Genomic DNA, 72,089 nt, shown 5'->3' with positions numbered 1-72,089 from the left:
ATCGAGCCGTTTACGATGCAGGATCATGGGTCCCGCATGTCATCCTCTATGAACCAAAATTCTTTCTATTCTTGGATTTTTTTTGACCCCCTGATTTCTGGCTACTTCCTTTTTCTTTTGATCCCTTGCCGCCTTGGAAACGTTGACACCGCTGCTGCTAATTGGGACCCGCATGTCATCCTCTATGAGCAATCAACTTTCTTTTCTTGGAGTTTTTTTTGGCACCTCAAATTTGGTCACTTGCCTTTTTCTTTCGATCCCCTGCCGCCTCTCAAACGGTGATACCGCTGCTGCTAAATGGGAACCGCATGTCATCCTCTATGTACTATAAAACTTTCTTTTCTTGGATTTTTTGGCACCTCATATTTGGTCACTTACCTTTTTCTTTCGATCCCCTGCCGCCTCTCAAACGGTGAGACCGCTGCTGCTAAATGGGACCCGCATGTCATCCTCTATGTACTATAAAACTTTCTTTTCTAGGATTTTTTTTGGAACCTCATATTTGGTCACTTGCCTTTTTCTTTCGATCCCGTGCAGCCTCTCAAACGGTGATACTGCTGCTGCTAAATGGGACCCGCATGTCATCCTCTATGTACTATAAAACTTTCTTTTCTAGGATTTTTTTTGGAACCTCATATTTGGTCACTTGCATTTTTCTTTCGATCCCGTGCAGCCTCTCAAACGGTGATACCGCTGCTGCTAAATGGGACCCGCATGTCATCCTCTATGTACAATCAAGTTTCTTTTCTTGAATTATTTTTGGCTCCTGATATTTGGTCACTTGCATTTTTCTTTCGATCTCATGCCACGTTGAGGACCCTGCAGGCTCATGGGACCCGCATGTCATCCTCTATGTACAATAAAATTTCTTTTCTTGGATTATTTTTGGCTCCTGATATTTGGTCACTTGCCTTTTTCTTTCGATCCCGTGCAGCCTCTCAAACGGTGATACCGCTGCTGCTAAATGGGACCCGCATGTCATCCTCTACGTACACTCAAGTTTCTTTTCTTGAATTATTTTTGGCTCCTGATATTTGGTCACTTGCCTTTTTCTTTCGATCTCATGCCACGTTTGAAACGTTGAGGAACCTGCTGGCTCATGGGACCCACATGTCATCCTCTATGTGCTATAAAAGTTTATTTTCTTGGGGTTTTTTTCACCCTCTGATTTTTGGCTATTTCCTTTTTCTTTTGATCCCCTGTCGCCTTGGAAACGTTGAGTAAGCTGCTGACTCATGGGACCCGCATGTCATCCTCTATGTACAATCAACTTTCTTTTTCTTTTGATCTCAAGCCGCATTTGAAACGTTGAGACCGCTGCTGCTAATTGGGACCCGCATGTCATCCTCTATGTACAATAAAGTTTTTTTCTTGGATTATCTTTTGCTCCTCATTTTTGTTCTGTTGCCTTTTTCTTTCGATCTCATGCCGCCTTTGAAACGTTGAGTAAGCTGCTGGCTCATGGGTCCCGCATGTCATCCTCTACGAACAATAAAAGTTTCCTTTCTTGGAGTTATTTTTGACCCCTAATTTCTGGCTATTTGCCTTTTTCTTTTGATCTCCTGCCCCCTTTGAAACGATGACGACGCAGCTGGCAGGTCGGTCCCACATGTCATCCTCTGTGAACAATAAAAGTTTCCTTTGATGGATTTATTTTGAACCCCTAATTAATTTCGGGATATTTCCTTTTTTCCTTTGATCCCCTGCTGCCTTGGAATCGTTGAGGATGCTGCTGCCTCATGGGTCCCGCATGTCATCCTCTCAGAACGGTAAATGTTTCTTTTCTTGGATTTTGTTGACCAAACGATTTTTGGCTTATTTTTTCTTTCGATCTCCTGCAGCGTTTAAAACGTTCAGGGCGCTGCTGGCTCACGGGTCCCACATGTCAACCTCTATGAACAATAAACGCTGAGGATGCTGCTGCCTCATGGGTCCCGCATGTCATCCTCTCAGAACGAAAATGTTTCTTTTCTTGTATTTTTTACCAACAGATTTTTGGTTTATTTTTTCTTTCCATCCCCTGCCGCCTTTAAAACGTTGACGACGCCGCGGCTCATGGGTCCCCGATGTCAGCCTCCCCGTACAAGAAACATGTGATATCTTGATTATTTTGCAGACAATAAACATTGTATTTCGCTCTGAGCTATTGCAAACGGATAAATTAAATCTTTATTTTTACATAAACAAACTTATAAGTTGAATCTCCTTGTTTTGTGTTTTTGCGAAGCATAGGGCTTTCCTGTTTTTTTTAGAAAAATCCGAACTTTCCTATTTTGGAGTGGGCTGAAATTGTACGAGTCAAAAGGCCCAGCAGGATAGTTCGAAGGCCCAGATGTCCAGATGCAGCCCAATTGAAATCTTTCTTTTCTTGGATTTTTTTCACCCCCTGATTTCTGGCTACTTGATTTTTCTTTTGGTCCTGTGCCGCCTTGGAAATGTTGAGACCGCTGCTGCAAAATGGGACCCGCATGTCATCCTCTATGTACAATAAAATTTCTTTTCTTGGATTATTTTTGGCTCCTGATATTTGGTCACTTGCCTTTTTCTTTCAATCTCATGCCGACTTTGAAACGTTGAGGAAGCTGTTGGCTCATGGGTCCCGCATGTCATCCTCTATGAACAATAAAAGTTTCCTTTGTTGGATTTATTTTTTACCCCTAATTTCTGGTTATTTGCCTTTTTCTTTTGATCCCCTGCCCCCTTTGAAACCATGACGACGCAGCTGGCAGGTCGGTCCCACATGTCATCCTCTATGAACAATAAAGGTTTCCTTTGATAGATTTATTTTTTACCCTAATTAATTTCTGGCTATTTCCTATTTTTATTTTGATCCCCTGCCGCCTTGGAATAGTTGAGGATGCTGCTGCCTCATGGGTCCCGCATGTCATCCTCTCAGAAAGGTAAAAGTTTCATTTCTTGGATTTTGTTTACCAACTGATTTTTGGCTTTTTTTTGTTTCGATCTCCTGCCGCCTTTAAAACGTTGACGACGCTGCTGGCTCATGGGTCTCCAATGTCAGCCTCCCCGTACTGCAAATCCTCTTTCTGCAAAGGTTGTATTTCTAGCTAGATAGCTAAGGTGGATTTGAATCTGCCGTGGATCAGGCAGCTCAGGTAAGCCTTCTTGCACTGATTAATGGAACTAGTGTATAGCAAGGTCAAGACATGTGGCTTGGTGTAATGAATCTATTTGAATCATGTTGTGGATTCAATATGATAGTTCTCTAACAGGTCAGCCAAAATAGAAATTAAGTTTTTTTCTAAAACGGAAATGCAAATTAAGATGAACACAAACATTAGTTATCATAATAGCTGATCATACATACATACTTGCTAAGAGCAAAAGCTTGCCAGAGTTTTACCACCCATACAATTAATTAGCAGTTCAGATAAGATAACCTTATATAAGTATAACTACAAATGCATTTGCTAAGGGCTCATGGGACAATAGAACTAGACAACCGCAAACTTGATGACCAGCATGTCACAGTGGCATCGAAAGATCTTGACCTTCAACTTTGATCCAATGCGAAGTTTGGCACCGTCAATGAACTTTTTCCACAGGAAGTAACAGCCAAGCGGCCATTTGTGGGACTGACGGAGTACCGTCCCTCCACGGTGAGACCTTCACTCTCCATGACGAGGGAAATCTTGCCCCTTCGGCCAGCATTGAGATCCTTGGCGATACTTTTAGGCAATTTCTGATTCAAAGCAAGAGATACCAACAAAAATTAGTCAATGGCACCAATGCACTGAAGACTGAACCATGTGAGACTTTGAGCAGAGAAGACATCAAGATAAGAGCAGTTATGTTGTCATATACTCACGAACATAGCCTTCAGATGCGTCCTGGTCACCACACGGGTGGCCACAAAGAATGAGCCGAGACCTCGGTGATCCGGCTGGGGCAGGTGCAGGAGTGCAGGCTGGTACACGAGCTGGTGCTGATGCAGGAGACTGCTGGGCAGGTGCAATAAACGGTGCCTCTAGAGGAACCGGTGCTGATGCAGGAGACTGTTGGGCAGGTGCAGTAAACGGTGCAGCTAGAGGAACCAGTGCTGATGCAGGAGCCTGCTGGGCAGGTGTAGTATATGGGGCCTCTACAGGAACCAATGCTGATGTAGGGGCCTGCTGGGTAGATGCAATAAACGGTGCTGGTACAGGAACCGGTGCTGATGCAGGAGAGTGGGAAGCCGGTGCCGATGCTGGTGTGGGTGCCCTTTGTGACATCCGCTCCTGTTCCATCAGGGGATCTGCAGCTTTGATCATGTTAAACCCAGCAAGCTAGAACAGAGGGAATGGTTTAGAACAACTGCTCAGAATGCAGTAATCAAAGGATATGAGTACAAAAAAGTTACATATTATATATTTGGAAGTGTCTCCAACTCTGTAAGCAATTACGTATATCTGCCCGTTTGAGTTTCTGATCCTCAGCTCGTCGCCCTTCTTCAGACCGTAGTCAAAAGCAAACTTTCTCCAATCATGTCCATACAAATATGTGATGGCCTGCGTCTTGTAGACATACACCTCATAGACCGTGTAGGTGTTCATCAATTTGCCATTGCCATGCATAGTGAAAGACCCTTCATGCGGACACATCTGGTTAATCATTGGACGAAGTTCACAAGGTACAGTCTGCAGGTGAAAATTGATACTAATGTAGGAAGCAGGAAGACTAAAAACAAGACTTTACTATATGCCAATTCATGCTAAACCACTGAGAATACATACCTGTAACTCTGTGAAGGAGTTATTAGAAAGGTAGATAGAGCCATAGGAGGTGTTATATGCGGGGTATGTACATGGGCCCGCCATATTCCCGCAAGCTCGGCATCGGGATGGTGAAGGAAACATGGGAGGTACTACTGGTGCGTACCGCTGAATGTAAGTGGAAGAATTAGGTTGTGTAAAGTGCATAGTTCAGAGCAATGCAAATGTTGACAAGCGAGTGCATAACACTATGTTACAAACTGAACAGTCAAAATTTAGTGTATGATGAATATAAGCATGCTAATTTGGTGTTTCCGAATTCCAAGAAGCGATGAGACAGAGCCGGTGATAATATCAGAAATAAATCATGGCATGTATATGTGGCTTAAGAAAATATACCCGAACCCTTGGATGGTTACGGCCCGGCTGGTCCTTGGACTTGAGCTTATATAAGCATCCAGAAGGTGGGGCTGGCAGTAACTTGGTGGCAGCCTCTGCAGATGCTTCATCAGCAGCAGTTGCAATCCTTTTGACCGATGAAGGCTTAGCAGTTTCAGTCTGCATATGAAAATTGATGAGCAACAGACATCAGCATTGATATATAAAATGAATCTATGAGACACTGATGCATATAGTGCTGGATGTAAGTGGAAGAATAGGGTTGTGTGTGTTTCTGAACTATTGGTAAGCATAATTAGACAAAGCCGGCAATAAACAGACAAATCAAATCATGTATGAGGATTAAGAAAATATACCTGCTTAAAAAGGATACCACCCAGCTTGGCCCGTGGCCTTGTGCTTGAGGAGGTTTCCAGAAGATGGTGGCGGCACCATCATCTTCACAGCAGCCTCATCAGGATCATTTTTTATCCATTTGAGTAGAGGCACAGAAGCTTCATCCTGCATATGAATAGCAACAGAACTCATCATTGATATTTAATAAATCTATGAGATGGACTGATGCAAAAAGTGCGGGATGTAAGTGGAAGAATAGGGTTGTGCATAGACAACAGTTGACAACAATGCAAATGATTACAAAAGAAGCCAACGGAACTCAACAGTTTATATACTAGATGAGACAGACTGAAAAGTGAAAAATTAGTGTATGATGATTGTAAGCAAACGCAGTGTTTCTGAACTTTTGGTAAGCATTAGGCAAAGCCAACAATAATTAAACAGATAATAATAAAATCATGTATGTGGATTAAGAAAATATACCAGATTCATTAAAAGGTCACCACCCAGCTGGCCCATGGCCTCGTGCTTGTAGAGGTTTTCGGATGATGGTGCCGGCACCATCGTCCTCACAGCAGCCTCATCAGCCTCATTTTGCATCCACTTGAGTAAAGGCGCAGCAGTTTCAGCCTGCATAAGAATGGGAACAGATCTCAACAGTGATATTGAATGACTACGAGACAGACCGATGCATATAGTGCTGGATGTAAGTGGAAGGGTATGGCTGTGTATGGACAACAGTTCACAACAATGCAAGGGTGTGTTCGGTTCTGAAACAGCGTGGAATGGAATGGAATGGTTCCATTTCAGAGGAATGGAATGGTTACATTTTTTTCGGTTGGAAAAAATGGAGAGCGGAACAGATCAAGGTTAAACTAATCATTTGCCTCAAAATTGTAATTAGCAATTCCAAATGACATTTAATCTCAAAATCGTAATTAACAGCGCCTAATGGTGCTCTTTTAATCTAAAAATCGTAATTAACATCATTTTTTGTTGGGTTAGGGGAACTGGAGAGTAGATGAACATTACTGTATGATGATTGTAAGCAAACGAATTTGGTGTTTCTAAACTTTTGGCTTCGAGATCTTATGGGCTTCAACTATAGCCTACCCCAACTTGTTTGGGACTGAAAGGCTTGGTTGTTGTCGTTGTTGTTGTAAACTTTTGGCAAGCATTAGAAAAAACCGACAATAAACAGACAAATATCAAGGCATGTTTTGTGGATTAAGAAAATATACCATATTCATTAAAAGATCACCACCCAGCGGGCGCGTGGCCTTGTGCTTGTAGAGGCATTTAGAAGATGGGGCGGCATCAACATACTGGCAGCCTGATCAGCCGCAGTTTTGATCTTCCTTTTGAGTAAAGGCCCTAAAGTTTCAGTCTGCATATGAATAGCAAAACAAAAGGCAGACCTCAGCAGTGATATTGAATTATTGTATGAGATAGACTGATGCATATAGTGGATGCTCTTAGCCTTTTGCACCATGAACACTAGCTATGGACAGAAAAAAAAACTACTCCAGTTGACTCAGCTTTGTCTAGATACCTCCATCCCAAAGCTTAAGGCTTATTTATTTTTGAGAAATCAAAACAAGTAAAGTTTGACCAAAATTTTAGAACATTCTATCAACAAATATAATATTGTGTAGATACCGTAGGAAAATATATTTCACAACCTATTTAATGATATTAATTTTGTATTTTGCATGTTAATGATTTTTGGTAAAAGCTTAGTCAAACATGATATAGTTTGACTTTCTAAAAATAATATAATCCCTAAGCTTTGGGATGGAGGTAGTAGTATCTAGAGCTAAAAACACATCTAGATACATCCGTATCTACAGATAGTTGAGTCAATTAATTTGGATCTGAGGGAGTATCAGATTCAGACTACATCATGGTAAGTTGGTTAAAAAAAATTACCCCTCGGTGGTCCCTGCCCAGCTCGGCAGTGGCATTTCGCTTCTTGTGCTGCAGATCGGGCCATGCTCCTGCAGCAGGTGGGGCGCTATTCTCGTTCCCCATAGCCTCAGCACGGAACCTGGAGGTACCAACCTGATACAGAGAATATAGAGCATGGTGTCACAGAGGCTTTATGCACAAACAGCTGAAGACATGTGCTACTTTAAGCATCTTCCAGAACAGGAACAGATTGAGGATGCAGACAGACAGAGTGGATAAGCAAACGGAGTACCTGCTTTGCGGGGCTGGGGACGCAGCTCAGGCTCAACCAACTGCCCACATGCGTGGTGGCCTTACGCTCCATTGCCCCCACCACCACCACCGAGGTATTTCCTTTCCTGTACAAGCTGACAAAAGATACATTGAGGATCTGCAGAAACTACAAAGGTTGCAAATGTCGACAAATAAAGGAAGAACACCCCAATCCAAGCAAAGGTAGCCCCCGCCCCCCACCCCCATCAATCACTCCCAGCGCGAGGGTGACCAGAAAGACACCCCTTCGCCTAGAATAGGAAATAGTAGATGCGCAAGATATCGAGGTGAGGAAAAAAGAACCGATCTCGAGAAAGGAAAGAGCATTACTAGTACTACCTAATCCGCTTGGTCTAGATGCAGCTTGCCCCTCCAAGCTGGATGCCTGGACGGTGGAGGCGAAAGGAGGGGATCGAGCTAGCGGCTTGTATCCGTCTGCTGTCGGCACTCGATCGGGTGAGACAAAGGGGGCTACATAAAGGGGAGGGGTAACATATTTTATTACACAGTGAACTTACTGCTGTGACTAGTCATTACATGTCTCACTGAAACTAGGGCCCATAGTGTGGCACCCCAAATTCACTTGAACCTGCACGGCGGGATGTATTGGCGCGTCAAGAAAACCCCCGAATTGTAGCGGGGAAATGAAACATTTCACAAAAAATCGAAATTCAAGCACACTGCCACGCGCCAAGCACGCGGGCTGTTCCTTCCTCTTCCTCGGTTCCTCCTCCCCTATCCGAAAAAACCCAAATCCCAAGCTCAAACAACAACAAAAAAAAAACCAAATCCCCTGGCCGCCATGCATGTCCTCGTTAACCCGCTGGAGATTGTTCCCGGACGAGGCGGACCCCCCGCCCTGAGATCCCGAGTTCGTCCGTTCCGTCCACCTCGAGGCACTGCGTGCTGTCTCGCAGCGGCGGCTTGAGGGTGCTGCAGAGGAAGTTCCGCCAGAAAGTGCTCATGGCAACCGTGCAAGCTCACCGGCGTGCTGTATCCCAAGAGGAACTGGTCAAAGCTTTGCTATTCGCCAAAAAAAAAGCGGGCCAAGATCTGGTCAAAGCTTCGTCGATGGCTTGCCGCGAGAGGCTTGGAGTCCAGAGTCAATAAACTAGCTGCTGGAGGACTTGGGCGGTTTACACCGATTCATATTAACTGACTCAAGTTTGTTAGTCTAGTTAACAAATGCATCTAGATACATCCATATCTAGACAAAATTGAGTCAATTAATATGAATCAGAGGGGAGTGCCTGAAAGTGTTTCATGCTACCAATTAATGCGCTGGCAGGACTGGCTGTAGAAGTAATTGTGCTACTACTCATACGATGAACTGATTGTGTGGGTGTCAAATTTTGCAACGCGATCATCCACTGAGTACTTAATTATAATTCTAGCGCCAAAGGAGTACAAATCATAACACAGATAGTACATACTACAGCACCAGAACATAAAAGTACGAATCATAAAGTAGCTCAACATTTTGCATCAGGGCTAGGTGGTCCTGAGACTACCGGGACGCCCCTGATGATCTCCGGGCGTGCATCCGCTTCAACGCAAAGCTGTGTACTCGGTCCACGGCCTCCTTCTGTAGGCTGGATAATCTCAGGTGCAGGACCTTCGTCTATGAAAGGCTCGTCATCAGTACCATCCACAGGTGCATCAGGGCTGGGTGGTCTTGAGACTACCCGGACGCAACTGATGATCTCTGGGCGTGCATCCACTTCAACGCAAAGCTGTGTACTCGGTCCACGGCCTCCTTCTGTAGGCTGGATAATCTCAGGTGCAGGACCTTCGTCTATGAAAGGCCCGTCATCAGTACCATCCACAGGTGCATCAAACTGAGATTCATCTTCAAATCTCCCATCAAACTGAGAGACCTCTTCAACTCTATGCTTCTGCAATTAGTACATCAACAGATTAGACAAACATCTAAGGGATGCAACCTGAACAAATGCCGTTTTACATATTTACCTTCTCATCTGGCACAGCACATGTCCCAGAGCTGAAACCCGGTTCCTGAAGCAAGCGCTTTTTCTCTCCTTCCCGTCCATCCATCTGCAACAAGTTAAATTTGAGTACAGAACTTGCACAACAATGCAAACTATTGATCGAAACAGCGGCAGCATCAATATAAATAATTAACTACATATGCCAGCACACATACAGTGTGAGCAAGATCTGCTTCTCCCGCTGAAGGATCATTATGTGGTTCACCATGATAAACCCACCTAACATATGTGCGGTCCATCCCAAAAATGTGTAAATGATCTTCCACTACATGGTGAGGCCTCTTCTCACCATTCATACATGTGCAGCGCGGGCAATACACGTCCAGGTCGTGACCTTCATGAGCTCTAATAAACCCCATAAAGGGTTGAACACCATTTATATATGAAGGGGAACATAAGTGTCCATGCAGTATCCAAGTTATGTCCATCTGTTGAATTATGAGATACAATGGTTGGTGATTAATTTAAGGCAAAGTAGGAAATGTATATCCATCGAGTACAAAACTATACTAGTACATGATTATGCATTTCAGCAATCATGTCGAGTACAAAACAAAAAATGCCCATCGACATTTTAGCAAACAGATCGTGTACAAATCTCTGCCATGGCATTTCAGCAAATTAACGGATCGAGTGCAGAACTGACTCTATATGCCCACGCAAATGAACAAATTGATCGAGGACAAATCGAGCGGAAAACTATAAAGTGCCAATTAGTTCGAGCATACTGACGATTTTTTAGCAGCATCAAGAAAATATAAATCGTTAGGCCGTCTTGCCCGATGCATGATTGAGCTAGAGATAGCAACCCTACCGTGGATCAACTTGACCGCCGGTGCGTCTCGAGAAGAACGACGGGGAGGGGAAGCTTCTTCTTCGCACGGACGGGACGGGGAGGGGAAGCTCTTCGCACGGACGGGGATAAGTTGTGTAGCGGTGGGTGGGGGGTCATGCGGCCGGGCCGCCCGGTAGGTGGTGTTTAATGGAGTTGCGTGTGTAATTTGCCGTGCACAAGGTTGAGAAATAGGCGGTTCCCTTTGCCGCGCGCACAATTCAAACTATCTCGCCCATGTAGTTTAAATTCGCCCTATTTTCGTTAAATCGACATAAAGTCATGTGAGTGGGTGGAAATTAGCAAAGTTGCTTGAAAAATAGTAAAACTCTGGAATTATCCTTTAAATATGCTCTACTTCCTGTGAAAATCGGGGTGTGGAGGCATGTTGAGCTGTTTTATTTGTACCTTCTTCATTAAAACTCCCATTTTATGCACTTTGGATGGAAAGAAATCATTTGTACATAAATTTTGACAACGCCATTTGCAAACATTAATTGTTTTACATGCCAAGATGCACCCATCCACCAAATATGGGGCAAAAGTTTATCACAATCTAGATATATATGTATAATTAGTGAGGGACCCCTTTTGATTTTGTGCAATTTCCACTAATTAGCTAGAGAGAAGGGGTTAGTTAATTAGGCCATGTTAGGGGCTATGTGTTTTAGATTAGGGTTGTGTGGATTCAAATACAACTTCTATATTTGTGTGCTATGATTAATCAAAACTAGACCGATCGACTGCGCACACATTATTAGAGGCACATGCCTTTGCGCACAAAGTGCATGTGTGTGTTGTTGGCCACCAACGAGAGAGCGGCGAGAGAGCGATTGAAATCTCCAAATTAAACACATATATAAGCATACATGGTTAGGCCATGCATGCATATTTATTATATATATTGTGAGGCAAATAAATTAAAGTACATGTGTATATATATAAGTGTGTTTCTTGGCCACCAACGATATATAGATCGAGAGAGAGAGAGATTGAAATATATATATCCCCAAGAATATCTTCAAACATGTATTGAAATATATGCACGAATGATATGCAAGGTATGCCATGCTGTCAACACCCGGATTTTTAAGTCCAGATGCCTATTATGCCATTCATCGCAATCCCAGGAATATTGTTTTTGCGAGACATAATAGATTGATATCACAACACATCATTCATTACATACCATAATCGTCTTACAAATAAAGGATCACATGATCCAGTCTCATTACAATAACAGAAGTTCTATTTATTCATTACATAACACATAGCGGAAGCGAAATAGCGTAGTAGTAGTCCATCTATTCCACAGGCAACTGTTGACGTCAGGAGTGATCCTAGTTGTCGTAGACGTCCTGCTGTCCTTCTTCCGGGTTCTGGTACTCGTCTTCATAGTCTGGCCATTTGAATAGCCAGGGACACAGCCATGAGTACTTTAAAGTACTCGCAAACTAATACTAAGGTAAATACTATCAACTATAGTAAGGGGGCTCTAAGCTCTAGTTTCATTTGCATAAAGCCAATTTTATTTTATAAGCACTTTAATAATCAAAACTCTTTATTTGCTTAACTAACTCCAGTGGGAACATTAGTGTCATTCCCACAACTCAGTTGTGATTCAAAGTCAAAGTCACCTTTCAATTCAAATCACAAGTCACCATTCATATTTTTAGAAAAGTTCTGATGACGGAACAGTATGGCCTTTCCAACTGTCCATAACCGCGGACGCGGCTATTCGAATAGGTTTAACTCTGCAGAGGTTGTACACTTGTGCCACAACAATTGTAATAGTTCGTCAGGGGTAACTGGCCCTGATTTATCGTACGCAGTACGCGAACTACCAATCCTAACCTTTCATTTACATACTCTAGTATAGGCACCTTTCCCCATGAGCTTGGCCTCCCAATGAAGGCACGCGGTCAGCCTGGGAACTGCACAGGGCTTGGGCCGGACATTCACCTCATTTCACGTCACTTCACATCACTTCACCAGTACGGAGGCAGCCTCGGCATAACCCCTATGACGCTTGTTTAGAGGGAACCCATACTAAAATACATAAGTTTCCAGCTAAGCCTTACCCAGATTCAGGTATTGTGGGGGTACTTGTAAAATTGGAATGGTATCGCATCCGAACCCAACCATCAGTGTTTTTGTAAAATTCACCAAGTCATTCACCAGTCATATTCACCTTCAAAATCTCTCAATAGAATGACTCATCATTCCAAGGTTTTCAAAGTCATTTCAATTCACAAGTTCCCAACTAGAGTAGTCACTTTTAATATTGAGCACTAGCCACTAGTTATGAGGAGTGCTAAGTATCTTGGAGCTTGCTAGGCTAAGTGTGATTCTCTTGTACTACTCTATAATTCAACCAAGTGAATCATAAATCAAAATGTAACTTTGATAAATAAAATCAAGTAAAGCTTGTAAAGTAAAAAACTTGGGATAGGTTCATAAAGTAAAATGTAATGGTGCCTTGCTCTTGTAGAGCTTTGCACTTTGCAAGAATATGAACTTGCAACCAAAATGGTTTGCATTAGTCTAGCTTGCATTGGTAATAGCTTGCCTTGATTGGTGATGTGATCAAAGTTTTCTTGCTCTTCCTCTTGGTAGAAGACCTCTTCCTCTTGATAGTCTCCGGTACTAGCGTCTATAAATGAATACGAGGATACAATCACCAAACAACACTTAAGTAGTCTTAATTTGCCTTAATGGCTCACACAATGAATCTTAGCATCACTACTTAACATCTATTCACAAATTATTCTAGGGTTTCTTTATTTAATGTTAGGAGAAATAATTTCCTCTCATTGAAAATTTAAATTAAGGTTTCTCTTTGGTTTGGAGAAATAATTTCCTCTCATTGAATTCTTCTTAAGATTTAATTTCTCTTATGAATAATATATGACCTAGGTTGACCAAAGTCAACCTCTTCATACTTATCATTTGAGAAAATGATTTAAATGAGGTTCCATACCTCATGCAATTTAATACTAACATGGTAGTGATTTAATGCCACCAAATAACTCAATATGAGGTTATATAGACCATGGTCACTACCTCATGTTGAATTACTTGAGAACAAGATTTAAATGAGAGGAAAACCTCTCATATGATTTAACACATAGTTGTAACTAATTTAAAAACTACTATTGAGGTGATTTAATATTCTCAAATAACCAGGGATGATCCCATGTTGACCAAGGTCAACACTTCCCACTTAGTATTTGAGAAAAGTGATTTAAATGAGATTCATCATCTCATGTGATTTAAATAACTAGTGCAATCTAAATACTATGTTGATTTATATTCTACAAGTGAGCAAGTATGAGCCTAAGCAGTAGAGGTCATCACATTACTTCATATCACTTGAGAACATGATTTAAATGAGGTGCTACACCTCATAGATTTAAATTCCTAAAAATTTAATATAGTTTAAAGGGACCAGTATTGTCTACATAGCCAATATTTTGCTTCTAGCCCATGATCATAAAAAACACTATGTTATATTTTTACAGAAACAATTAGAGTATATCAAATGTGATTTATGATAGTTGGAATCAACTTAAAATCACTTATAGATAATTTTTAATATTTATTTGAAGTTGGAAAAGGCTTTGCCTTGTTATTTTTATCATTTAAATTCTACAAATAATTTGCAAGTGAGGCCAGTGGCATTGTTTAGATAAAACTCTAAGCTTTCCAAAACATTTCGAATCACTCAATTTGGGTTTCTAGATTTTAAACTATTCAATTTATAGTAAGGGACCAGTATTGAAATTCAACAGAAATGAATTAATTTGAAATGGCTAAGTGGGCTAGGCGGGAAAGTAACTGGGCCGATTTGGTTTGAAAAGAGAAAACCCAGCCCAGCAGCGTTTCACAGCCGCGGGCCAGCTGACAGGGTGGGGTCCAGGTGTAAGTGACTCTTAAAGCCAAATCGGTACGCGTGATGAGATCCGTTGGATCAGACGGGAGATCAACGGCGCACAGGGGTCATCGTCTCCGGCGAGATTCCGACGAGCTGGCGGCGTACCTAGGGGGTCGGAGGGCGCTGTAGGCCACCGGCGGTCGATGGAGAGGTGTGCGGTGACGTTGACGTCGATGAGGAAGCGTCTGGCACCGTCGGCGAGGCTTGGGGAGGCGTCAATCGGCGGCGCTGATCTCCGGGTACTGGCGGCCTTCTTCTTCAAATTCGAGCTACTCCAGCGAGGTGGTGTCAAATTGGGTGGTCGGGAGGAAGCAAGGATGGGAGGAGAATGAGTGAGTGTGAAGAGATGGTGCTCGGGGTCGCTCTATTTATAGCGGGGGAGGTGGCCGGCGGATGCTGTGAAGGAGCGTCCATGGCGCGGCGTCTACGATGCTCGAAGGGGCAAGGTAGGGGGCGCGCTAGGTAGCTGGGATCATGGCGAGGACGACGCGCGTGAAGGGGCAGCGAGGGGAGGACGAGGGCGTGCTGGCGTCAATCGAGTGCTTGCAGTACGGGCGCGGCAGTTCTTGGATCATGGCGACGGCGTCAGTGATTCCGCGAGCCAGTGGGCGTGTCCAGGAGGGTACTGGAGTGGTGGTGATCGCGCGTGCAAAGAGAGAGAGGGAGAGGAGGATGGGAGCGTCCAGACGATGGCGTGCTCTGGCGGGTACCGTGGCATGCCAGTGCACGCTCTGGCGTGCACTGGACGCGGTGATCACGCGTGTCCTGGGCAGTAGCTGCATTGCTTTGGCTCAGGACCTTGTCTAGTGTGTTCAGTAGTGGCAGGAGGGGTTGCAGGACATGGTGAGAGGGAGAGGTGAGGTACAGGGGCAGAGGTGGCATGATGGTGAGCATGGTGCACGGCATGGTAAGATATTGATCATGGCTTCACTTTAATCAGCACCAGCAAGGACATGCACTGATGCAGGGGATGCAGGAGAGCCAAATGATCACAAACCAAAAGTGGTTTAGCCCAAAATCTGCTGGGTATTGAGGTGTAACACAATTCTGGAAAGTTGCCTGCAAGGTGTTCGGAGAAATGGCCGCATGAACTTTTTGGTGGAATTTTGGAAATCTTTTTGGTGAAGCTCATTCTTATATTTATTGTGATGGAATGGTGGTGGTGGTGTTCATTTTGGTGAAGTTTTGCAACAATTCAAAATGTGGGTCATCTTCTCTTTATTTCAAAGTCCTCTCTTGTCAAAATGTTTCTGGTCAACCTGGTCAAAGTTAGCATGGGTGGTCAACATCAAAGTTGTTCACTTTGACTTGGTCTTGGATGACATGGCAAGAGTTGGCAAAGTTTGGTTTAGGAAAAGATATAACCAGAGGTGCAAAGTAGTGAAGTTGTTAAAAAGTGGACATATGACCATGATCATATGTGTGATGGTTTTGAGAATTTCCTTGATTTGATTCTGGTTTCTTCTATGCATTTGTGTTTGTTTATCATATATAAGTATTCTACAAGCATTAGATCAAGCAATGGTGGCCTTTGATGAAGATTTGCAAAAGTGGTCTTATGTGTATGTGAGTGAAATTGGGATTATCTCACAATTTGATTTCTCTTCATTTGGTTTGACTTTTCTTGACTCTAATGTGATTCTTATTAGTTTAGAAACATTTTCCAACCATTGAAACCAATTCAAATGGTCTTGCTCAAAGATTTGCAAAATTGGCCAAAACACATAAGAGGTGGTATGTCAAATTTCATTATTCTTGTAAATTGTTCCCCTTGCTTTACTTGGGCATGGGTTAGGATCAATTTAGTGTTATATTAGGTTTAGAGATGGTTTCCCATCATTTGGTCAAGGTTTAAAGTCATAGGGCAATAATTGGGTATTATGGCTATGTGTCACATAGGCCTCTATGCATATGTTGCATTTGAGTTTTAATTTGACTTGGCTTGACCCAATTGGTGTTGTTGAGTGTTGAAATGGTATATAGGAGTGATCCAACCATTCACAACATGTATTAGGGTCAAAATTCTTAGATTCACATATTTGCTATTTTACTCTCATATGCCTCTATGGCATTTTTAGTTTCTTTTTATTTTCTTTGGAAACAACTTGGATTTGGTTTGATAAGTACTAGGTAAGATGTATGAAGGTTTTCCAAACCTCTAAGCAAGGTAGAAAAGCTTAGGGTAAAGTTTTGTAAAAATAGCCATAGGCACATATGCCTTTTTCTTATTTAATTTCCTTTTATTTTATTTTAACTTGGGTGATGAAAAGAGGGGTGAGGTTTAGGGTTTAAGATCACTTCAAAATACTAATGACAAGCAATCATGGCAATAGCACAAGAATTAAACAAGATCACCAGGTATCATACTTAATTTAATAAAAGTTTTTGTTGGTTCCAAAATTTGGAACTAGGGGAATTCATTTGTTTTGTTTTGAATTTTTGGGATGTTACAAACCCTTCCCCCTTAAACAAATCTCGTCCCGAGATTTTAAGAAAAGTTAGGTTCCTAAGAGAGATTGAGCATTTTGATTAACAGGAAGACCTACTTGCCATGGTCTGGGGTGTTTCCTGAGCTTCAGTGGCAGTCATGTGGTAGAGACGGCCGTTGTTGTTGTTCTGGTTCCTTCTTCCGGCAAAGCGGGGCTGTTGTTGAGCAGGTGCTGCGGTATTGGCGGCAATCCTGGCAAGCTTTTTGGGGCACTCATTGGAGAAGTGACCCACAACTCCACATTCATAGCAGTTGACGGTGGACTTGTCTTTGGGAATGATGGGGGTAGCATTGCTTCCAGTCCTTGGGGCAGTATTGGTGTTGTTGTTGTTTCCATTGTTGTTGCTGTTGTTGGGGTGGTTGTTGTTGTTGTGGCTGTTGTTGTTGTTGTTGTTGCCTCCGGGCTTCGGGGGTCCTCCGTTGTTGTTGGTGTAGTTGGGGCGGTAATTCTGGGCAGGTGGCCTATTGTTTCTTGGGGTAAATCTTCCAGAGGAGTTATTGCGGTACTTCTGGGTATGGTGGGGTCCATTCTAGTTCATCATTCTGCGCTTGCGGTTCTCGTTGGCCTGATGCAGCTTTCCTTCCATCTGTATGGCTGAGTCTACCAGGGCTTCTAAGTCAGTGAACGAAATGTTCACTAACACAGTTTGCATCTCGTCGTGCAGTCCGTTCAGAAATCTTTCCTTTCTCTTCTCATTGGTGTCGGTCTCATCCGGGGCGTACCTTGACAGAGTGAGAAACCTGTCGCGGTATTCCACCACGGACATTTTTCCTTGCTTGAGTTCACGGAACTCGTCTCTCATTTTCTTGATCAGTCCTTGGGGCACGTGGTATTTGCTAAATTTCAGTTTAAAGTCTTCCCATGTCATCATCTGTCCTGCATTCATTGCGCGGGCACTTGTCCACCAGGCTCTGGCAGGTCCTGACAGGTAGTGGGTGGCAAACAGTACTTTTTCTGCGGCTTCAACTCCCGCAACTTCAAGGTTGTTCTCCATGGTCTGGAGCCAGTCATCAGCATCAAGGGGCTCTTCAGTCTTGTTGAATATCGGAGGGTTGGTGTGCTGAAAGTTCTTCAGCTTCGATCCAGGGTGATCGTGGTTTCCGTGGCCTTGATTGTTCTGAGCTATCTGTTGCAGTGCAGCAATGTTGGCTTGGCGTTCAGCTCTCTCGACTTCTCGGTCCGCAAGCAGGGTTTGCAGCAGTTGCATCATCGCGTCGTTGGTGCGATTGGGAGGGGCCATCTGAACATTGATGTAGATGATAAGATAAGAGGGAAATTTCTATGGTTTGTTTCGTTAAGTTTAAAAAGTTCATAAAATTGAAAACTTGAGTAGTGTTGCGGGGGTAAAAACCAACAACACTTTTTCATTCATACCAAGCATCATACATTACAAAGCTAACACACCGGTGGTTTGAAGAACCATTCATCGCTCTACGATACAAGGGGGATCCTGATACCACTCACACCTACGTAAGTGCTGGGGTGATACTACTCTTCAGGGTGGATTCTTCGTCTTCACGGGTGTTGTGCTTGGCGAGAGGCGAGGGCATTGTCCAAATCCCTGCGGGTTTTGTACATCCTGAAGTCCTGGTGGGCTACATAGGGGTTCATCTCCGCTTGCGGGGGCATGGTCATCGGTCTTCCCATGGGGTCATGTCTTGGGTACTAGATGAAGCGAGTGTTCTTGATCTTGTTCTCATTTTGTCCGCACAGACGGAAAATTGCTTCTTGCATAGCTCTGACTAGTCCTTCCTTCCAAGTGTTTCCCGTTACAGAAAACCAGATGGTTTCCCATACCGGGGCTCCAAGCTGTCTTCGTAGATCCGTAGAAACTTCCCACCGAGGGGGTTTTCCGGAGTGGTTGTTGAGGGGTATTCCGAAGAACTCGGGATACGGGTGTCCTAGATATTCCACTAGTTGCTTCAAATCCTTTTCGAACCGCAGTTCTCCTCCATGACCCAGCTGATAGCACTCCCATTTGTATTCCATCTATGAACAAAGAGGAGTAAATTAGAGAAGTATTCCAGTGTGCAAAATTTTATGTAGAAATGGCAATGAAAAGAGGGCATGAATTTCTCATTTTTGAAGAAGATCTCAAGGATAAGAGTGAGAATAAGTTTTTCGCAAATATTCACTTCTTTGGTTTTGAAACTAAGTTTTGCAGACATCCATTCTAACTAGGGTCTCCTAAGGTCAAACAATGGCTCTGATACCAACTTGTCAACACCCGGATTTTTAAGTCCAAATGCCTATTATGCCATTCATCGCAATCCCAGGAATATTGTTTTTGCGAGACATAATAGATTGATATCACAACACATCATTCATTACATACCATAATCGTCTTACAAATAAAGGATCACATGATCCAGTCTCATTACAATAATAGAAGTTCTATTTATTCATTACATAACACATAGCGGAAGCGAAATAGCGTAGTAGTAGTCCATCTATTCCACAGGCAACTGTTGACGTCAGGAGTGATCCTAGTTGTCGTAGACGTCCTGCTGTCCTTCTTCCGGGTTCTGGTACTCGTCTTCATAGTCTGGCCATTTGAATAGCCAGGGACACAGCCATGAGTACTTTAAAGTACTCGCAAACTAATACTAAGGTAAATACTATCAACTATAGTAAGGGGGCTCTAAGCTCTAGTTTCATTTGCATAAAGCCAATTTTATTTTATAAGCACTTTAATAATCAAAACTCTTTATTTGCTTAACTAACTCCAGTGGGAACATTAGTGTCATTCCCACAACTCAGTTGTGATTCAAAGTCAAAGTCACCTTTCAATTCAAATCACAAGTCACCATTCATATTTTTAGAAAAGTTCTGATGGCGGAACAGTATGGCCTTTCCAACTGTCCATAACCGCGGACGCGGCTATTCGAATAGGTTTAACTCTGCAGAGGTTGTACACTTGTGCCACAACAATTGTAATAGTTCGTCAGGGGTAACTGGCCCTGATTTATCGTACGCAGTACGCGAACTACCAATCCTAACCTTTCATTTACATACTCTAGTATAGGCACCTCTCCCCATGAGCTTGGCCTCCCAGTGAAGGCACGCGGTCAGCCTGGGAACTGCACAGGGCTTGGGCCGGACATTCACCTCATTTCACGTCACTTCACATCACTTCACCAGTACGGAGGCAGCCTCGGCATAACCCCTATGACGCTTGTTTAGAGGGAACCCATACTAAAATACATAAGTTTCCAGCTAAGCCTTACCCAGATTCAGGTATTGTGGGGGTACTTGTAAAATTGGAATGGTATTGCATCCGAACCCAACCATCAGTGTTTTTGTAAAATTCACCAAGTCATTCACCAGTCATATTCACCTTCAAAATCTCTCAATAGAATGACTCATCATTCCAAGGTTTTCAAAGTCATTTCAATTCACAAGTTCCCAACTAGAGTAGTCACTTTTAATATTGAGCACTAGCCACTAGTTATGAGGGGTGCTAAGTATCTTGGAGCTTGCTAGGCTAAGTGTGATTCTCTTGTACTACTCTATAATTCAACCAAGTGAATCATAAATCAAAAAGTAACTTTGATAAATAAAATCAAGTAAAGCTTGTAAAGTAAAAACTTGGGATAGGTTCATAAAGTAAAATGTAATGGTGCCTTGCTCTTGTAGAGCTTTGCACTTTGCAAGAATATGAACTTGCAACCAAAATGGTTTGCATTAGTCTAGCTTGCATTGGTAATAGCTTGCCTTGATTGGTGATGTGATCAAAGTTTGCTTGCTCTTCCTCTTGGTAGAAGACCTCTTCCTCTTGATAGTCTCCGGTACTAGCGTCTATAAATGAATACAAGGATACAATCACCAAACAACACTTAAGTAGTCTTAATTTGCCTTAATGGCTCACACAATGAATCTTAGCATCACTACTTAACATCTATTCACAAATTATTCTAGGGTTTCTTTATTTAATGTTAGGAGAAATAATTTCCTCTCATTGAAAATTTAAATTAAGGTTTCTCTTTGGTTTGGAGAAATAATTTCCTCTCATTGAATTCTTCTTAAGATTTAATTTCTCTTATGAATAATATATGACCTAGGTTGACCAAAGTCAACCTCTTCATACTTATCATTTGAGAAAATGATTTAAATGAGGTTCCATACCTCATGCAATTTAATACTAACATGGTAGTGATTTAATGCCACCAAATAACTCAATATGAGGTTATATAGACCATGGTCACTACCTCATGTTGAATTACTTGAGAACAAGATTTAAATGAGAGGAAAACCTCTCATATGATTTAACACATAGTTGTAACTAATTTAAAAACTACTATTGAGGTGATTTAATATTCTCAAATAACCAGGGATGATCCCATGTTGACCAAGGTCAACACTTCCCACTTAGTATTTGAGAAAAGTGATTTAAATGAGATTCATCATCTCATGTGATTTAAATAACTAGTGCAATCTAAATACTATGTTGATTTAAATTCTACAAGTGAGCAAGTATGAGCCTAAGCAGTAGAGGTCATCACATTACTTCATATCACTTGAGAACATGATTTAAATGAGGTGCTACACCTCATAGATTTAAATTCCTAAAAATTTAATATAGTTTAAAGGGACCAGTATTGTCTACATAGCCAATATTTTGCTTCTAGCCCATGATCATACAAAACACTATGTTATATTTTTACAGAAACAATTAGAGTATATCAAATGTGATTTATGAGAGTTGGAATCAACTTAAAATCACTTATAGATAATTTTTAATATTTATTTGAAGTTGGAAAAGGCTTTGCCTTGTTATTTTTATCATTTGAATTCTACAAATAATTTGCAAGTGAGGCCAGTGGCATTGTTTATATAAAACTCTAAGCTTTCCAAAACATTTCGAATCACTCAATTTGGGTTTTTAGATTTTAAACTATTCAATTTATAGTAAGGGACCAGTATTGAAATTCAACAGAAATGAATTAATTTGAAATGGCTAAGTGGGCTAGGCGGGAAAGTAACTGGGCCGATTTGGTTTGAAAAGAGAAAACCCAGCCCAGCAGCGTTTCACAGCCGCGGGCCAGCTGGCAGGGTGGGGTCCAGGTGTAAGTGACTCTTAAAGCCGAATCGGTACGCGTGATGAGATCTGTTGGATCAGACGGGAGATCAACGGCGCACAGGGGTCATCGTCTCCGGCGAGATTCCGACGAGCTGGCGGCGTACCTAGGGGGTCGGAGGGCGGTGTAGGCCGCCGGCGGTCGATGGAGAGGTGCGCGGTGACGTTGACGTCCATGAGGAAGCGTCTGGCACCGTCGGCGAGGCTTGGGGAGGCGTCAATCGGCGGCGCTGATCTCCGGGTACTGGCGGCCTTCTTCTTCAAATACGAGCTACTCCGGCGAGGTGGTGTCAAATTGGGTGGTCGGGAGGAAGCAAGGATGGGAGGAGAATGAGTGAGTGTGAAGAGATGGTGCTCGGGGTCGCTCTATTTATAGCGGGGGAGGTGGCCGGTGATGACCCACAAGTATAGGGGATCGCAACAGTCTTCGAGGGAAGTAAAACCCAATTTATTGATTCGACACAAGGGGAGACAAAGAACACTTGGAAGCCTTAACAACGGAGTTGTCAATTCAGCTGCACCTGGAAACAGACTTGCTCGCAAGGGTTTATCAGTAGTAACAGTTTTATAGCAGTAGCAGTAGTGAAATAACAGCAGCAGAGTAACAAAGACAGCAGTAGTGATTTTAGTAAACAGCAGGATTAAAATACTGTAGGCACGGGGACGGATGACGGGCGTTGCATGGATGAGAGAAACTCATGTAACAATCATAACAGGGCATTTGCAGATAATAATAAAACGGTGTCCAAGTACAAAGCAATCAATAGGCATGTGTTCCATATATAGTCGTGCGTGCTCGCAATGAGAAACTTGCACAACATCTTTTGTCCTACCAGCCGGTGGCAGCCGGGCCTCAAGGGAAACTACTGGATATTAAGGTACTCCTTTTAATAAAGTACCGGAGCAAAGCATTAACACTCCGTGAACACATGTGATCCTCACATCACTACCATTCCCTCCGGTTGTCCCGATTTCTGTCACTTCGGGGCCATTGGTTCCGGACAGCGACATGTGTATACAACTTATAGGTAAGACCATAAACAATGAATATCATGATGAAACAATAACATGTTCAGATCTGAGATCATGGCACTCGGGCCCTAGTGACAAGCATTAAGCATAACAAGTTGCAACAATATCATCAAAGTACCAATTACGGACACTAGGCACTATGCCCTAACAATCTTATGCTATTACATGACCAATCTCATCCAATCCCTACCATCCCCTTCGGCCTACAGCGGGGGAATTACTCACACATGGATGGGGGAAACATGGCTGGTTGATGTAGAGGCGTTGGCGGTGATGGCGGCGATGATCTCCTCCAATTCCCCGTCCCGACGGAGTGCCAGAACGGAGACTTCTGGCTCCCGCGACGGAGTTTCGCGATGTGGCGGCGTTCTGGAGGGTTTCTGGTGACTTCGACTTCTCCCCGTGCGTTTTTAGGTCGAGGCCGATAAATAGTCCGAAGGAGGGCGTCGGAGGCCGGCCGAGGGGGCCACACCACAGGGCCGCGCGGGCCCCCCCTTGGCCGCGCCGCCCTATGGTGTGGGGCCCTCGGGCCTCCACCTGGTTTGTCCTTCTGGCTCCGTTAGTTCTCTGGGAAAATAGGGCCTTCTGCATAAATTCCGAGGATTTTCCCGAAAGTTGGATTTCTGCACAAAAACGAGACACTGTGAGCGATTCTGCTGAAAACAACGTTAGTCCGTGTTAGTTGCATCCAAAATACACAAATTAGAGGCAAAACAATAGCAAAAGTGTTCGGGAAAGTAGATACGTTTTGGACGTATCAACTCCCCCCAAGCTTAGCTTATTGCTTGTCCTCAAGCAATTCAGTTAACAACTGAGCGATAAAAGAACTTTCACGAACACATTTGCTCATATGATGTATATATTCTCATGCTATGGCTAATACTTAAGCAGTTCATAATGAGATACATGCAAATAAGATCATCTAACGGCTATGTCAATCATGGAGAGGTACCAACAATTAATAATAAGCATCATGAATCATGTATATAAGCAGGATTGTAATGTTCATAGGAGAGTATGATAAAGTGGTATCTCGCTTGCCTGTATTTGATTGGCAAAACATAAATGCCCGGGCACCTCTGGAGTTCATAGGAAGACTAGAAGTAGTGATTGTCAAAGATAAAAGCATCAAAGTTATACCACAATCAATCATATTTTGAGACAAGCATATTATACTAAGAATGACAGTTGTGCTCTCAAGATAGTGCTCAAAGAAATAATGGAGACACAACATAAAAGTAAAAGATTGACCCTTCGCAGAGGGAAGCAGGGATTAACATGCGCTAGAGCTTTTCATTTTTATAAAGACAGGAGTAAAATTATTTTGAGAGGTGTTTGTTGTTGTCAACGAATGGTAATGGGTACACTAACTACCTCGCCAACCGGACTTTCAAGAGCGGCTCCCATGAATTTTTTTTATGTCTATGCGGCACTCCTTCCAACCTTTCTTTCACAAACCATGGCTAACCGAATCCTCGGGTGCCTGCCAACAATCTCATACCATGAAGGAGTGCCTTTTTATTTTAGTTTTATTATGATGATGACACTCCCCCCAACCTTTGCTTACACAAGCCATGGCTAACCGAATCTTCGGGTGCCGTCCAACAATCACAAACCATGGAGGAGTGTCTATTTAAGTTAATTAATTTGGGACTGGGAATCCCATTGCCAGCTCTTTTTGCAAAATTATTGGATAAGCGGATGTGCCACTAGTCCATATGAGAGTCCGTCAAAAGTAAATGACAAGGTTGAAAGCTAAACACCACATACTTCCTCATGAGCTATGAAACATAAACACAAATTGAGAAGCATTTTGAAGGTTTTAAAGGTAGCGCATGAGAATTTACTTGGAATGGTTTGAAATGCCATGCATAAGTATTTATGGTGGACACTCTGGAATAACTTGGTTTTCATGTGTTTGGAAGCACGAGCAGCGTTCCCGCTCAGTACAAGTGAAGGCTAGCAATAGACTAGGGAGCGACAAATCAAGAGAGCAGTAACTGTCATAATCATGCTTGCGGCAAAATAAATTAACGAAGGCATAAAAGTGATACAAGAACTCTGAAGCAATATAGATCATCGAGGCTTAATTGACCTTTTTTGTTCAGTCATATGCATGCGTGAGCATGTGCCAAGTCGATATAAATGAATTATTCAGAGGAGGATACCACAATGCCATACTTACTTATGAATAAAACAATGCAAGCAAACATCCATGACATGCTACTCATATTAATAGATTGGAGCTAAACATGAGAGATCATGAACTACTAGACTTTCTCAAATAACATATACCTCACATGAACCAACTAAGCATGCTCACATGGATGAGTATATGTACAAAAATGAAAACAAATAGAGTTCATACCAGCCTCTCACCACAATCAGATTGTCGTAGATCGTCATTATTGCCTTTTCACTTGTGTAGCTTGGATAATATGAAATGAAAACCACGCTCCAGCCACCGAAGACCATTGAACTCATAATGAACTTTACAAACCAAAGAAGAACAGCAAATATTTTTGGTGTTTTCGAATTGTAAATAAGAACAAAAGGAAACAAGCAAACAAAGCAAAATCTTTTTGGGTTTTCTTATAGCAAACTGGCAATAGCAAATGAAGCGAAACAAATGCAAGAAACCAAAGCAAATAAATGGTGAAGAGAAACAACAGAAATATTTTTGGTCTTTTTGTGTTTTGGGAAAGAAACAAAGCAAAAACAAGAAATAGCAAACTAAAAGAAACACAGAAAAGCGAGATGGCAGAAATCTGCCAAAACCTGACAGCAGTACAGAAATCGATTTTTACAAAAATCTTACGTTGCTTAGATCGAAAAGTGTTCAACTAATGAAAGTTAGATAACAACCTGGGGAACCTGCACAAAAATTGGCAGCTCAAAATAACTTTCTGGCTGTGCGCACAAATTTTTCTAGTAACAGTCCAGAATCTGTTTTCAGGCAGCACTTCCCCAAATATCATCTCCCTCTCATTAGAAAACCACTCAAACGAACAAAACAAGTATGTACAAGTATCCAGCAATCATAATATGCAAAGAATGAGTGATGCCGGTATACCTCCCCCCAAGCTTAGGCTTTTGGCCTAAGTGGAGTTCAATCCCATCGATCCCATGAGGTAGTATCTCCGTAGTATGACGAAGATGGATCGTATTCCGGGTATGTGCTAGAAGAAGCACCGGGATATGTGACGGTGTAATCATAGGAGGGCTCGACGTCCTCGGAGTCATGCTGCTGGTGGAAATCTTGTATCTTCATATGTTCATCCACCTCCTCCTTAGTGCACGACCATGATTGCCTGTCAATACTGAACAAACCTGGTTGAGGAAGAGGGATTTCCTTCTCCTCCCCGTCAGAAAACAACATTCTATACATCATATTATCTAAAGTAGAATCAGCGGTAACAAAATGATGACTCTTCATAGCAGCAATATCGAGTCTCCTAGGGGCCAATGGCACATCATTAGGATCAATAGGAAGCCTTAGATAAGTTAAAACACGCAGCGCAATAGTTCCTCCAAAAATAGGCCCCCTATTAGTCAGGCGGCGAGCAATAAGAGCACCAAGGTGATAGGATGTCTGACCAGTAAGTGCAATATTCAAGATAGCAAGATGGTAGCTAGAAATATTACTAGTGTTCTCCCTACCAAGAATGCTAGTAGCAATGTAATATGCAAAATACTTAATGGTGGGGAGTTGAATGTTCCTTATCTTGCCCCGCTGAATGGTGCGACAATCATCATCGGTGATCCCTCGGTAGAGCTCCAACAAGTCCCGGGGGTTGTCATCAATCCTACTTGCTGTACCTACAGGGGCAATATCCAATGCACGACAAAAATCCTCTAATGTCATAGTAACAGGATTACCATAGATCTTGAATGCCACTGTCGGCTCATATTGCTTGTTGTTGAACTTGAAGCTTTCAACGAAGATTTTGGTGAGCATGTAGTATTGCTCCCTTTCATCTCCCACATAGGTGGTTAAGCCCGCCCTGTTGACAAGGGTAGAGAAATCCTCCAATATTCCTGCATTCCTCAAAAAATCATAGCATGGAAAAGACGAAGCATTAGGAGCCCCGTTGTCCTCTTCGGGCGCGAAGCTAGGCGCGATGATATCTTCATTGTATGATCGCCTAATCTGGGTGGCGGCCCTAGAAGGCCTCCCGGTGCTGGTTGTTCCTTTCTTGAACAACTCTCCAAAGTTGAACTTCTTCATAGCTTCTCTGAAATTTTCAACAAGTGATATAAAATTTGGTTTGGTGACATATAATTGAGGGAAACTACCATAGGAACTTGCTAGAGTACTAATCATGCATCAAAACAAGTTTATATAACTTAGAACAAGCATGCAAACTCACTAAACATGTTACCTATAGCAGCAAAATATTCAAGATATACTCAACCAAACAAAATTCTACTTGGATGGGTGGAGGAGTCACATACCGAAGAGCAAATGTGCCAAATTTCACACAGAAATCTGGGCTGAGCAAAGAGATCGAAAAATTCTGAGCTCTTGAGCAAAAACGCGAGTGAGAGGAACCTGGTACGAGTTTTTTCGGGAGAGAGAAGATGTTGGGAGGAAGAGATGGCAAAGTGGGGCAAGGAGGGGCCCACACCACATGGTGCCGCGCCCACCACCTTGGCCGCGCCGGCCTGTGGTGTGGCACCCTCTGGTGCCCCACAGGTCATCCTCTGGTGCTCCTAGGTGCCTCGTAGAAAAATAGGACCAACGGTATAATTTTTGTGAATTTTTGAAAACTTTGAAAAATGCACATTTCTGGGTATTTAATTTATTATTACTGGCCAGGAAATTTTTTGAAATCTCCAAATAACTAAGGAACTGTGCAAATTAAAAATGCTACAGCAGCTAGAGCAAGTGGAGGAAGAAAGAGATGTTGTTTACCTCCTCTATGCATATAAAAGGTATTTGTTAACAAGGTTGATCAAGTCTTGCCACCAAATAAATTTTACATAGCATAAGAAGAAATAAACCTCAAATCAATCATGTTACCTTGAATTGTATTGATATGGATCCAATCACGAGAGTTTGATATTCTTCTTTAGGCTCATATATAGGACAATCAATAGTTCCAACCTTGATAGTTCTCATATTAAAAATAGTATTGACTCCACATACTTTATCAATCTTCTTGGGGAAATAAACGGTATGCTCCTTATCATCAACATTAAAAGTAACCTTTCCTTTATTGCAATCAATAACAGCCCCTGCGGTGTTAAGAAAAGGTCTCCCAAGAATAATAGACATATTATCATCTTCAGGCATTTCCAACACAACAAAATCAGTTAATATCAAGCAGTTAGTAGTAACTTGAACAGGAACATTCTCACATATACCAACAGGAATAGCAGTAGATTTATCAGCCATTTGCAAAGATATATCAGTAGGTATCAACTTATCTAAATAAAGTCTCTTATAAAGAGAAAAAGGCATAACACTAACACCGGCTCCCAAATCACATAGAGCAGTTTTAACATAATTATTCTTAATAGAACAAGGAATAGTAGGTATACCTGGGTCGCCCAACTTCTTTGGAACTTTTCCATTGAAAGAGTAATTAGCAAGCATAGTGGAAATTTCCTCATTGGGGATTTTCCTTTTGTTAGTAACAATATCTTTCATATACTTTGAATAAGGTGGCAATTTAATAGCATCAGTCAAAGGAATTTGCAACAATAAAGGTTTCATCCAATCACAGAATTTATTGTAGTGTTCTTCTTCCTTTGATTTTAGTTTCTTAGCAGGAAAAGGCATTTGCTTTTGCACCCAAGGTTCTCTTTCATTACCATGTTTCTCAGCAATAAAATCTTCTTTAGTGTACTTTTTATTTTTAGCATGCTTTTCAGGTTCATCCTCTACCTCTTCTTTATCAGGAACATCATTCTTATCATTATCTTTATCACGTTCATTACCACTTTCAGTTTCAGCATCAGAAATAGAAATACTATTAGGATCATTAACAGGTTCAGAGGATTCTACAACATTTTTATGTTTCTTCTTCTTTTTCTTCTTAGAATGAGCACTAGGTTCAATGCGTTGAGAATCTTGTTCAATTCTTTTGGGGTGCCCTTCAGGATATAGAGGATCCTGGGTAGAGACACCGCCTCTAGTTGTTACTTCATAAGCATGTTTCTCTTTAGAATTATTCCCTAACAAGTCATTTTGCACTTTAGTGAGTTGATCTATTTGAGTTTGAATCATATGAAAATGTTTAACAAGCATCTTAACATCATTGGAGGTTCTCTCCACAATACCATGCAATTCACTAATAGCTCGAGAGATTTCCATTAAATGATTCTCTACTCTCATATTAAAATTTTCTTGCTTAACAATATAATTATCAAACTCATCTAAGCATTGTGCAGGAGGTTTCGAATACGGAATATCTTCCCTAGTAAAGCGTTGAAGGGAATTTACCTCAATCATGGATGAAGGGGGAATTATCTCACATATATCTTCTATGGGAGGAAGGTTCTTCACATCTTCAGATTTAATGCCTTTCTCCTTGAGAGACTTCTTGGCTTCCCTCATATCTTCATCATTCAATTTAATCATACCCCTCTTCTTCAATATTGGCGTTGGAGTTGGTTCAGGCGTAGTCCAATCATCATGATTCCGGCTTATTTTAGCCAATAATTCCTCAGTCATTGCCCTGGAGTTCTTTTCCTGAAAACACAACTAGCACAACTATCCAGGTATGCCCTAGACTCAATGGTTAGTCCACTATAAAATATATCAAGTAAATCATGCTTTTCCAAATCATGGTCAGGCCGAGCTCTAATAAGAGAACAAAATCTCGCCCAAGCCTCAGGCAATTTCTCTTCATCTCCCTGGTCAAAATTATAAATTCTCTGCAAAGCAATATGTTGAGCACTAGCAGGAAAGTATTTGCGGAAGAAAACATCAAGCAATTCTTTTGGACTTTTAATATAATTAGGTGGCAAACTATTATACCAAGTTTTAGCGTCATCCTTTAATGAGAATGGAAAGATTTTAGCAACAAAGTAAGTTCGCATCTTGACATCATCAGAAAACAAGCTACTCAGAGTAGATAACTCAGTCATGTGTTCAACAGCACTTTCTTTTTCAGTACCACAAAAGGGTGTTTTCTCAACAATAGCTATATGAGATAGATCAAGAGAAAAATCATAATCTTTATCCTTAATGTTTATAGGAGATGTGGCAAACTTAGGATCAGGAGACAGTTTATATCTAACAGCATGTTCTGCAAGCAACTTTTTAATTTTTCTTGCATCAGTAGTAGCATTGCATTTTTCAATAAAATCATCATTAAGCTCCACATAATATTCATCAGGATCATCACTAAAATAATCAAGTTCAGGTGAATTAACAGGTGTAGTAACATTAGGAGTTTCAGTATTTTCAATTTGTCTAGACCTAGCAATTGTAGCATCTAGAAAGGATCCCAATGAACCACTATCATCAAGCACAGCAGAAATATTATCAATATTATGAGAGTTTTCAGATTCAGCAGAAGTATCCGCATGCGAAGCAAGTGGCGGTGAAACAAGTTTATCAATCACAGATGGTGAATCAAGTGTAGCGGAGGTACTCAGAATTGTACCTTTTCTTGTAGTGGATGGTAATATGGCGATCTTAGTATCGCGAGGTTTACCCATGATGGAGAATTTGCAGCGAACAATATTAATCCAAGTGAACTTCCAAATAAAGCTATGCTCCCCGGCAACGGCGCCAGAAAATAGTCTTGATGACCCACAAGTATAGGGGATCACAACAGTCTTCGAGGGAAGTAAAACCCAATTTATTGATTCGACACAAGGGGAGACAAAGAACACTTGGAAGCCTTAACAACGGAGTTGTCAATTCAGCTGCACCTGGAAACAGACTTGCTCGCAAGGGTTTATCAGTAGTAATGCTTTATAGCGATAGCAGTAGTGAAATAACAGCAGCAGAGTAACAAAGACAGCAGTAGTGATTTTAGTAAACAGCAGGATTAAAATACTGTAGGCACGGGGACGGATGACGGGCGTTGCATGGATGAGAGAAACTCATGTAACAATCATAGCAGGGCATTTGCAGATAATAATAAAACGGTGTCCAAGTACAAAGCAATCAATAGGCATGTGTTCCATATATAGTCGTGCGTGCTCGCAATGAGAAACTTGCACAACATCTTTTGTCCTACCAGCCGGTGGCAGCCGGGCCTCAAGGGAAACTACTGGATATTAAGGTACTCCTTTTAATAAAGTACCGGAGCAAAGCATTAACACTCCGTGAACACATGTGATCCTCACATCACTACCATTCCCTCCGGTTGTCCCGATTTCTGTCACTTCGGGGCCATTGGTTCCGGACAGCGACATGTGTATACAACTTATAGGTAAGACCATAAACAATGAATATCATGATGAAACAATAACATGTTCAGATCTGAGATCATGGCACTCGGGCCCTAGTGACAAGCATTAAGCATAACAAGTTGCAACAATATCATCAAAGTACCAATTACGGACACTAGGCACTATGCCCTAACAATCTTATGCTATTACATGACCAATCTCATCCAATCCCTACCATCCCCTTCGGCCTACAGCGGGGGAATTACTCACACATGGATGGGGGAAACATGGCTGGTTGATGTAGAGGCGTTGGCGGTGATGGCGGCGATGATCTCCTCCAATTCCTCGTCCCGACGGAGTGCCAGAACGGAGACTTCTGGCTCCCGCGACGGAGTTTCGCGATGTGGCGGCGTTCTGGAGGGTTTCTGGCGACTTCGACTTCTCCCCGTGCGTTTTTAGGTCGAGGCCGATAAATAGTCCGAAGGAGGGCGTCGGAGGCCGGCCGAGGGGGCCACACCACAGGGCCGCGTGGGCCCCCCCTGGGCCGCGCCGCCCTATGGTGTGGGGCCCTCGGGCCTCCACCTGGTTTGTCCTTCTGGCTCCGTTAGTTCTCTGGGAAAATAGGGCCTTCTGCATAAATTCCGAGGATTTTCCCGAAAGTTGGATTTCTGCACAAAAACGAGACACCAGAGCAGTTCTGCTGAAAACAGCGTTAGTCCGTGTTAGTTGCATCCAAAATACACAAATTAGAGGCAAAACAATAGCAAAAGTGTTCGGGAAAGTAGATACGTTTTGGACGTATCAGCCGGCGGATGCTGTGAAGGAGCGTCCATGGCGCGGCGTCTACGATGCTCGAAGGGGCAAGGTAGGGGGCGCGCTAGGTAGCTGGGATCATGGCGAGGACGACGCGCGTGAAGGGGCAGCGAGGGGAGGACGAGGGCGTGCTGGCGTCAATCGAGTGCTTGCAGTACGGGCGCGGCAGTTCTTGGATCATGGCGACGGCGTCAGTGGTTCCGCGAGCCAGTGGGCGTGTCCAGGAGGGTACTGGAGTGGTGGTGATCGCGCGTGCAAAGAGAGAGAGGGAGAGGAGGATGGGAGCGTCCAGACGATGGCGTGCTCTGGCGGGTACCGTGGCATGCCAGTGCACGCTCTGGCGTGCACTGGACGCGGTGATCACGCGTGTCCTGGGCAGTAGCTGCATTGCTTTGGCTCAGGACCTTGTCTAGTGTGTTCAGTAGTGGCAGGAGGGGTTGCAGGACATGGCGAGAGGGAGAGGTGAGGTACAGGGGCAGAGGTGGCATGATGGTGAGCATGGTGCACGGCATGGTAAGATATTGATCATGGCTTCACTTTAATCAGCACCAGCAAGGACATGCACTGATGCAGGGGATGCAGGAGAGCCAAATGATCACAAACCAAAAGTGGTTTAGCCCAAAATCTGCTGGGTATTGAGGTGTAACACAATTCTGGAAAGTTGCCTGCAAGGTGTTCGGAGAAATGGCCGCATGAACTTTTTGGTGGAATTTTGGAAATCTTTTTGGTGAAGCTCATTCTTATATTTATTGTGATGGAATGGTGGTGGTGGTGTTCATTTTGGTGAAGTTTTGCAACAATTCAAAATGTGGGTCATCTTCTCTTTATTTCAAAGTCCTCTCTTGTCAAAATGTTTCTGGTCAACCTGGTCAAAGTTAGCATGGGTGGTCAACATCAAAGTTGTTCACTTTGACTTGGTCTTGGATGACATGGCAAGAGTTGGCAAAGTTTGGTTTAGGAAAAGATATAACCAGAGGTGCAAAGTAGTGAAGTTGTTAAAAAGTGGACATATGACCATGATCATATGTGTGATGGTTTTGAGAATTTCCTTGATTTGATTCTGGTTTCTTCTATGCATTTGTGTTTGTTTATCATATATAAGTATTCTACAAGCATTAGATCAAGCAATGGTGGCCTTTGATGAAGATTTGCAAAAGTGGTCTTATGTGTATGTGAGTGAAATTGGGATTATCTCACAATTTGATTTCTCTTCATTTGGTTTGACTTTTCTTGACTCTAATGTGATTCTTATTAGTTTAGAAACATTTTCCAACCATTGAAACCAATTCAAATGGTCTTGCTCAAAGATTTTCAAAATTGGCCAAAACACATAAGAGGTGGTATGTCAAATTTCATTATTCTTGTAAATTGTTCCCCTTGCTTTACTTGGGCATGGGTTAGGGTCAATTTAGTGTTATATTAGGTTTAGAGATGGTTTCCCATCATTTGGTCAAGGTTTAAAGTCATAGCCTCATAGGGCAATAATTGGGTATTATGGCTATGTGTCACATAGGCCTCTATGCATATGTTGCATTTGAGTTTTAATTTGACTTGGCTTGACCCAATTGGTGTTGTTGAGTGTTGAAATGGTATATAGGAGTGATCCAACCATTCACAACATGTATTAGGGTCAAAATTCTTAGATTCACATATTTGTTATTTTACTCTCATATGCCTCTATGGCATTTTTAGTTTCTTTTTATTTTCTTTGGAAACAACTTGGATTTGGTTTGATAAGTACTAGGTAAGGTGTATGAAGGTTTTCCAAACCTCTAAGCAAGGTAGAAAAGCTTAGGGTAAAGTTTTGTAAAAATAGCCATAGGCACATATGCCTTTTTCTTATTTAATTTCCTTTTATTTTATTTTAACTTGGGTGATGAAAAGAGGGGTGAGGTTTAGGGTTTAAGATCACTTCAAAATACTAATGACAAGCAATCATGGCAATAGCACAAGAATTAAACAAGATCACTAGGTATCATACTTAATTTAATAAAAGTTTTTGTTGGTTCCAAAATTTGGAACTAGGGGAATTCATTTGTTTTGTTTTGAATTTTTGGGATGTTACACATGCGCACATGCACACTAATTATATATATTATGAGACAACTTAATCAAATGTGTTTTCATTGGAGATCGAGAACTTGTCAAAAATCAAGTTAATTAATTTATCAGCGCTAATTAGTTAATTGGTCGCCTACTTGATGAGAAATTAAGTGTCGTTGGCCTATATATATATGTAGGGTTTAATTAGGGTTTAGGGTTTAGGGTTAGCTAGCTAGGGTTTTAGGGTTAGGGTTTACGGTCTAGGGTTTAGGGTCTAGGGTTTAGGGTTTAGTGTTTAGGGTGTTTAGGGTGTACATTTAGGGTTTATGGTCTAGGGTTTAGGGTCTAGTGTTTAGGGTGTTTAGGGTGTACGTTTAGGGTATAATTAGGGATTAGGGATTAGGGTTTTAGGGTTTAAGGTTTAGGGATCAACGACCGAGTGCACACACACATTATTAGAGGCACCCGCGCCTTTGCGCATAAAGTGCATGCGTATATATATAAGTGTGTTTCTTGGCCACCAACGATATATAGATCGAGATAACAGAGAGATTTAAATAAATATATATCCCCAAGAATATGTTCAAAAATATATTGAAATATATGCATGAATCAAGTTAATTAATTTATCAGCGCTAATTAGTTGGTCGCCTGCTTGATGCGCAATTAAGTGTCGTTGGCCTATATATGTAGGGTTTAGGGTTTAGGGTTAGCTAGGGGTTAGGGTTAGGGTTAGGGTTTAGGGTTTAGGGTTTAGTGTTTAGGGTTTAGGGTTTAGGGCTTTAGGGTTTAGGGTTTAGTGTTTAGGGTGTTTAGGGGGTGTATGTTTAGGGTATAATTAGGGATTAGGGTTTTAGGGTTTAAGATTTAGGGATCATCGATCGAGTGCACACACATTATTAGAGAGGCACCCGCGCCTTTGCGCATAAAGTGCATGCGTATATATAAGTGTGTTTTTTGGCCACCAATGATATATATATAGATCGAGAGAGAAAGAGATTGAACTATATATATTTATCCCCAAGAATATGTTCAGATATATATTGAAATATATGCACGAATGATATGTGCAAGGTATGCCATGCGCTCATGCACACTAATTATATATATATTATGAGGCAACTTAATCAAATGTGTTTTCATTCGAGAGAACTTATCAAGATTCAAGTTAATTAATTTATCAGCGCTAATTAGTTGGTCGCTTGCTTGATGCGCAATTAAGTGTCGTTGGCCTATATATATGTAGGGTTTAATTAGGGTTTAGGGTTTAGGATTAGCTAGCTAGGGTTTTAGGGTTAGGGTTAGGGTTAAGGTTAATTAATTAATTAGGGTTTATGGTCTAGGGTTTAGGGTTTAGGGTTTGGGGTTTGGGGTTTAGTGTTTCATTAGGGTTTAGGGTATAGGGTTAGGGTTTAGGGTTTAGGGTGTAGTGTTTAGGGTTTAGGGTCTAGGGTTTAGGGTTTAGTGTTTAGGGTGTTTAGGGTGTACGTTTAGGGTATAATTAGGGATTAGGGTTTTAGGGTTTAAGGTTTAGGGATCATCGATCGAGTGCACACACACATTATTAGAGGCACCCGCGCCTTTGCGCATAAAGTGCATGCGTATATATAAGTGTTTTTTTTGGCCACCAACGATATATATATAGATCGAGAGAGAAAGATTGAAATATATATATTTATCCCCAAGAATATGTTCAGATATATATTGAAATATATGCACAAATGATATGTGCAAGGTATGCCATGCGCGCATGCACACTAATTGTATATATATTATGAGGCAACTTAATCAAATGTGTTTTCATTCGAGAGAACTTGTCAAGATTCAAGTTAATTAATTTAGCAGCGCTAATTAGTTGGTCGCCTGCTTGATGCGCAATTTAGTGTCGTTGGCCTATATATATATATGTAGGGTTTAATTAGGGTTTAGGATTTAGGATTAGCTAGCTAGGGTTTTAGGGGTAGGGTTAGGGTTAAGGTTAATTAATTAGGGTTTAGGGTTTAGGGTTTAGGGTTTGGGGTTTGGGGTTTGGGGTTTAGGGTTTAGGGTCTAGGGTTTAGGGTTTAGTGTTTAGGGTGTTTAGGGTGTATGTTTAAGGTATAATTAGGGATCATGGATTAGGGTTTTAGGGTTTAAGGTTTAGGGATCATCGATCGAGCTAGTGCACAGACACATTATTAGAGGCACCCGCGCCTTTGCGCATAAAGTGCATGCGTATATATATAATAAGTGTGTTTCTTGGCCACCAACGATATATATAGATCGAGAGAGAGATTGAAATATATATATATATATCCCCAAGAATATGTTCAGATATATATTGAGATATATATATGCACGAATGATATGTCCATGGTATGCCATGCGCGCATGCACACTAATTGTATATATATTATGAGGCAACTTAATCAAATGTGTTTTCATTCGAGAGAACTTGTCAAGATTCAAGTTAATTAATTTATCAGCGTTAATTATTTGGTCGCCTGCTTGATGCGCAATTAAGTGTCGTTGGCCTATATATATGTAGTGTTTAATTAGGGTTTAGGTTTTAGGGTCTAGGGTTTAGTGTTTAGGGTGTTTAAGGTGTATGTTTAGGGTATAATTAGGGATTAGGGTTTTAGGGTTTTAGGGTTTAAGGTTTAGGGATCATCGATCGAGTGCACACACACATTATTAGAGGCACCCGCGCCTTTGCGCATAAAGTGCATGCGTATATATAAGTGTGTTTTTTGGCCACCAACGATATATATATAGATCGAGAGAGAAAGATTGAAATATATATATTTATCCCCAAGAATATGTTCAGATATATATTGAAATATATGCACGAATGATATGTGCAAGGTATGCCATGCGCGCATGCACACTAATTGTATATATATTACGAGGCAACTTAATCAAATGTGTTTTCATTCGAGAGAACTTGTCAAGATTCAACAAAGTTAATTAATTTATTAGCGCTAATTAGTTGGTCGCCTGCTTGATGCGCAATTTAGTGTCGTTGGCCTATATATATATATGTAGGGTTTAATTAGGGTTTAGGGTTTAGGATTAGCTAGCTAGGGTTTTAGGGTTAGGGTTAGGGTTAAGTTTAATTAATTAGGGTTTAGGGTCTAGGGTTTAGGGTTTAGGGTTTGGGGTTTAGTGTTTAATTAGGGTTTAGGGTCTAGGGTTAGGGTTTAGGGTTTAGGGTGTAGTGTTAAGGGTTTAGGGTCTAGGGTTTAGGGTTTAGTGTTTAGGGTGTTTAGGGTATACGTTTAGGGTATAATTAGGGATTAGGGTTTTAGGGTTTAAGGTTTAGGGATCATCGATCGAGTGCACACACACATTATTAGAGGCACCCGCGCCTTTGCGCATAAAGTGCATGCGTATATATAAGTGTGTTTTTTGGCCACCAACGATATATATATATATAGATTGAGAGAGAAAGATTGAAATATATAAATTTATCCCCAAGAATATGTTCAGATATATATTGAAATATATGCACAAATGATATGTGCAAGGTATGCCATGCGCGCATGCACACTAATTGTATATATATTACGAGGCAACTTAATCAAATGTGTTTTCATTCGAGAGAACTTGTCAAGATTCAAGTTAATTAATTTATCAGCGCTAATTATTTGGTCGCCTGCTTGATGCGCAATTTAGTGTCGTTGGCCTATATATATGTAGGGTTTAATTAGGGTTTAGGATTTAGGATTAGCTAGCTAGGGTTTTAGGGGTAGGGTTAGGGTTAAGGTTAATTAATTAGGGTTTAGGGTTTGGGGTTTGGGGTTTGGGGTTTAGGGTTTAGGGTCTAGGGTTTAGGGTTTAGTGTTTAGGGTGTTTAGGGTGTACGTTTAAGGTATAATTAGGGATCATGGATTAGGGTTTTAGGGTTTAAGGTTTAGGGATCATCGATCGAGCTAGTGCACAGACACATTATTAGAGGCACCCGTGCCTTTGCGCATAAAGTGCATGCGTATATATATAATAAGTGTGTTTCTTGGCCACCAACGATATATATAGATCGAGAGAGAGAGATTGAAATATATATATCCCCAAGAATATGTTCAGATATATATTGAGATATATATATGCATGAATGATATGTCCATGGTATGCCATGCGCGCATGCACACTAATTGTATATATATTATGAGGCAACTTAATCAAATGTGTTTTCATTCGAGAGAAATTGTCAAGATTCAAGTTAATTAATTTATCAGCGCTAATTATTTGGTCGCCTGCTTGATGCGCAATTAAGTGTCGTTGGCCTATATATATGTAGTGTTTAATTAGGGTTTAGGTTTTAGGGTCTAGGGTTTAGTGTTTAGGGTGTTTAGGGTGTATGTTTAGGGTATAATTAGGGATTAGGGTTTTAGGGTTTTAGGGTTTAAGGTTTAGGGATCATCGATCGAGTGCACACACACATTATTAGAGGCACCCGCGCCTTTGCGCATAAAGTGCATGCGTATATATAAGTGTGTTTTTTGGCCACCAACGATATATATATAGATCGAGAGAGAAAGATTGAAATATATATATTTATCCCCAAGAATATGTTCAGATATATATTGAAATATATGCACGAATGATATGTGCAAGGTATGCCATGCGCGCATGCACACTAATTGTATATATATTACGAGGCAACTTAATCAAATGTGTTTTCATTCGAGAGAACTTGTCAAGATTCAACAAAGTTAATTAATTTATTAGCGCTAATTAGTTGGTCGCCTGCTTGATGCGCAATTTAGTGTCGTTGGCCTATATATATATATATATGTAGGGTTTAATTAGGGTTTAGGGTTTAGGATTAGCTAGCTAGGGTTTTAGGGTTAGGGTTAGGGTTAAGGTTAATTAATTAGGGTTTAGGGTCTAGGGTTTAGGGTTTAGGGTATGGGGTTTAGTGTTTAATTAGGGTTTAGGGTCTAGGGTTAGGGTTTAGGGTTTAGGGTGTAGTGTTTAGGGTTTAGGCTCTAGGGTTTAGAGTTTAGTGTTTAGGGTGTTTAGGTTGTACGTTTAGGGTATAATTAGGGATTAGGGTTTTAGGGTTTAAGGTTTAGGGATCATCGATCGAGTGCACACACACATTATTAGAGGCACCCGCGCCTTTGCGCATAAAGTGCATGTGTATATATAAGTGTGTTTTTTGGCCACCAACGATATATATATAGATCGAGAGAGAAAGATTGAAATATATATATTTATCCCCAAGAATATGTTCAGATATATATTGAAATATATGCACAAATGATATGTGCAAGGTATGCCATGCGCGCATGCACACTAATTGTATATGTATTATGAGGCAACTTAATCAAATGTGTTTTCATTCGAGAGAACTTGTCAAGATTCAAGTTAATTAATTTAGCAGCGCTAATTAGTTGGTCGCCTGATTGATGCGCAATTTAGTGTCGTTGGCCTATATATATGTAGGGTTTAATTAGGGTTTAGGATTTAGGATTAGCTAGCTAGGGTTTTAGGGGTAGGGTTAGGGTTAAGGTTAATTAATTAGGGTTTAGGGTTTAGGGTTTAGGGTTTAGGGTTTAGGGTTTGGGGTTTGGGGTTTGGGGTTTAGGGTTTAGGGTCTAGGGTTTAGTGTTTAGGGTGTTTAGGGTGTACGTTTAAGATATAATTAGGGATCATGGATTAGGGTTTTAGGGTTTAAGGTTTAGGGATCATCGATCGAGCTAGTGCACAGACACATTATTAGAGGCACCCGCGCCTTTGCGCATAAAGTGCATGCATATATATATAATAAGTGTGTTTCTTGGCCACCAACGATATATATAGATCGAGAGAGAGATTGAAATATATATATATATATCCCCAAGAATATGTTCAGATATATATTGAGATATATATATGCACGAATGATATGTCCATGGTATGCCATGCGTGCATGCACACTAATTGTATATATATTATGAGGCAACTTAATCAAATGTGTTTTCATTCGAGAGAACTTGTCAAGATTCAAGTTAATTAATTTATCAGCGCTAATTATTTGGTCGCGTGCTTGATGCGCAATTAAGTGTCGTTGGCCTATATATATGTAGTGTTTAATTAGGGTTTAGGTTTTAGGGTCTAGGGTTTAGTGTTTAGGGTGTTTAGGGTGTATGTTTAGGGTATAATTAGGGATTAGGGTTTTAGGGTTTAAGGTTTAGGGATCATCGATCGAGTGCACACACACATTATTAGAGGCACCCGCGCCTTTGCGCATAAAGTGCATGCGTATATATATAAGTGTGTTTCTTGTCCACCAACGATATATAGATTGAGAGATAGAGATTGAAATCCCCAAGAATATGTTCAAATATACGCACACACATGAATTATTAGAGGCACCCGCGCCTTTGCGCATAAAGTGCATGCATATGTGTGTTGTTCTGGCCACCAACGATAGATCGAGAGAGATAGATAGATTGAAATCCCCAAGAATTAGAGGACCCCTTGCACAAGTGTTGGCCATCTATATATAATATGAATCCCAATAATGTTCATACATGATAGGGCATATGGTGTGAAGCAATTTTTTTTCGAGAACTTGTAAAGATTCAAATTTATCAGTGCTAATGGAAACTAGTGCACATTAGAGGACCCCCTCTTACACGTGTTGGCCATCTATGTATAGTTTGAATCCAAATAATGTTCATACATGATAGGCTATATGTGAATCAATTTTTTCTTCCAAGAACTTGTCAAGATTCAAATTTATCGGTGCTAATGGAAACTAGTGCGCACTAGACGAGCCCCTTGCGCAAGTGCTGGCCATTACATATAGTTTAAAACTCAAGAATGTTCATACATGATAGGCCATATGTGCAAAGGAATTTATTTTCCCGTGAACTTGTCAAAATTCAAGTTTATCGGTGCAAATGGAAACTAGTCCAAAAAATTACATAGAGGTCCAAGAGAACTAGACAATAACTAATAGGACCTGCAACTTTACAAAAAGGACCCCAAAACATATAGCAGAAAATCAATCGAGTCCTTCTGGACCGCACATCAGATCTCTGCTCCGCATCCTTTCCAGCAACTCCGTCGCCGGGGACGCACCACTTGGGACGGTGTCGCTGGTAGTCGCCAGGACGAAGGAGAAGAAGGGCCTCAGCAACGACACATTGGCTCTGAGAAGGGCCGCTGAAAGGCCAAGATGTTCACGGGCAAGACGTATGACGCCGTCGTATGCCCCGAGCTTGTGAACGTTAGCAGCTTGACTTCCCCATTGACCAGATCTGAAGCACTGACCAAAGCAAGCCTCACCGTTAGCGCCATCACCTTGATGGCACCAGATCGGGGTTTGGCCGGCAAGATCCGCCAGATTCACCGTAGGCCAGATCTGAAGCCGATGACGAGATCCCCGACTCCATTGCGCCATTCTACTCATGGGAAACACTGGATCTAAGCCTACAACAACATGAACTCCCTCGGATCCAAATTAACTGACTCAACTTTGCTTATCTAAATATGGATGTATCCACACATGTTTTTACTCGAGATACATACACGTCTAAGGAAAGTTGAATCAATTAATTTAGTTCGGAGGGTGTACGATATACAGAGAGAAGTCGTCCTCGTCTCCGGCCGGCGAGGCTGCCGGAGAGAAGGGGGAGAGGAGCCAGGGGAGTGGGAGAGACTCGAGAGAGAAAGAGAAGAGGAAGAAATGAGAGCTCCCTGGGGAAGAACATTATTTTTGTCGTTCTGCTCGTAGCTTGAAACTGAAAATTTCGGCCGCGCGCCAAATCATCCCGCCGCATCCATTCGAAAATCCCGTGACCAGTTTTACCCTTTTAACCCTGGTCCGGAAGCTACAACCCACCTACCATGGAGGGCTCATTCGGTAACAATGAAATATCTTGCCTAGATCCCGAATCCTCCCCACAGGCCCACACCCACCCACCAACCATTCGCCCCATTAGCTCAAAAGTACTCTCACACGCCAAAGCTCTGACTCTCTACAGTACTAGATCTGCTTCGCCGCCGGCATACTCCTCCACAGCCTAGCCTTGATCGTGTAGGCTGTCCACCCACCTGATCCGCTCCCCCGCCGCCCTCGCCACCGACGGATCTGCTTCACCGCCGACCTCGCCACCGACGGATCTGCTTCACCGCCGACCTCGCCACCGACGGATCTGCTTCACCGCCGACCTCGCCACCGACGGATCTGCTTCACCGCCGACCTCATCCACAGCGTACCAATCAACGCATTTCCTGTCGACGCACCGGATCCTCTCCAACGGAACCGTGTCTACTTCACCGCGCCCCCCTCCCCCCTCCACAGAAGCCGATCTATTCCACCGACTACCTCGGTGCAGCGGCTGTATCAACTTCACCGAATCCCTTGCCAGCCAACCAGATCTGCTTCACTAACGCCCGCTTCTATTGAAACAGGGTCGACTCATCGTCTCCCGCGTTCGCCGCCGCTGGAATGCAAGTTGCCGCCCCTATCCACCCCGCCGCAGCTTGGTTAGTACGCTGGCCCGTTAGATCGCGGTGTTTCTTTAGCCATGTTTTGTGTAGTTATTTGCAGATCTCATATGCCATTAAATTTCTTGATGTGTTACTTCGCATGAAGTTCGTTTAAATATTGTACAGTACCAAAGCATTATCCGGTCGCTACCATCCTGTTCATTCTACCGACACCTGTGTGCATCCACATATTTATAGGGGACCCATTCATTTGCTGCCAACTGTTTTTGTACTGCATGCTATTCCTTTTATAGTCATGCTATGGGCATTTCCAATCTGGTTGTTCTTATACCACGTCATTAGCTCACCGCTAGCCGCTAGCGGTTTTCTCGTGTCTGCTATTCTTTTACTGCTTTTATAATCATGCTATGTGCATTTCCAATCTGCTTGCTCTTATACCTCGTCTTTAGCTTATAGCTATTTTTTTCCATGAATGCTCCTGTCGCACAGCTTGTATAGTTATTGCTGCGTGCATGTCTGGTCTTTGTATTATCGTAGACTAACTTGTCAATGTTATTTTTCCTAGGGATTGATCATGCGAACCACTTATTAGAATATCCAACATTAACAGCGGGGACACTAGGGAAGGTTGGAATCTGAGTTCTTGGTTGGTAACTTTGGCAGTTTACTTCCGTTATTATCTATAACCTATATGCATTGTTCCTTATGCAAGAGATAAACACTTGGAACCCTGCCATAGCAATGCCATCCATGCTTTACTATGTTTCGCCTATTTGATATGCTTGTCTTGGAGCAACTGCGAAGGTGATTTGAACTCGACATTTGGTCATCCTTAATGCCGATTTACTTTATGTGGAAAACCTTGGCATTACCCTACTCTAAATCTGAATGTCTCAAATTCGTATCTCATGCAAAGCAACATCTAGTTGGTTTTAATCGATATCTCGTAAATATTGGCTTATTCATTTGGCAGCTCAAGTTTTTTGTTATTTGAAACCAGTGACTTGGTCTTAAATGTGATATCTAAACACGGATTAAGGACAATGGAGCAGGAGGATTAGCATTTCACTTGATGGCTGAACCTAAAATGACAGGCATGTCGACCACGACTAGTGCACGCAAGAGAAGGACCTCAGCGAGCCAAGATGTTACGGTACATGCTTGTTATCTCGATCTCTACATTGCGTAATACATGTTTGAATAGTTAATTTTTGTAACTATTTTTGCAATATTACCAGTAATGCGCTTTTAGTGAAGCGATCATCATTAGAAGATAGTCGCCAAAGCGACCCTGTGCAACATTATGATGTAAGTTCTGCTTAGTACAAGTTCCATACATTATCTTATTTATGCAACTTGTTATTATCTTATATCTCGCATTGCATAATAAATGTTTGAATAGTTCAACGTTGTAACTATGTTTGCAATATTACTAGAATGCGCTTGTAATGAAGAAGTCCTTAGTAGAAGATAGAGCGCAAAAAGGTTCCGACGTGAGCCTATGCGACGATAGTATGTAAGTCGGCGCTTAGTACTTGGGACTATCTCATATCGACAATGCTTAATACATGTTTGCATAGTTCATCGTTTAATCTTTTTGCATTATTATCGTAATGCGGTTCGATGAAGCAATCTTCATTAGAAGAGAGGCCCACAAAAGTTCTGATCTTTGTTACGATGCATCCTCTCATAGCCGTCAACCTAGACCATTCTTTTCATCAAACAGTTGAACATCTCAAGGCTTGTACTTTATAAAAGACATGGTATTGTCGCTTTAAGGTCTCGTAGCCGATATGTTGACCAAGAGTACACAAGATTCAATCAAGGCGATTGCCAAATGTCAACACGTTATTGATGATGCTAATAGAAGTCCTCAATGATTCTATGTAATTTTTTTATTTGGGCACATTAATTGCCTTGTAATTTTCCTAGTTATTTTATTTGTGTATGTAATTGTGTGTATCATTGATATCGTATTTTAGGCTCATGAAATTTAATGCAAGTTGACTAGTCAAACAACCAGGGCCCTATAACAGATTGGGCCGGCCCAGTAACAGTATTGTGGGACCCACTTTCAAATTGGGCCGGCTCACTTACTTACCGGGTCGGCCCGTTAACAGAAAGTGGGACCCACTGTGCTTTTGGCCCGGCCCACCTTGTCTTGTTGGGCTGGCCCACTTGCTACATGATGGACCCCACATACTAAATGGGCCGGCCCTTTAAGAGGAAAGTGGGACCACTGCGTTTTGGCCCGCCCACTAGCGTGTTGGGCCGCCCACTTGCTATATGGTGGACCCCACATATTAAATGGGCCGGCCCTTTAACAGAAAGTGGGACCCACTGTGCTTTTGGCCCGCCCACTATCTTGTTGGGCCGGACCACTTGCTATATGGTGGACCCCACATACTAAATGGGCCGCCTTTAACCGGAAAGTGGGACCCACTGTGTTTTTGGCCCGGCCCACTATATTGTTGGGCCGCCCACTTGCTATATGGTGGACCCCACATACTAAATGGGCTGGCCCATTAACAGAAAGTGGGATCCACTGTGCTTTTGGCCGGCCCACTCGCTTGGTGGGCGGCCCATTTGATCTAATGTGGACCCCACGCACTAAATGGGCGGCCCGATTAGCGAGAAAGTGGGACCCACTCGCTAATTGGGCCGGCCCACTATCTTGTTGGGCCGGCCCACTTGCTTTAAGGTGGACCCCACTTTGTAAATGGGCCGGCCCGATAACATGAAAGTGGGTCCCACATGTTTTGTGGGCCGGCCTTTTTGCCTGTTGACCGGTCAAACGAGTGCATTCGGCCCGGCCCACATGCTTAGTGGGCCGGCCCATTAATGTTTTGACCAGTCAACCTTAGAGGTTAGGCCCGGCCCACGTAACTAATGGACCAGCCCAGCTATATAGTTGACCGGTCAAACTAAGTCAGCTGGCCCGGCCCGCAAACTTAATGGGCCGGCCCGCTTAAGACGTGGCAGGCCTCGTGTGGGCCTACCATCTACCACGGGGTTTCAGCGGTTAACGCCGTTAACTGCCAGTTAACGGCGTCTGCCACATGGCAGTTTGCATGACGTCAGCAGTCAACGGGCTCCCGGAAACACTTCTGCAACGGTCCGATTTTCCGAGGCGGAAGGGCACCCAAGCGCGACGGACCGACAAATACGTGGTAGGACTTTGCCTGACGCAGTTTCGACAACAGAACCCATATCGTCGGGTTAGGCCCATAGGCGACGAAAAATACCCCTTAGCGGACGATTTTGAGACGTTGTCTATCAGAACTTTTCTTGTAGTGCTTGCATTTAGTCCATGAATCAATACTATTCTTAGGCAGAGATAGCAACCAATCTTTAGCTCTTCCTCTTAATGAGAAAGGAAACAATTTTAATTTTATAATGTCACCATCTACATCCTTATACTTTTGCATTTCACATAGTTCAACAAAATTATTAAGATGGGCAGCAACATCATCAGAACTAACACCAGAAAATTGCTCTCGCATAACAAGATTCAGTAAAGCAGGTTTAATTTCAAAGAATTCTGATGTAGTAGCAGGTGGAGCAATAGGTGTGCATAAGAAATCATTATTATTTGTGGTTGTGAAGTCACACAACTTAGTATTTTCAGGAGTACCCATTTTAGCAATAGTAAATAAAGCAAACTAGATAAAATAAATGCAAGTAACTAATTTTTTGTGTGTTTTTGATATAGCAAACAAGATAGCAAGTAAAGTAAAACTAGCAACTAATTTTTTTGTGTTTTGTTTTAGTGCAGCAAACAAAGTACTAAATAAAGTAAAGCAAGACAAAAACAAAATAAAGAGATTGGAGGTGGAGACTCCCTTTGCAGCGTGTCTTGATCTCCCCGGCAACGGCGCCAGAAAACAGTCTTGATACGCGTACAGCACGCGACCGTTGGGAACCCCAAGAGGAAGGTGTGATGCGTACAGCGGCAAGTTTTCCCTCAGTAAGAAACCAAGGTTTATGGAACCAGTAGGAGCCAAGAAGCACTTTAAAGGTTGATGGCGGCGAAGTGTAGTGCGGCGCAACACCAGGGATTCCGGCGCCAACGTGGAACCTGCACAACACAACCAAATTACTTTGCCCCAACGTGACAGTGAGGTTGTCAATCTCACCGGCTTGCTGTAACAAAGGATTAGATGTATAGTGTGGATGATGATTGTTTGCAGAAAACAGTAGAACAAGTATTGCAGTAGATTGTATTCGATTAAAAGAATGGACCGGGGTCCACAGTTCACTAGTGGCGTCTCTCCGATAAGAATAAGCATGTTGGGTGAACAAATTACAGTTGGGCAATTGACAAATAAAGAGGGCATGACCATGCACATACATGATATGATGAGTATTGTGAGATTTAATTGGGCATTACGACAAAGTACATAGACCGCTATCCAGCATGCATCTATGCCTAAAAAGTCCACCTTCAGGTTATCATCCGAACCCCTTCCAGTATTAAGTTGCAAACAACAGACAATTGCATTAAGTATGGTGCGTAATGTAATCAACAACTACATCCTTAGACATTGCATCGATGTTTTATCCCTAGTGGCAACAGCACATCCACAACCTTAGAACTTTCTGTCACTGTCCCAGATTTAATGGAGGCATGAACCCACTTTCGAGCATAAATACTCCCTCTTGGAGTTAAGATTAAAAACTTGGCCGGAGCCTCTACTAATAACGGAGAGCATGCAAGATCATAAACAACACATAGTAGATTGATAATCAGCATAGCATAGTATTCTCTATCCATCGGATCCCAACAAACACAACATATAGCATTACAGATAGATGATCTTGATCATGTTAGGCAGCTCACAAGACCCGACAATGAAGCACAATTAGGAGAAGACGACCATCTAGCTACTGCTATGGACCCATAGTCCAGGGGTGAACTACTCACTCATCACTCCGGAGGCGACCATGGCGGTGAAGAGTCCTCCGGGAGATGATTCCCCTCTCCGGCAGGGTGCCGGAGGCGATCTCCTGAATCCCCCGAGATGGGATTGGCGGCGGCGGTGTCTCTGGAAGGTTTTCTGTATCGTGGCTCTCGGTACTGGGGGTTTCGCGACGAAGGCTTTAAATAGGCGGAGGAGATAGGTCAGGGGGCGTCACGGGGGCCCCACACGCTAGGGCCGCGCGGGCCGCCTGTAGGCCGCGCCGCCCTAGTGTGGCGGCGCCCCGTGGCCCCACTTCGTGACTCCTTCGGTCTTCTGGAAGCTTCGTGTGAAAATAGGCCCCTGGGCGTTGATTTCGTCCAATTCCGAGAATATTTCCTTACTAGGATTTCTGAAACCAAAAACAGCAGAAAACAGCAACTGGCTCTTCGGCATCTCGTTCATAGGTTAGTGCCGGAAAATTCATAAATATGACATAAAGTATGCATAAAACATGTAGATATCATCAATAATGTGGCATGGAACATAAGAAATTATCGATACGTCGGAGACGTATCAAGGATCACTCACGTAAATTGGCAGATTTTTCTGAGTTACCTACAGAGAGGCCTACTCAAATTCGTGACAGCAAGAAATTTGTTTCTGCGCAGTAATCCAAATCTAGTATCAACCTTACTATCAAAGACTTTACTTGGCACAACAATGCAATAAAGATAAGATAAGGATAGGTTGCTACAATAGTAACAACTTCCAAGACACAGCAAAGCAGTAGCAAAATAAAAACATGGGTTATCTCCCAAGAAGTGCTTTCTTTATAGCCATTAAGATGAGCTCAGTAATTTTAATGATGCACACATAAGGATGAGAGTTGAAGCAAAGAGAGCATCAAAAAGCAAGTATGAAACAAATTTAATCCTAAACCACTTCCTATGAAAAGGAATCTTGTAAATAAACAAGTCATGTAAGCATAACGCGACAAGCATAGAAAGGCAACACAAGAGCAACTTCAAGATTCTCAACATAAAGAGGGGAAACTTAATATTATTAAGATGCATATAACCATGTTTCCCTCTCTCATAATAACTTTCAGTAGCATCATGAACAAACTCAACAATATAACTATCACATAAAGCATTCTTATCATGAGTCTCATGCATAAAATAATTACTACTCCCAACATAAGCATAGTCATTCTTATTAATTGTAGTGGGAGCATGATCATTATCAAGAATTTGAACATGGTAAACAAGTTGCATACTAAGGGAATGGTTTTTGGCAATCCCATCATAACTATTACAAGTTTCATAAGGATAATTATAACCTATGTCATAGCATTCTTTATAATAATTGTCAAAGATTGGAGGCATAGTGTCATCATAAGAAATAGAATAGTTATCTTCCACAGTATGTTCATCGGTAACCATACCATCATTGTTACTAGAAGAAGATGTATCAAACATATAATCATCAGTAGCAAAAGGATTTTCAAACACCTCATCCCCAAGCTTAGAGCTTTCTATATCATTATGGGAAGAAGCATGGATAGTACTAATACTATGGCAATTATTAACATCATCATTTTCAGAATTAGTTTCCCAGAGATTTTTGATATCAAAAGTAGTGTGCTCTTTCAAATCATGATCACTAATGTAGGTAAAGGGCATAGGAAGATCATTGTACTCAGATTCATTATCATAATAATCATTAGGAGCAACATACTTACGGTGACCTATCGTTATCTCATACACGCGGGGATATGCCGTTACCTCTTTCTTTTTTATTTCCCCTCTTCTTCTTCTTTTTTCGTTCCCTTCTACTTCTTCTTCTTCTTCTTTTCCTTCTCCTCGTTCCCTTCTTTAGGAGGAAGAGGCTTGAAGGGAGGCTTCTCCACATAACCTGATTGATTTCCAGAAACAATAGAAGAAACTTGGGAGGATTCCTCCTTTTTATTAATAAGTTTAAAACACACAGCGGTCCTATCATATTTTGGCAAAGTGTCATCTTCTAAAATATTTTGTATGTAAGTATTTGTATGGCAATTATCAATGCAATAAGAAAGACACCCATGCAGGACACTATTAATATCAAGATCACTCATATCTAACAAAGAAATTTTTCTTGATAACTCTTCGCACCCCAAAAATAAAGTAAGTTCATCATGCTGATTAGGAAGGATTTCATCATCACAATACAAATTTGCAGCACTCATGGGGTTCGAATTATCATTGGAGGAGCATTGAAAATTAAAATGGCCCACTCTATGGCAAAGTTCACAAATAAAAGGATAGAGGGCACAAACTTTTTCACCAAGATCATCTAGAGCCCTAAACCACATTCTAGTTTTTTCATTCCTATGATGGATACAATATTCATCTTAGATTTTATTAATTCCACAAGGTCTATGCATTCCACAAAAATTAACATGCTTATAGGAAATAGCATTCTTAGGAGTTTGAGCATGTTCATTGCAATCATTAACAACAATTTCATTTTCCATGCAAGTGTCTTTGAAAGGTTCATGATACATGTACCAATTTTCTTTAGGAACATTAATATGAGAAGCAAAGGCTCTATAGCAATTGACCATCATTTGAGGATCAAGACCATATTTAGCACTAAGCTCTTGAACATCAGCGGTTTGAGCGAAAGAATTAATGCATTCATATTCATAGTTTATACCTGATTCTTTACCTTTGTCGTTCTCCCAATCTTCAGTATTCTCCTGAATTCTTTCAAGAAGATCCCATCTAGCTTCAACCTCCTTGCTTGTGAAAGATCCCTCCAAACAGGCATCTAGATAGTCCTTGTGGTGTCCTGAAAGCCTTGCATAAAAATTATTAATAATAACATTACGGGGGAGCTCATGAATGGGACATTTGAGCATTAGTGACTTCAATCTCCCCCATGCTTGGGAAATACTCTCTCCATCACGAGGATAAAAGTTATAAATGTAATTCCTATCAATATGCACTTCATGAGGAGGATAAAATTTAGAATAAAAGAGAGGTACAATTTCCTCCCAACCAAGAGATCGACCATTCTTCAACATCTTATACCATTCCGCAGCTCTGCCCTTCAGAGATATAGAGAATAGCTTCCTCTTAACTTGGTCTTTTTAAATACCTGCACTCTCGAACAACTCGCATAATTCATGTATAAAGAGTAAATGATCACTAGGATGGACAGTCCCATCTCCAAAATAGCAATTGTTCAAAGCAAGTTCAACAATTTTCATAGGTATCTTGAAAGGAATACTTTCAGCATGTGGATTTAAAATATCACAAGCATCATTGGAGTTATCGCATATGGGAGATAAAGAATTATCAAGGCAAAATACTTCTTCCAAAGCTGAGGAGAAAAAAGGATTTTTAGATAAACTAGCTTCCCCAAGCTTGGACTTTTCCATATCATTAGCAGTAATTGCGTTCATACTAATAACATTGCTACTAGCATGCAAATAAGGTTCCATAGCTTCTTTAATTTTCGCATCACACAATTCATGTCTTAACTCAGGAAATAGATTAAAAAGCTCACTGTTGTTTTCCATTATGCCTAACTAGTGAAAAATAAAAACAAGAAACAAAAAGATGCAATTGCAGGATCTAAAGGAAATAGCTTCGAGCACTCACACACCGGCAACAGTGCTAGGAAATAGCTTAGTAGTCGGAGGATGTGAATACCTTTTACCTTACCCCCCCCCCCCCGGCAACGGTGCCAGAAAATAGCTTGATGTCTACGCACGCTTCTATTCCTGTAGACAGGGTTGGGCCTCCAAGAGCAAAGGTTTGTAGAACAGCAGCAAGTTTCCCTTAAGTGAATCACCCAAGGTTTATCGAACTCAGGGAGGTAGAGGTCAAAGATATCCCTCTCAAGCAACCCTGCAATTAAGATACAAGAAGTCTCTTGTGTCCCCAACACACCTAATACACTTGTCAGATGTATAGGTGCACTAGTTCGGCGAAGAGATAGTAAGGTGCAAGTGATATGGATGAATATGAGTGGTAATAACAATCTGAAATAAATATGGAAGCAAGTAAACATGCAGTAGAATAGTAAATAAACGGAGATTCGATATTTGGAAACAAGGCCTAAGGATGCTACTTTCACTAATGGACACTCTCAACAATGATCACATAATAAAACTACTCTACACTCTCTTGTTGGATAACAAACACCATTCATTGTGTAGGGCTATAAAAGCACACCTCAAGCCGGAGTAAACAAGCTCCACAACATCCGGAGTTCATATTAAAGAAACCTTTAGAGTGCATAATAGACCGTTGCAATTTGGACCGAGTACTAACATAGAATACACACTGTCAACAATATCTATGAAAGGGGGAATAGATCGCATCAATACTATCATAGTAATAGTTAACTTCATAATCTACAAGAGATTACAATCATAAACTACGTCAAGTACTACATGATGCACACACTGTCAACATTACATCATGGAGGAGGAATAGACTACTTTAATAACATAACTAGAGTAGCACATAGATCAATAGTGATACAAAGCTCATGATCACATAAAGATCACACCATGGGAGAGAGATGAACCACATAGCTACTGGTAGAGCCCTCAGCCTCGGGGGAGAACTACTCCCTCCTCATCATGGGAGACAGCAACGGCGATGAAGATGGCGGTGGTGTCGATGGATATGACTCTGGGGGCAACTCCCCGTCCCGGCGGCGTGCCGGAACAGAGACTTCTGTCCCCCGAAATGGAGTTTCGCGATGGCGGCGGCATCCCTGGAGTCTTTCTGGAGTTTCGTCAATTGGTATCGTGTTTTTAGGTCACGAGGGGTTTTATAGGCGAAGAGGCGGAGTCGGAGGAGCCAGGGGCCCCCTCCCCATAGGCTGGCGCGGCCAAGGGGCCACCCGCGCCGCCATATGGTGTGGGTCCCCTGCTGCCCTTCCTCGTCTCCCCTTCGGACTTCTGGAAACTTCCCGGTAAAATAAGATGTTTGGCTTTTGTTTCGTCGAATTCCGAGAATATTGCCCGAACAGGCTTTCTGGAACCAAAAACAGCAGAAAACAGGAACTGGCACTTCGGCATCTTGTTAATAGGTTAGTTCCGGAAAATGCATAAAATCATTATAAAGTGTGAGCAAAACATGTAGGTATTGTCATAAAACTAGCATGGAACATCAGAAATTATAGATACGTTTGAGACGTATCACCCGGCAGATTTCTGCTTGCCGGAGAGCTCTTTTCTCTCTGGTGTTTTCCGCCTCGAGGAGGCGGCGATGACTATCCTCGATGTTCCCCCGCACCTTAGGGTTTCTGGGAGATGAAGTACGCGAAAAGGCGATGGCCGAGGGGGTCGTGGGCCCCCTCCCCACGTGGCGGCGTGCCGGCATTGGTGGCCGCGCCGGCCCATGGGGAGGGCCCATGGAGGCCCTCCTCGGCCTCCCCTTTATGCTGGCTCCGTCATCTGGAAAAATAGGAGCTTCGGTATATTTTCCGTCAATTGTTGATCTTCAGAAATATTGTATCCTGACGGTGCTTTTTCCAGCAGAATTCTGACTCCGGTGAGTAATTCTCCAATAATCATGAAACATGCAAAATAGGTGAAATAACATAAGTATCATCTCTAAATATGAAATATATCAATGAATAATAGTAAATTATGATATAAAATAGTGATGCAAAATGGACGTATCACTCATTCCCTAGATGGTGTGGAAGCAGCGGAATGACTGCGGTTTCGAGGGTGCACAACCTTCCGTCATCGCTAGAGTCGGCCTGATCAAGGAAGAGGCTAGGATGTTGGCAAGAGCTGGCGCCCTAGGTCTGCGCCACCTGGCTACCGACGACCTGGGATGTACATTAAGTCTCTGATCATGTATTCTGCCTCTTAGGAGGGTTGTAAAACTTCTATCTTTCCAATGAAATGAAATGCAAAGAGTCCTTTGCGTTTTTTCGAAAAAAACATTGAAGACTCTTTCTTTGTCCTTGCGAGCTGCTTCTTGCAGTTTTGTAAAGTGAGCTTCCATTATGTTGTCGGCTTTGGGTATGGTTTTGACAAATGTGAACCATTTTGGATAGACCCCATCTGCTAGATAATGCCGCATGGTATATTGATGACCGTTGATTGTGAAATTGCAAGTCGGTGCCTCACCATTGACAAGCTTACTAAAAAGAGGCGATCTTTGCAGAACATTGATGTCATTTAAAGATTCTGGCATGCCAAAGAAAACATTCCAGATCCAGAGATCCTTCAAGGCCACTACTTCAACCACAATTGTTGGATCACGATGATGGCCAATATACTGACCCTGCCATGTTGTCGAGCAATTCTTTCACGTCCATTGCATACAGTCGATACTTCCAAGCATCACTGGCTAGCTTCTTGCCTCATTCATATTCATCAACCCCTTGGTGTCCTCCTCATTCAGAGCTCGGAGATACTTTTCTCCAAAGTCACGAATCATTGCCTTCGCAAAGAGGTGAACGGATTTGATTAATCGTATATTCACCAATTTGAAGATACTCGTCTATGTAATCGGCGACAATTCCTTAGACCATAATCCTCGGCGCTGCTGAGATTTTCTGGTAGAGGGTAAACCCAATGAGGTCGGCCGCATTTCTTCGGCAAGTGAAATAACAACATCCCACCTAGCATGCCTTCACTATCTTGACGAACAGCTCTCGCCTCATCTGAAACCGTCTACGGAAAAGATGCGCATGATAGGTAGGTACTTTCGGCGAAGTAGTCCTGCATCAGCATCTCCGAGCCCATCGCTCGGTTGCACGAGATGTAGAGGTGGCTGACGGTTGATCCTCACCTCTTCCTCTTCCAATTCTCCCCATCGTGCAGGTTCTGCACCGCCACTAGCAGCAGCATGTCTTCGATCTCGTTGTTCTTGGATTCCCAATCAGAATCATCCGAGGAGGACAAATCGAAATAGGCATGAACGGATGCACTCTGCGCCGAACTCCACAATTCCCTCCACGAACTCATCTGGTTGCACGAATTAACCCCAGGATTTAATAAATTGCGACTAGAAATCAAAATTACGGGCATAATCAAACCTTCTAGCGGGGCCGACACGGACGAACTCGGACAAGGGGAACGACGTGGACCTGCGGTGGCGGCGACGTGGGCGGGCAGGGACACGAACGAGCACGGGGCAGGGGGCGATGCTGAGTTGTGGTGGTGGCGACCCGGGCGGGCAGGGCCGGGCGAAGGCGATGGCGTGGGCGGCAGCAGAGGAACTACGGTGGCGACGCAGATGAAGTCGGACGGAGGCGGTGGCTATGGCGACGCGTATATATGAGGCTATCGCGTGTGACGGAGGGCATCACCATCGTCGGGGACAGCGAACCTATATCGCCCCGTCTTTCCCTTGCAGGTTGTATCGGTTCATAAAAATGTCTTGCACCAAGCCTTTGTACCTCCATTTTGTGTGGAATGTCAACCTATAATAGCAATTATTTTGTAAGATAACTTGTTCTGTTTTTTGAATTTTGAAATGAGGTGGGGGACACAAAATGAACATTTTTACAAGGAAGAGGGGGAGTGCCCTAACCCTCCATAGGTGAGCGTCATCTCTGCATGTCCCGACGAGGTATGGCAGGCTTTGCCTTTGTCCACAAAAGATGACATCGTTCCGATGCTTCTAAAGGTTCCAACAACACACGGGGAACTAATCAGAGCTCGTCTCCATGGACACCGATTGAGCGATGTCTACATGCAACTGATAGTTGGTGGTAGCCCAAAAGATCCGGGGGAAGGAGCAGCAGATGATGACATGGCTGACCGTTCCACACGAGGAGCTGCGGATGTGACATATGGCCTCTAGAGAGGATCTTCTTCTTATATAGCTCACTCCAGGACTAAATTCTAGCTCGGGATAGAAGCCAAACGAAGAATTTAAACTTAGAGGGGGCACAATTTAACCACATGAAGTCGTGGTACGACACCTCTACCCCTCCTCACAAACAACGCTCACCGAATTTAAAGTGGAACTCGAAGTTTTGGACTCCGACCGCGCAACTACATGCCCCGGCGAATGGCGTATCTCCACGTGGATACACAAAAAGTCAAAGTTGCCATTCCCTGCTGCTTCCATCCATGCATTTGACGGCGTGCATTCCAAATTTCGAAACTTTTATCTAGGCATTTGGTCGTTTATGTTTATTAATTACTATTTATTTGTTTTTTAGGGAATTATCTTTGATTTGATTTATCGCAGCACCACTTTTTATTAAGGAAAATGCTCCGTTTCCTTTGGAGGCTCGTCGCGTCGCGGCCTCCGGATCGTGCGCCGTCGATCGTCTGTTTGATGCGCGGTTGTGGTTGTGCCACGTCGCCCTCAGTTTCGGACCAGATTGCCCCTGCTTTTAATGCTTCAACGCCCCGTGCCCGCAGCCCCGCACCGACACTGTTCATTTCGCTCGAGCCAACCGCGGGCGTCGTTGGAGGAGGCGACGGCGCGGCGATTTCCGCCCGCCGCCGGCGAGCTGCTGCCGCTGAAGGAGGGCGCCGTCGATCCTCGTTGTCGGCGTGAGTTTTCGCACCTTCTCCCCTCTCTACCTTTGCTTCCTTAGTCTCTGGTTTCAGCTCCCCTGGAGATCTAGCTGTAGCGCCGCCGTCGATCCTCGTTGTCGCCGTGATTCTCGCTGTAGCGCCGCCGTCTAATCCTCCTTGATTCTCGTTGTAGCGCCGCCCGTCTAATCCTCCGTGATTTTCGCTGTAGCGTTGCCGTCTAATCCGCCGCCAACGGGGGATTTTCCACCGCGTTTTGACGGAGATCTAGCTCATCTGGTGCTGCTCGACTCGTGGTGAGTTCCTTTCCAGGTAGTTTTGCTTCTAGCGTGCTGTAGCGTGTTCTATTGTATTTTGTTTTCATGGTGCTCGTGGTGCTCGACTCGTGGTTATTTTTCTCTAGGTTTTTGTAGTGGATCCATCTGATGTATCTCGTCTGGTAGGCTAATAATGTCTGTGTTTTTGCTTCAATGTAGCTTCATATTTTGGCATGTTTTCATGTATGTTAATGTCAGCATATTATCCAGTGGTATGTAGCAACCATTTTGCTTTGGTATGATGCATTTATAGGTTTGCCAGCAATGTATGTTACAATTAGTAGGTTCCATTTTTCTCATGTATCTATGTGGCTGCTACTGTATTGGTTATAGGTTTAAATGATGGAGGTGGATCCCGTCTATAACTTGAAGGATCGTTTTGGAGCAAAGCGTTTGCGCCAGTTCATTGATAAGAATCTTCCTGAGGACAAGCGGGATGTTATTGCAAAGAGGAGTGCATTTAAGAGCATGCTTAGTGTTGCTCCATTCACTGTGCCAAATCGCCTTCTTGATTTTATTGTGACACATACGAGTTATCAGCTTCGTGAGTTCTGTTATCATGGGAAGAGAATTGTGTTCACTACAGACATGGTCAGGAAGGTGTTTAATGTACCATCAGGTAACAGGGCAGTTGACTTGATTAACAGGAGTGTTCCATGCGAGCTGCGTGATGTTTATAAGCAGAATAACCCAAGGCCGCCCATAAAAAATGCTGAGAAGGTACTGCTTTGTTTGTGCTTCAAAATACTTTGTGTTTTGTCTATTCCTGATGCTCTCAATACTTTGTGTTTTTGTGCTGCAATATTACTTTATTTTTGTATATTTAGATAGCAGTACAAGCTTCATTAGTTATCTGCCAGTAGCTTATTTTTTCATACCAATGCTCTTTTTACCCGTCGTTGGGTGCTTCTGTACTATGACATATTTGCTTTCTGTACTGTGATCAGCTACATAAGACATGTTTTGTTGCTTCAAAAGCATACCTGATCAGCTACATAAGTCATTTTTCTGTTGCTTCAAAAGCATTCATGACAAGCTTCAAATGATAATTTTTGTTGCTTCAAATGATAATTCTCTGTTGCTATATTTGTTTTGCATTTTTTACTCATGCTTTTTTAATTTTTGAAGGTGTTACTGGAATGTGACATTAAAGATGAGGAAACCATAGTCAGGAGCTGGGATCTTCTTGTGCTCGCAACAGTTCTTAACCCAGGCACTGGTAATATGTTGTCTATGGACTATCTGGGATGTCTTGCCAACCCTTTCTCCTCAGTGGAGCTAGCTTGGGATCAGCACATATTGGATGAATGTATGTTGCATGTTAAGAAAATCCAGGAGAAGAAGGCAAAGCTACGGGCATCAGGTGTCGTGGGCGGTGATTTCTGGATAAGTGGTCCTTTGCCATTCCTTGGGGTATGTTCTTTTTCTTCCATGTTTTCTTCATTGTTTTTTTCCTGATTTCACATGCTTCCTTTTCTACCAATGTGCTTAAACAATGTGCTTCATGTAGATTGTTTATATGGATCACTTGCAATTTCCTCCAAATGAGTATGTCATTGACTACTCACTGCCTAGAATGTGTCATGTAAAGAGCAAGGACTTCGAGTTTGTAGTTGCTACTGATATTGACAAGAAAAAGCTATTCAACAGTACTATCTTTGCAAGGAGACCTGTAAGTCTGAATTCTTGTTACCAGTTGTTGGCTATTTGTGCATCCTTCGTATATGTATACATGTTCAATAATTATTTTTCTTTTTGGCTTCTGATGTTTTTGCAGTTTCTTCCGTTATCAAGTACTCCATATGCTCAAACTGTTCAACCGCCTGAAACTGGTGAAACTGGTGAAACTGGTGAAGATGTCGAAGTTAACCCATCGGCATCACTGAATGAATGGCTTGTTCCTGGTTTTCCAAACAGGCAGGAATTGGAGGTAACCAATATATCAAAAAAAATTTCCTGCATTAGACTTCTTTTTTAAAAGGTTTTATCTGATAATTTTTCAGGTTGCTACCTTAGACTTTTTAAATTGCTGCCATACTGTTATAGTTTTGCTTTATTGGCTTCCCCTGTCTGCTGCTACTTTTTCAATATAAGCAATTGCTTTTTTTGTATGTTTTTGCTAGTAGGCTTATATAAGTGCTTCAATGATGATTTCTACTTGTCTCTTTAGTTCTAATTGAAAGCTTCATTGCATATTATTAAATGTTGTTACCTTTTAAATTTTCTACCTTAGCATTTTATACCTTAGCATTTTTTTTAATGCTGCCTTACTATTATAGTTTTGCTTTATTAACTTTTGCTTTTTGCTGCTGCTTTAGTTCATGCTGGTTTTATCAGTATTCTTCATTCTACATTTGCTGCAACCTATTTTTGCTTCAGTAATAATCAAATTTTGCTATTTCTTTTGTAGATTCCAGCTCGTTACAAGCACCTGTACGATAAGCATAAGGCTATTTATGCTGCTGATGTCGAAGCAACTATTAAGAACCTTGGGGTTGCGCTGAAACGCATGTATTCTCAGCGCATGTCCGCTCTATTGGTTGACGTTGATGCTCTTATCCAAGAAGGCGATGGTCCAAGTATTGTGTTTCCATCAGAAGCAAATGGTGAGCAAAGCACAAATCCCAATGTATCTACAGAAGAACAGGATGCTACAAAGGATGGTCAAAATACAATGGATGAAGGAGATCACAACAGCGGAGATCACAACAACGGTGATGAAACTGAAGAAGATGTTGACTTACAGACTGATGCAATGGAAGATTATCCGGAGGTCCATGCTCGCAGCGGCATACCAGATGTTCCACAGCCTGCAATAATTGTTGATGCTTCGTTTAAACAAGGCTACACTGGTGAGTTCAACTCTGTTGATAGTCCGGTGAGATCTCCGTTTCGTTCTAGTATTCCAGAGGGTGTATCTACAGAATCCTGGAACCGTGCTCCGGATCCTCCTTCAATGGATTTGTTTCCTCAAGGTTCCGAAGAATGGGAGTTCTTCAATGCAATCCCAGACAGAACAAGTCTTAGATCAACTGCTGATACTGCTGCATCTTCTGATATGTGTCCAGTTCCTGTGCCTGAGTTGGAGAAGCCACTGTCGAAAAAACAGCTTGTTCAGCTGATGTGGATGCTGTGGTTAATCCACCTCCTGCAGCTGTTCTGAAGAAACCAGCTGGTGCGGCTGTTCTGGATAATCCAACTGTTGCGACTGTTCTGAAGAAACCACCCGCTGCAGCTGCTGTCAAGATGGTACATGTTGTGGCTGCCGTGGAAAAGGCACCTGATGTGGCTGTCGTGGAGAATCCAACTGTTGCGGCTGATGTGGAGAATAAGGCACCTGCTCCGCCTGCTGTGGAGAATCCAGTTGTTGCGGATGTTCTGAAGATACCACCCGCTGCAACTGCCGTGGATCCTCCGGAGAATCACGGTAAAGAGTCTGATGTGGATAACCTTCCTGCTGCGGCTGTTCTGAAGATTCCACCTGTTACAAGTATGTGTTTTTTGTATATCTTTTTGTGAACATTTCTTGGGTTTCATGGCTGCAGCTTATTTGTGTTTTGGTTTTTTTGCAGCAAGCGAGAATGATTCAACCATTCAAAATTTCATACTTGTTGAAGCTGCTGTTTTGGGTGAGCCAAAGACACCAATTGGCCCCTGTTGCGGTCAAAACCCACCGGCGGGCAGCGACGGGCAACACAGTAGAGCCGGGAACAACCTAGGGCTGCGGCTGGCCCTGGTCCCTCCGAGCGACGGCCCGCAAAGCCTTCTGGTCACACGTCCGATGCTGGTGCAAGGGCGTGCCACCTGACCTATACCTGGTCAGGAAGGTGATGGAGATGCCTCGCTTAGTTTCCTGCATGGCATACACGTAAACATTAAATACGAGCCTCGATCGGCTCTCAGGTTATCCTGTGAATCGGCTCAAGGAGCCGATCCACCCATGATTCGTACGAGGTGCACGAATAAATGGTGGTCCTGCTTGATCAAGATAAAGCTAATGAGATCTACGACGATTTAGGGTTTTCACCGCATAATCGGATCATCCTACTCACGGTTGGGCCTCGCGGCCACGCACGGTGATCGTAAGCCGACCCTAAACAGGGCCTAAAAACCAACACGAGGTTGATCCCCGGAACATCCTGTTTAGGACTAGCGAACGACACCCTACGTGCCGCTGGATCCTCCACCCCTTTGTAAGGCCTAACTATTGCAGATATTAAACTAATCCTTGTAGAACAAGGAGCAACCGTAACGGATCGGATCTACTAAATAATGATCAAGCGGGGTGCCGCCCCTACACCTAAGATAGGCGTAAGGGCGGCTAGATATGCAAGGGCTGCACTACGATAGCATGTTATACGAAGAACTATGCTAACCCTAACACATCTATGATAACTACGTTGCTCGCCATCAAAAAGGCTTCAGTACAAGCAACGCATGAACAACGAGCATAAGCTTGTGCTGCCTAGATCGCAAGATGCGATCTAGGCAGCATGATGCTTACCGGTAGAAACCCTCGAGACGAAGGAGTTGGCGATGCGCCGAGATTGATTTGTTGGTTGAACGTTGGTTGTTGTTTATTCCATAAACCCTAGATACATATTTATAGTCCAAGGGACTTTCTAATTTAGGCGTGCACCTAACCGTGCACGGGGCAAACTCTATCTTCTAATCTAAAATACAACCTACCATAATTAAAGATACACGGGCAATCTAGCCCAAACTCTTCATGCAAGGCCGCTTCAGAGATCTTCCACGTGTAACCTTCCAAGCCCATCTCCCTTACGGCCCACTTCCTGATTTGGCCAAAATCTGGTGTTAACACATGCCCCCCTGGTTTTGGCAATAATAATTCCAAAACCACTCTGTTTTTCCTTCGAAGGGTCATGTCTTAGCAGAGCAGACCCGTTGCAGCATCCTTCATCATGACGCCCTGTCTTTTCAACTTCTCTGCAAAATTCGATAGCTTTAGCATCTCCTCCTCGGAAACTGCAATAGCATTAAATTTCCACCAGATTTCTCATTATTTATCCGTGCCGATCGATTAGCCCTCTTCATCCCCTTCCTCTGTTCTAGCTATCGGCACCAAAAAACCCTCTTCTTCCTCAGCCATGTCGTCTTCTTCCTCCTCTTCCGTCTCTCTCCAATCCTCTTCCTCAAGCGAGTTGGTTCCAGAGCACGACCAGATGGAGGCGTACAACCGCCGGGCTCCCAAACATTGGGACAAGCGGGAGTGGGACTTCGACTTCGTGCCGGAGGGTGAGGACCTCGTCTGGTCAGATGGGGCCATGCCCCTAACCGACGGGGAAGATGACCTCCGGTACCTGGTTGACGGAGCACTGGAGGCGGAGAGCGATGACGACGACCCTCCCTTCCGGGGTAAATTCACCTCCGTCACCAAAGAAGAAGAGGACAACGAAGAAGAAGACGTCTCCTCCGACCTGAAGAAGGAACAGGAGGACGACACCTCCTCCGACGAACCACCACCAAAGCGTATCCGGGTCTGGGCTTGGTCAGACGAAGACGATGATGATGACGAGGAAGAGGCCTCTGCTGAAGGTCACAGTAGCAGCAACGAGGAACTCGCCGATAGCAGCAATGGCGGCAGCTACCTCAGTGACGGCGTAGACAGCAACAGCCCTTAGAGTAGGGATTTACTAGCATAGGGTTGGCAGTAGTAATCCGTTCCCTTTTGTTGATCAATCGGCTTCTCCTTGTAAGAAATTTTATTATCAATGAAAACTTCTTTTGATTTTGCCGATGCCCTGTATGCTGATTCAGCCAATTTTCCCTCATCTGACTTTGTCGGCCGTTAGCCCAATCAATGTTCAATGACTGATGGCAACGCATCGGTCTCTCACGATGATCTGCGAGACAGGTCAATTCAGTCATCCCATCAAATTAGCCAGTCTTACCGATGATGATAGCACTGCCGATCGCAGTAAGCCGTGGGTTTAGTCTTGAGCAGGTGTCTTTACAAGGGCCCTGGCACTGTCGCTGAATCAGTTTGGATGCTAAAGCTGATACCTCTGTAACAAAAGCACCCCTTTTCAGAACAGTTGCGATGTAGAGCCAGCCGATTCCAACCAAATTTGCTCTCCAGAGCCAAGAAACTTTCAGGCGAGTTGCCCCCCAAGCCTCACCCAAGGCGAGAATAGTGATGAATCAGCCAAACACGTTACCATTGGCTTCCAAGTTATTAATATGGAACCAGCCGATTCCAACAAAATCGGCTCTCCAAAACAAAGACATTTTAGGGCGAGCTGCCCCCCGAGCCTCAATCAAGGCGAGAATACCGGCATGGATGCACAGATCAAACAAAAAGGCTCTGACCTTAGGTAATCTGGTAATCCGAGATAGCCACCATGAAGAATCAGCCAGACTTGCCCCTATTGATCAGTTTCCTTCCATTGAACGCCGATGTCTTGCATGCCAATTGATGCTACTGCTGAACTGTCGTAAAGGGTCGTCGGCTCGTTGCAACCGAGGTTGCTTTCATTACACATTCCCTCCAAGGAAACAGAAGCTCTTGAAGCCAAACCATCTTGGCGCAAATCTGAGCCTTGAGCGCATATCTGGTGGGTCCCGTGTAATTGTTCTAGAGTCGATGGCTGCGCATCGGCTTCGCTTCTTAATTCTAAAGTCGATGCCCTTGCATCGGCTGTATGTCATGAATTTTTTTTTTTACTGGCCGATTTTTCCTAATCGGCCCCCAATGTTTCACTGCATACATGTTTACACATGTTTATCTGCACATGTTCATCTGACTATATGCCCCCCGAGCCGAATCTGCCAGGTGACTGCAGGTATCGGCTTTGTGGTTAGCCAAGGCACTGTACTTGCACGTCGGCTCCGCGAGGATTCGTGCTGACTTTTCGTCCGCCGACGTGGCCGCTGCTCAATAGATCGATGTTGAACACAAGCAGAACATGTGGTGAAGATAATTTTGGCCGATTGCTGGAATCGGCCTCCATATCGATTGAAGCGCTGACTGAAGGTTCTGTAATGCCCCTTCATAATTTTTGGGGCCGATCACAAGGATCAGCCTCGCCACGTTTGCTCATCGCTTTGCTTCAGCTACATGGTCAGGCCAGTGGATAAAACCAGCTTAACCCTTCCCTTCGTCACGTCGATGCGCTCGCAGTCATCCAAATTGATACCTGAGAGGGGTTCTTGGCCTGCTGCTTCCCATGCATTCATGCCAGCCGTTGAAATTTCAGCTGAGTCATCGGCCTGGACGACCTCTACCTCATCTCCATCCCACTGTATTATGCATTGGTGCATCGTGGAGGGAATGCAGCAGTTGGCGTGGATCCAATCTCTTCCTAGCAGAACAGCATAAGTGCTCTTGCTATCGACGATGAAGAACGTTGTAGGGATAGTTTTCCTTCCTACGGTCAGATCCACGTTCAGAACACCTTGTGCGTCAGACGCTTGGCCGTTGAAATCGCTCAATGTCACGTTGGTCTTGATTAGATCTGAGCTAGAGCGTCCCAGCCGACGTAGCATAGAGTATGGCATGATGTTGACTGCCGCTCCGGTGTCCACCAAAGATCTTATTTACAGTGCCTCCCATCGATGTAACCTCGCAAGTACTGTGGCCTTCAGATGTCCGTAGCTTCTTTCTCGTGGCTTCTCAAAGATAACCGGCCGTGGGCCGCAGTCAAGTTGTGCCACAGGTGCCTCGTCTAATCCTGGAGCACTGAACTCCGAAGGGAGGATGAACACCATGTTTGTGCCAGCCGATGTTTCATCATCGGCTTTCCTTTGCTTGGGGCGCCACTCCATTTTCCGTGGTCGACCCTCTTCGTCCAGGGTTCGCTGAATTTTCGCGGCCAAATCAGGTCGCGCTTTCCTTAGCGTGTGCAGGTATAACCTTTCGGCTTCTTCCAGGCCGCGCAATCGCTGAACCCTGCGCTTTTGGGAACGGCTGAGTCCATCAGGGCACCACCTTGGCCTGTGGTACCTGTCTTCTTCTTCTCCTTGTCCCTCGTCTTCTGAATCCTCGAGATCTTCCCATCGAGGGGACTCAGCGCGTTTGCTTTGTGGCGGGAGAGGCCCTAAGCGCTTGAACACGGACACGTTGGCTGCCTCCTTCTTCTTCTGGTTGCATTCTGGGCAATTGCCGATTGTGGGCAATCGGCTCATTCCTGAATCCCGGCGATTGTCCGGAGAAGGGGCAGTCCCAAAGGCTACTGTCGTTGTCGTCTTGCTCCCTTGATTTTCCTTTGGCACGGCGCTCGTGCTCCTCCTCATCGCGATCATGCCGACGATATCTTCTGGCTTCTCTAGCCAGACGATCTCTTTCATCATCATCGCTGGATCGTCAGCGTTGATCATACTGACTCACATACTTATTGAGGAGGTGATTAGAGAGGGGACGCTGATATCTTATGTTCTTCACTTCTCCCTCTGTGACGTAGCGCTTGCCATCATGACGGAGCCGATCGCGTGGAGCGGCCTCTTCTGTGTCCTTGCTACGAGAGCAGCTGCCCTCGTCTCCATCTTTGCCAGAGTGGTGCCCAGGTCCTACCATGTTGATGCTGAATGAGGATCCTGGCTGGCAACCTTCAGGGTAAGTGCATTCCACCATGTTAACGGCGGGGAAGGGTTGGGTGTCGACCTTCATGGCGTACTGGTTAAAAATCAGACGTCCTTGTTCTATCGCCATTTGGATCTGCTGACGCCAAACCCTGCAGTCGTTGGTGGCATGGGAGAGCGAGTTATGCCATTTGCAGTATGGCTTTCCATTCAGCTCTTGTACCGTGGGGAATTTGAGACCTTCGGGAATCGTCAACTGCTTCTCCTTGAGCAGGAGGTCGAAGATTTGCTCAGTTTTGGTCACGTCAAAATCAAACCCCCTGGGCGGGCCTGGTGGCTTTACCCATTTGCAGGACACGGGGTTTGCCCCCCGAGTCCATTCAGCCACTGCTACCTCTTGATCTCCCGCAGAAACCTCGTCTTCCTCTGCCTCGACCAGGACTACTGCACGCTTGAATTTGTCCTGGTACAAGTCCGGGTGGCGCTGTTCATATGCCGACAGTTTCTGAACCATGTGCGCCAGTGAGGGGTAGTCTGCTTGGGAGGCCATGTCCTTGAGCGGTGTTGCAAGGCCCGCTACTGCCAACTCGATCGCTTCCTTTTCGGTAACACGAACCGAATAACATCGGTTCCTAAGATTCTGAAGCGCTGGATGTATTCTCGCCACGGTTTCTCCACGCTTCGACGTATTTGTGCTAGATCGGCAAGGCCGGACTCGAAACCTCTCGAGTGGTACCGCATATGGAACTGTTCTTCCAACTGCTTCCAAGTCCGGATCGAGTCTGGTGGCAACGAGGTGTACCACCCGAAAGCCGATCCCGTGAGGGACTGTGAGAAGAACCTCACGCGTAGTTGATCTGACACTGAGGCCGGTCCTAGCTGTGCCAAATATCGGCCCACATGCTCGATGGAGCTGGAACCATCTGATCCGCTGAATTTGGAGAAATCAGGGAGCCGATATTTAGGTGGTAGCGGGATCAATTCGTACTCGTCGGGGTACGGCTTGGAATAGCCGATTGCCCTCCTTTTCGGCACCATGCCGAACTGGTCTCTCAGTATGGTACCGATCTGATCCGTCGTGCCGGGCTGCAGGAGTTGAACTCTGAAGATTCGCCGGGGTGGCGTACTTAGCCAGCCATGTTTGCTTTTCCAGCTCTGAGCCAACTGCAGGAGTTGAGCTCTGGAGGTTCGTCGGGGTGGCGTACTTAGTTAGCCACATCTGCTTCTCAAGATCTGTCGCTGACGTCCCTCCTGTTTTCCCAGGAGTCCCTGATGTTGTGGCCTGGTTGGTGAGTGCCCAGTTACCGCAATCTGGCACATACGTGCACGTGTACCCGTGAGGGATCTCCTTAGGCGCCTCATGCAAGAACTGGCAGTCACTAGGGTCACCACCGATCTTGTAGACGACGAATGCCGGTGAATTCGGCACTTCTGGTGCTGCCAACGCAAATGGCAGCGGTGGACGGGACTGGAGTGGCAACTCTCCTTGATGCGTCCCGAGAGCTGGTCCTGACGGCGAGTACTGGTGCCTCATGATCTCCTGGATCACGCGAAGAGCGACACGCTCCAACGTGTTTACCAGGTTCTCAGAGTGGCGGTGTAGCGAGTAAGCCACCAAGAAGTTGATCTCCTGCCGCAGGGACCTGGTGCGTTCTTCTGACGGGGCAGAGAGGTCTATCCCATCGAGTGCACCTTCAGGTGAGAACCCTTTCCATCTGACGCCATGGGAACGGGTTCTGTGAAAAGAGCCGATGAGGTCGGCTTCGAGGATGACTTTGATTTCATCATACTTCTTCTTGAGCTCGTCGGTCAGATCCTCGTACGTGACTGGCGTGCCGTCCGCCATCTCAGATGTAGATGGTGAGGTGGTTGATGTCGAAGCTTGTCCCACCGAGCGTGCTAGAATGTGTTGCGGTCAAAACCCACCGGCGGGCAGCGACGGGCAACACAGTAGAGCCGGGAACAACCTAGGGCTGCGGCTGGCCCTGGTCCCTCCGAGCGACGGCCCGCAAAGCCTTCTGGTCACACGTCCGATGCTGGTGCAAGGGCGTGCCACCTGACCTATACCTGGTCAGGAAGGTGATGGAGATGCCTCGCTTAGTTTCCTGCATGGCATACACGTAAACATTAAATACGAGCCTCGATCGGCTCTCAGGTTATCCTGTGAATCGGCTCAAGGAGCCGATCCACCCATGATTCGTACGAGGTGCACGAATAAATGGTGGTCCTGCTTGATCAAGATAAAGCTAATGAGATCTACGACGATTTAGGGTTTTCACCGCATAATCGGATCATCCTACTCACGGTTGGGCCTCGCGGCCACGCACGGTGATCGTAAGCCGACCCTAAACAGGGCCTAAAAACCAACACGAGGTTGATCCCCGGAACATCCTGTTTAGGACTAGCGAACGACACCCTACGTGCCGCTGGATCCTCCACCCCTTTGTAAGGCCTAACTATTGCAGATATTAAACTAATCCTTGTAGAACAAGGAGCAACCGTAACGGATCGGATCTACTAAATAATGATCAAGCGGGGTGTCGCCCCTACACCTAAGATAGGCGTAAGGGCGGCTAGATATGCAAGGGCTGCACTACGATAGCATGTTATACGAAGAACTATGCTAACCCTAACACATCTATGATAACTACGTTGCTCGCCATCAAAAAGGCTTCAGTACGAGCAACGCATGAACAACGAGCATAAGCTTGTGCTGCCTAGATCGCAAGATGCGATCTAGGCAGCATGATGCTTACCGGTAGAAACCCTCGAGACGAAGGAGTTGGCGATGCGCCGAGATTGATTTGTTGGTTGAACGTTGGTTGTTGTTTATTCCATAAACCCTAGATACATATTTATAGTCCAAGGGACTTTCTAATTTAGGCGTGCACCTAACCGTGCACGGGGCAAACTCTATCTTCTAACCTAAAATACAACCTACCATAATTAAAGATACACGGGCAATCTAGCCCAAACTCTTCGTGCAAGGCCGCTTCAGAGATCTTCCACGTGTAACCTTCCAAGCCCATCTCCCTTACGGCCCACTTCCTGATTTGGCCAAAATCTGGTGATAACAGCCCCAAGAGTGCAGGTGCACTGTCTGTTTCAACGTTTTATAGTCTTTGTATGCTTTGTTTCAATTGGTTGACACACCCTCTGTCTTTCCTTGTTTTTCTTCTACCTCTGCAGATGTCATTGTGGATTCTGTTGAGAAAGATGCTACTACTGGGGTAGATACAGTTGATAAGAGGAATAGAGCAAAGAGAGCAGCAAAGGATGAGCTTTCACCTCCTAAAATGAAGAAGATTCGGGTCTCTCAAGATACAATTCATACGTACGACAAATTTGTCATACATGGTCGGAAATTAAAGAGGCAGCCGAAGAATGATATGCCGTGAGTTCACATTTTTTTATTTTTTGCATTTTTGTTAAAACAGTATGTTTCTTTATTAAATAGATGTTGCTTCAATTGATACTACAATGTGGTTCTTTGGTTCAATTTAGGAGTCTCAATATTATAAATGTATTGCTTCATTACATGAAACTTTTTGCTTCTAAGCATTTAACTGGCCTTTTTATGTTTTTATATATGCTTCTTCGCAGCAAAGCTTTTGTTCAGATTGGACGCTCCTTTTGCACATACAGAAGCTTTGTAGCTTCTCTCAAGCCTCGAATGCCACTAGACAGCCAGGTAATGGATGTGTGGACTGAGAAGTTCAACCGTGAATCAACATTATTGGCTGCGAAAAGCAACCGAGCGAAGAAAAAGTATGCATTCTCGCAGCATATGGTGGTTAGTACTTCCACGACTTAACTTTTCAAACATTGTTCCAGCAACATTCAATCCAGCATCTAACAAGACAGTCATGAATTTTGTAGTCTAAGCTAATTGTCGATCCAGCAACATTCAATCCAAATGAATGTATGAAAGATTTCAAGTCCGAAGTCAGCAAGTCAAAAATGCTAAAAGATGACCTCGTGAGCTTTTTATTTTGTAACTTGTTTTTCCTGTTGCATCTCATTTATTGTAGACTTCAGAAGGTTCTTATTTTGTTTCAATTGTGTTCTGCAGCTGTACTTTCCTGTTGTGAAGGACTACCACTGGATTGTGTGTTCTGTCAATCTTGTGCACAAGCAGTACCACATTTTTGATTCATTGCTTAAAGCTGATGGTACCAGCAAGTTGCAAGAAGCTGCAAATAATCTGGTTAGTGATACAAATAGTTCATGTAGCATATGTGTATTAAAAATCAAGGACTAACTACACTTGCATTTGTTACTTCATAGTTCACAAACTTCAGGAGGCTTGTCAATGAGTCAGGTGTAGCAAAGATTGATTGGTCCGTTTACAACTTGTCTACACCTTACCATCCACAACAGAGGACTACGTAAGTTTCGTTGTTTTCAGAGCCTTTTTTGCAAAATCCAAATTGTTACCCAAACATACAACCCACACACTAATTGCTTCCATGTTTTATTTTCATGCTACATGTTTGATTGTGGATTCTTCTGTCTTCTGTACATGGACCATTTCACAGGGAAGGTGGTGGCAGAGTTTGATGACAAGGTCATTCCAGATTTTCGCAAGTACATAGCATCAAGTCTGATCAACAATAGAGACAACGCAGAGTCGGTTGAGAAGCTTATGGATGCTGAGTTGCAGTCCAAGTAGGAGTTTCTGTAGTTTGATAGTACTAGTCTTTTTGTGGCAGAGTTACTATAGTTTGATCGTTGTTCTGGAGTCCTTTTGTCGGGCGGATGTAAACTTTGATCTTTCGCTATGTAAATGGATGGATGCTTCATTTAGATTTTCTCCGTTTATATGTGCACTACAAAGCCTTGTCTTCGACGCACATGTTAATGCAATATGAGGAAACAATGCATATTTCGCAATATATATCATGACCTTCTTTATTTTGTGTTTTAATGCAGCAAAGATCTATGTTTTTCCCTGTGTTACTCATTTGTGTGCAGCAAGATCTGAGCACTAATAGTTATATACTGCTGCTTCAAAAGCATACCTGACAAGCTTTCAAATGATAATTCTTGTTGCTTCAAAAGCATAGCTGATCAGCTACAAATTACAATTTCTGTTGCTTCAAAAGCATGTGTGATCAGCTACATTAGACATGTTTTGTTGCTTCAAAAGCATACCTAATCAGCTACATAAGTCATTTCCTGTTGCTTCAAAAGCATTCATGACAAGCTTCAAATGGTAATTCTTGTTGCTTCAAAAGCATAGATCATCAGCTACACATTACAATTTCTGTTGCTTTCAAAAGCATGTGTGAGCACTAATTTTTTTTTGATTCAAATAGGATGTCCATGCAATTATGCCAGAACAATGCAATTATATGCTACTAATCTCCCTTGGTACACTCATGCTAAAACATCGTCTACCAAGAAAATACCCAGCATTTGTTTTTGACAAATATCATGCTGCAAACACACTTTCTATGTGCTTCATACCACCAGAATTACTGCTTCTAATACATTTACCTAATGCTTCAACCAAAGTAAAGGGTCTGGTACACTTATCCTTCAAAGCATATGTATGAATTCTTTACATGGTACCACAGGTTGCTCCAAAATAGATATTTCATCTTCAACGACAAACAAATCTGATGTGCATTGCAGCTTTTTGTGTAAACCTATAGATGTGTTTCTTACAATAATTTTTCAAGTATGTACTAATAATATCAACCCGACTACATTTACGTAGTTAACATTATCGCAAAGATCTATAACCTCAACTCAACGCCTGCAGCCCTCGCTTCGTCAGCTTGTCTTGCAAGTTTCATCCATGTGCATTCTTGTATCGTGTGACCTTCTTCATTGCAATAGGGACATTTTTTCACCCTTGCCTTCCTCTTCATTGCAGGTTCCTTCTTGGTCTTGGGTTCACTCGCCTTCTTTTGTCTCTTTTTGTTTGCTTCTTCTCTTAGCTCGATCAAAGGCTTATGTCGCTTTTCTGTTTCTTTTGGACGTCCTTTAGGTTTGTTCCTGGGTGGGTTTCGCAGGTTGCCACTTCCTTGTGCTTCATTTATCGCTGCTTTCTGTTGTGCTTCATTACCCCGATGTCTGCTTCATGTCGTTGCATATCTTCCTCGTCGTTGCTGCATTCCATTTCGAGCTCTCCTCATGTTAGTTACAATTTTACTTGCTTCATCAACCATACTTGACACAATTGCATATGTATCTTCAGCGTAGCAAGCATCCGAAGCAAGATTGTTCATCTTCCTGCACAGTGCATTGTACTTCAGTGTGTTGGTTGTAGGAACCCCAAATCTGATTGTGTTTGCGCCGGGGTCTGGTGGAGTTGTTGTTGCCGCAGCAGACCAGCGATGAAGCAAGTACATTGCTGGTATTTCTTGGACATTTAGGTGCACCATCACTCTGATGATGTGTGCGCATAAAAGACCACACATCTCGAATGTGTTGCAACCACAACTATACAATGATTCCGCAGCATCAACTTCAACTCGATATGTTTTAACATCAAGTCCAATGTTTGGAATAAGATCGAAACTCAACTTTTCCGCTTCAACATGAATTGGATGAAACCTTGTTGATGTCGAAATCATTTTCTGGAACCTTTCAAACACTTCTGGGGTGTAGAATTTCTGAGATTGTGCCTCAATGCTCCAACTGCAGAAAATGATAGTTGCAAACATAAACAACTATTAGATATTTGTAGATATATATTATTACATTTTCATTGCTGCAAGCATATATGAACAAATCGAAAGTTGCAGCATGAGGAAGTTGGATATATCTAACCTTCCCCAAAGAGGTCTCCCTGTTGTCTCCATGGTGAAACCTGCATTATCTTCACGATCTAGCATCAAGTTCTGGCACAATTCATATTGCTGCACAAAATTCCACACGGATTCACTTGGTCGAACTAGCTTTTTGAAATACGAATTCAGCCCTTCAGATCTTCCAGTTGTAGATGTAAACGGGAAGAATCTGTGCCTGAAATAGACAGGTGCCCATTTTTTTCGACTGTCCCACATGTTCTGTAGGTGTTTGTTTTCAGACATCGAGTGTACTTGCAGCATGTGCTTCCAGCAGTACTCAAATAGTTCAGGTGAATTTGTCCCATATATGCAGGAATAGAAAGCATCAGCAAAAGGGTGCCCATCA

The sequence above is a fragment of the Lolium perenne genome, chromosome 7 (genome assembly GCF_019359855.2).
Source record: "Lolium perenne isolate Kyuss_39 chromosome 7, Kyuss_2.0, whole genome shotgun sequence".
Classification (NCBI taxonomy): Eukaryota; Viridiplantae; Streptophyta; class Magnoliopsida; order Poales; family Poaceae; genus Lolium; species Lolium perenne.
Note: the sequence above shows the minus strand (reverse complement) of the source record.